The 72089-nt window shown below is 46.7% G+C and overlaps 2 protein-coding genes across 2 annotated transcripts; both read left to right on the top strand.

Moving 5' to 3' along the window:
* Nucleotides 1-17128: 17128 nt before the first annotated feature.
* Nucleotides 17129-57078, top strand: LOC149367269 (uncharacterized). The gene is made up of 9 exons (XM_089573468.1): nucleotides 17129-17134; nucleotides 18431-18517; nucleotides 19907-20020; nucleotides 27156-27169; nucleotides 32065-32248; nucleotides 36707-36850; nucleotides 41614-41705; nucleotides 54986-55229; nucleotides 57019-57078. The coding sequence occupies exons 1-9, from the start codon at nucleotides 17129-17131 to the stop codon at nucleotides 57076-57078; spliced, it is 945 nt and encodes a 314-aa protein (XP_089429594.1).
* LOC149367270 (uncharacterized) lies at nucleotides 45917-54307 on the top strand. Its single transcript, XM_089571665.1, has 3 exons — nucleotides 45917-45954; nucleotides 48169-48802; nucleotides 54296-54307. Exons 1-3 carry the CDS (start codon nucleotides 45917-45919, stop codon nucleotides 54305-54307), a joined length of 684 nt encoding a protein of 227 aa, XP_089427791.1.
* Nucleotides 57079-72089: the final 15011 nt, after the last annotated feature.

Here is a 72089-nt window from a genome sequence, read left to right as displayed (position 1 = left end):
TTAATAGGACTCATCAAGTGATTGACACTGCTCAATGCCTCATTAATGAGAGGAGACCAGATGGTCTGTCATCCGCATCATGCACTCCGCGATCATGACGCCTATTGTGACGCCTCTTGTATCTGCCCGCGATAACTACTTTGACACCGTTGTTCTATTTGTGACTGAAATGACAATAGCGCTAAGCGAGACATACACAATAAAGACTGACGCAGGACATGCGATAACTTCATCCGCGTTTATTTACTGCAACGCCAGGAAATAATATTGAATATTTAATGGAAGTTTAACAAAAACAGCAACAGCAAGACATCAACAAAACAGTTCAAGATGTGATATATCAGTCTTGAAAAGGCGGAGCGAAGTATCACTTCAATAATCTATTCGCCTCTTCTTTTGATGTGGAATGCTTACAAACCCACCGGTGCCTTCACCTCTCCACCCTAGCCCAGAATCTTTATCTCCTGAAGTCCTGGTCTACACATCTTGCGTTCTTTGGATATTTTTTCCCCAAGCCCATGTTCTGCCACACGATTACAAACGAAGCATTCAGCACAGTGCTGCGCAACATGTGCACCTCCTAGATTTTTTAGCGATCGTGCATGCTAAGCAGCGCAGTCATCAATGCACCACCCTGTTTGGCCCCATGGGCTTTTCCGCAGGACAGTGGTATCTCTTATACCACACTTGTGCAGCACTTCACGTACTGCTTGCCATGCTTTTTTGTTGCAAGAGCTCTTCTTTTCATCGCTCCCAATGCGCGCGCATAGCTGCGCAAGCTTTCGTGGAGCAGAAAATATGATCGGCACGCCATGTCACTTCGCCACCTTTTTCGCATTGTGCGGATCGCCGTGCACATAACCACTTCTGGTTTCACGGACTGTATTCTTGGCTCACACGACTTCTGAAACATGACACATTTGATTTTTCTCAGCAGGGCTTCAGCAACTGCTGTTATAATCGATCATGGGAACCCCGCCGAAACCAATCGATCAACTTGCCTATCAAAACTCGCCTGCATAATTTGGTGATACGACTTTACGAGAGCTGATTCAAGGCCGAGGCCAGCAATGGCGGGTTTTAGTATTTCATTGAGCAGATGTATAAGGCAATAACTCCTTCTGTGCTCGAGCGGAGTATCGGCAACAGACGTGATGCTCTCCCAGAGCAATGTTAAGATCTAAAAACTGCAAACACCTCTGCTTAGGAAGTTCTTGGTTGAACAGCAACCCCTTTCCCTCTTCATGAAATTTGGCTACAACTGTGCTTACGGCATCCGTGTAGGTCAAGCACTTGTGTCTTTTGAAAACTATTAGAATATCGTCAACATGCCTAAAGTCGTCGCCTACAAAGCTCTGAGCTAAGACTACAGCCTAAGGGCGCACCACATGATGACACCGACGTTTGTAATCCTCAGCACGGCGCCACAACCCAGACATAAACTTACCATCCTACAATAGAACTGCAGTGGACTAAAACGGAAGAGGGAAACATTACAACAATACATACTCTCATGCCCATACGCCGCAAATAATAGCCCTGCAGAAAGTGAATATAGAGGCTAAGATCAGAGGATGCTCAACACATCAAAGAAATCCCTCGACATGCATCTTGGTCCATAAATGATGTAGACCTTAATCTTGACACCGGCATTGAATATACCTTCATGAAGCTACTGCCACAGAACAGAAACAACAAGGGCACCTCTATACTCAACATATATAGCCGCCCTAAACAGCACCGCGTAGCCTTCTTTCTTAAAGCACTAAGAGAATCCCAAAAAGCTCCTCTAGCTGAAGTTGTGACTTTAATGCCGCTAGCCCCGTATGGGGTTACCCGAGGGAAGGCGCGAAAGCCAGAAAACTAGCATCCGCCATCGCTGACATGGCCCTGACCCTACTCACGGACCAGCAGCATCCGACGCGAGCCAGCACCAGCATAACGCGGGATACTTCCCCCGACCACACGCTCGTCCGCAATGCCCGAAATTATGAGTGGCAGCGACCCTAAGCAGCGATCATTAAGTGGTGAAGACAATCTTCGAAAGCAACCAGCACAGCAAACCACGATAGCAAGCCAGAATTACAGACTGAGGGACATTCAGGAAGGACACCAAACTAGCTACATCGCAACAAATAACCAGCTGTGGAAATTGGGTGGCATCCATTCTTGACCTTAAAGAAAAGCTAAAAAAATCCCTCGCTACTACGCAGGACCACCCAGGTGTTGACAAACACATCCTACACCTTTGGGAAAGGAGACGTAGTCTTATAGATCCGTGTAAAAAATAGAGACAGTCGGAAACTCAGAATTCGAATAGCAAGGCTTACTATTGAAGCGGACCAATACGCATGGTACCTGGCTCGCACCAACTGGCTAAGAGAGTGCGAATCTCTCAAAGGCCGCCTAGACACCAAGGCTATGTGGAACCTTCTGCGATGCCTAATTCACCGCCCGAAAGCGAGGAGCGCACAACACACATATTCGCATCGAGCCCTCCACAGCTTTCAAGGCACGGACCACAAACTCAGGGATGAACTAAAGCGTCGCTATATCTACACCGCAGAAAACCTACAACCCTACAATGAGAACTAGGTGGGAGGCGGGGGGACCGAAAGAAAATCTAGATAGAGACTTCACTTTGGAGGAAATCATTCCAGCACTAGCAGATATGCGCCGAGGCAGAGCCCCGGGACAAGAAAAAACTACGCTCGGACTTCTGGCCAAACTCGGCACGCAGGCTCTGCAAAAACTTACGGATTACATAACGAATGCTGGCGCACCGGCATCATTTCACAAGCATGAAAAATAGCCAATGTGCACTTTATCTCCAAACCCGGCAAGAAAATCAGAATCGAAAACGTGCGCCCATTTTCCCTCACGTCGTGCGCAGGCAAAATCTAGGAAAAGGCAGTCCATGCGCGCCTCTCCAATACTCTTGAGGACAATGAGCTACTGCCAAACATGATGTTTGGATTCAGGGCACACTTGTCCACCCATGATGTGGTTCTGCAACTTAAACGCGAAGTCATTGATCCCGCACGTAGAAACAGTAACAGAGTGCTCCTAACCCTCGACCTCAAGGGAGCGTTTGACAACGTCAAGCTCTCCATGATCCTCAAAAACCTCCACAACACGAACAGTGGCCAGCGAGTTTACTCATCCTTACGGACGGACAGAACCGTCAATATCAGCAGCGGCACAAAACACACAACGCAAGTGAAGACGGGCACGAGAGGCACACCGCAAGGGTCACTACTATAGCCACTTCTCTTCAGCACTCCACACATCCTAATTCTCCCACACCTTCACAATCAGGTACAGGGCATACGCCATGCCCTGTACGCTGATGATACAACCATCTGGACAACCACGGGAAGTATGGGAATGATTGAAGAACAGCCACAAACAGCGGCAACAAGAGTTCAAAATTATGCATGGGCATGTGGACTGACCAGCTCTCCCGAAAAATCCGAACTCACAGTCTTCCTTTCAACTCAATAATGAGCACACCATCAGCATCCGCGCTGAGAACTCGCTCATCAAGGAAGTTGACGCCGTGAAGATACTGGGTCTGTACATAAATAACAATGGAAACAACCTCCTCACCCTCCAGAAACTCCGGCTCATGAGCGAGCCAGTCGCCAGTATGATCGCCAGGATAACGACGCGGAAACGAGAGATGGGAGCAGGAGAGACTCTTCGACTGGTGGAGGCTTTCGTCATAAGCCACGTCGTCGACGCAGCACCCTACCTTCTCAAGAAGCGTGACATCAAAAACCTACATGTCATAAACAGAACAGCCTACAAGAAGGCCCTGGGCCTCCCTCTTGCGACATCGACGGACCGGCTCTTACGATTGGGAGTGCACAAGACGATAGACGAGCTAAGAGGCACAACTCACGGCTCAGGTGGTACGGCTCCCCTCTAGTCGGACTGGCCGACAAGTCCTCAGTGACTTAAACATCAATATTCTTCGACAGCTAAACGCCAAAAACAAAACTCCAGCCTCATAGAGAGAACATTTCAAGGCAGGTCCACTGTCCAGGAATATGCACCCTCAGTTTCACCAGTAAAGACGACAAGCACGAACTGAAGCCATGAAAGAACTACCAAGGGCGCGAGGGCATGGTCTATATCGATTCTGCGGTTCCCGAGAAGAGCGATGGCCATCGTGGTAGTGCACCAAAATAAAGGATCGACGCACGAGGGCTACCCAGGACATACTGGCTTCGGAAGAAGTGGCGATTGCTCTGGATGCAACACACACTAGTTCGGAATACGTTCTGACAGATTCACAGAGAGCGTATCGCAATTAGCTCAGGGGCTGGATCGCACCGATAGCAGCTAAAATTCTGCTAAGTGGCTAGACCCGTGGCTACCAACCCTCACCCAAGCACTTAATATGGCTACCAGGCCAACAGGGCACCCCAGAGAACGAGAGCGCACATGCCTCAGCCCGAGCATCTCTGCCCCGGGCACCCATCTCGGATGCCGTGTAACCTGCTACCGCACTACTAACTTACAACGACATACTTCAGTACTTAATATTATCCCGTCGGGACTAACCTCCACCGGCTAAGGCACTTGGCGAAGGGGAGGAACTCCACTTCCGTAAGCTACAGACCAACACTTACAACAATTCACAACGACTGCGCGCAATAGGAGCGGACTCATTCGACTCACAATTCAAATTCTTCGGGGCGAAGGCGGACCTGTACCATATCACATGGGCCTGCCAACGAAATCAGGCGGTTACTGTCAATATCCGGGCAACGCACAAGGTGTGGTAGGCAGCTGTGACCAGCTCGGACGAAACAAGTCAAAAAGAACTAACTTACCGAAAGAGCCCGCAAAGCAGCATATGCCAATCGGGTTCCGGGCTAAGAGCTCCGACCGCTGCTACAACCTCCTAAACAATTTGATTAAAATATTTTCACCGCCACCACCAATGGTGCGGGAGCTTGGAAGGGAGAGTGATAATAATAGGTAAATTGGTTTTTGACGAAATGAAACGGCGCCGTATAGGTCTCGCATATGTGGGTGCACACCTGAATCGCGCCGTAAGGGAAGGGAGGAAAGGGGGAGGGGGGAGTGAAAGAAGAAAAGACTACAAAGACCTTAGAAAGGACGGCGCTTAATAGGTATAACTCGGAGGCCTAAGGCATAACTGCGCATAACTTCCCTGAGTCGCGCTTTAGGCTACGTGGCGGTAGCGACAGATGTGCGCTGCGTGCGTTGGCATTCACAACGTTTTGCCAGAAACGCGGCGCTGAAGCCATAGGGCGACAGCGCTCATTGTGTTCATTGGCGTTGGCGTCGACAACGTTTTACATTGCGATCATTAACAGGAGAAGTGTTCATAACTGGCTCCCTTGGTCTGTGGGCGCTTGAATAGTGCTTATAGGTACAGAGTTGGTCAAAAGTGTCCAGGCCACATGGTCTGCTTTACTTCTGTATATCCCGGAACTTAAGACGCTGATCAGGTTATCAAGGTTGTGAGACGTTAGAACGATACTTCTGTTACCCTCTGTAGACATTTTGATCTTCGCGGGTGTCGTAACTGCTTTACTGTAACTGCTCAAAAGCAGACCGTGGGGCCTGGGAACTTTTGACCAACCCTGTACGTGGGGTGATCAAAGAGAGATGTGGCCTGCATGCGTAAGCGCTAACTACAGTGAGCAAACTCTCGCGATCAACCATTACTGCCACCTGCAATGGTGGCAGGGGACTTAAATGTAGATATAAAGAAAAACAGGAATTTCTTACCGCTCATGCGGAAGATCCCTTTCCTCTCGCTCGTAACGCCTCCCAAGGCTCTGGTGGTGTTGAATATAATTATTAGGAAGGGAGAGGAGGTATGTTTGGATCAGCCCGTAAGAGACCGATCCACTAGTTGGAGGTCCCTAGGTTTGGAGCCCAGTGGCGGTGGCCGCCGCTCGGCAGCGCCCGACTAAGGCTTTCTGGGCCTTTTAGTCGTGACAGCCGAGAAGGGTCGCTTCCCAGTCCTTCCGGGTTGATTTGGGGATTGAATTTAATTGAATTGAATTGGCTTTTTATTTGCAGGAAACAATACAGATGAATCCCTGCGGGTGGCGTAAGGCTAGTCACTGTATAAACTGCATAATGGGGGAATAGCCGGGTTAGGGGGGCAGGCCCACCCCATGTGATAGGTGTCACACCGCACTACAGTGCGGGTAGCTTCCGCTAAAGGGGGGGTCAAAATGTTTTAATCTTGCCGGGCATAGCAATGCATTGGTGAGCAGGCGGAAAAGGAGTCGCTGATCCGCTTTCCTTAGGTCTTTACTTGTGCGATGGTGAAGGCGATGACTATTTTGATAGTAGGTACTCCGTTTGCGGCACGTGCGTTTGCTTTTCAAGGTGCGCCTCCCGGAGCTCCCGAAAAGAAGTCACCACCCTAAGGGTTATGAGCCAGCTGTTTGATGCCACGGCTGTGACAGCCTCGCGAAATACATGCATAGAGCTCGCCTTTGTGGTCCAGGCATGGGTGCAGCAAGTGGTACATATATGCATTTCTCCGACCATAAAACTTTATCATGATAGCGCGGCCATGCTGCGAAGATCACCATTATGGAACAATGGCAGCAGTGCGCACGACGTTAACCGATGGTTCTGGTTATGTGGCACTGCTTCGAATTCCAACACTGTACGGAAAAATACTGCAGGTAGAGAAATATAGGGTCACATGAAAAGGCGTTTTAATTAGAGAACTGCTTGCATCTGTTTCCTTTACTGGGGAAGTAAAAAACTGCACCATTTTCAATTATTCGTTTTGAATCATTTGCCCATTGGGGAGAAATCGCATGACAGCCGGGTGGAGGCTCGCAACGGCTCCTCAATGTCCAGAACCTTCCTCTAATGCTAACATCCTGGATAGACCGCTAAGTTCCTTCCAATGGGTATTCATGGACACATTTCGGTCTTAGTGTTTTACCGATTACGCTGAAAACAGGGTTGGTCTTACAGCCAGGATACGAGGAGAGACTGGTTTCTTCACAATTCTCTTCCGTTCATGGTTCATGGATGCCTTTTCGACTACAATGTTTATAGTCGAATTTTAGCGGCCGGAAGTTTTCCCAACAGAAATTTCTAATTTACAACTGTGCCTTTTTCATTATCTTTCTACTCGAATAGTCAGGAACCCTGAGCTATAGCTCTGCCTGTGATTTATCTTTTTACTAGCCACAGGAAGATGCTTTTGTAGAGCTGTCATAAACCTGAAAGATGGCAGGCCGCGAGACTAAGCCACGCTAGAATTTTATGTCATCGTTTACCACTGTAGGAATAATCCAGCACTGCCGATAAGTTATGCGAAGCCCTCCTCATTGGCTCTTTATTATCACCATAGCATTATCTGAAGGTAAATTATTGCTCGCCGGGACGGCTAAATTCCTGGCAAAAAAAATGTCTTTTGTTCCACAGGACGTGCGCGTGAACAGATCCTGAGCCATTTATTGAAATCGCTGGAAGCCGTAAGCAGTAGTTGAGTGAAGCCACAGCACTTCGAGGTGGCTTTAAAATATTCGAAAGCATTGGCTGCTTTATCTTTTTTGCTCGTTTCATTAATTTCAGAAGTACGTTCAGTTAGAATTTTATTCTGAATATAGCCTCCCTTCTGCGACCGATATGCGTAATGTTGTGACTGTTCATACCTGCATTATGTTTAAAAAACTGCGCATGCGAATATGACTTTTGCGGACAGTTGCTCTGCCGTCTGTTGCAATAAGAAACCTAATGATAGCCGGAGCCTATTTCTCTGTGTTACCAGCTGCATCTGTTGTATGCCATTGACGAAGGAAAGCTTGGATCCTAGTTTAGAATTAGCCTTCATGCGCACAGTTGTAAAAGAAATGGACAACCTATCCATGAAGTGTTTGCTGCAATACTGATGATATGATTGGTAGCGCGACCACTGAAGCGTTGTTCTGCATTAGGTGTTCGTTTTAAGAGCCTGTGACTCCTAAAACTAGGTCATATACAATTCAAATATTGCGTTGCTTTTTTGTCTGTGTTGAGATAAAATGTGTTTTGACGTGGCTGATGCGCAAAGGTTTAAATGGATTTCCTGCCTGGTCCCTGAAGGAAAATTCACCAATTGACTACGTTAGCAACACGTATGCTATCTGTTGTTTATAAATTACGTCCGTCCTTTCTGGGGACTGTTGTTCATGATGCATCGCATTTATCACTCATTCATGCCGTTTTTTTCGGATAGAAAAAGATTACCTGCGCCGTCAGCGCTTCATTCTGTGTTTGACATAGTATTATTCAAAAGTTAGTGTCGATAAAAATTTCTTTTGTTAATTGTGTATCACTCGATTTTTACCGACTACCAAAAAGAAGGTTTAAAGGAAAGTGGCAGCAGTTCATTATTCTCGGCAGAAGTGCATCGCGCGGTAGAGTGCCGCTACTTGTTGGCTGTGCTTGGGTGCCGGTGGTGGCCTTTCGGGCTTGTGCCACTCAGTGCTCGGGATGTGAGCGATGCCCTTCCGGCGCAGTATAGGTGACGGAATGAACTGACGCCTTTTGTGCACACAACAATTTTGGGCGGCCGTGCGGCGAAGACCACCGTTATGGGACAATGGTAGCAGTACGAATGAGATTGGCAGGTGGTTCTCGTTATGTGGTATTACTTCGAATGCCAACAGTGGATGCAATTGTAGAGTAGGTAAACGAATATACGGACACAGGAAAACGTTTTTTAATTATGGAGCTGCTTGCCCTTTTCTGTAGAAATAAAGAAACTGCACCATTTTAAATTACCCGTTCTGAGTGATTTGCCCATGGGGAGAAATCCTATGCCAGCCGAGTGGAGGCTCGCAACGGCTCCTCGCAACGGGACCTTCCGCTAAACCTAAGCTGTTGGCAAATAAAATATTCCAACACTTTCTGTAAATTTTGAATGCAAAACGACTAATACGGTGATTGACACTCCGAAAAGCCTCAGTCATGGGTGTAAAAAAAATGACCAGTTATTCAAAGTATCTATTCCACGATCATGATGCCCAATGTGAGGAAGGTGCAGTAGCTCTTGAGCACATATCTGCCTCGATGACGCCGCCTTCGGATTAGCGCGGAAGTCTGCATGGACGCTGTCGGCTTGACCTCCGCTGCAATACTTGCCTCAAGTGCCTGAAGACAAGCAGTTTTCTGCACAGCATGTACTTGCAGGTGCGTGGGTCTATTTAAGGTTGAGGGGATGTGTGGACGCGCCTTACTCGTCCCTTGTGGTTCGCTTCTCCGCAGTGCACCCTGCATCCGTCCTTTGCGGTTTGCTTCCCCCAATGCACCCTGGTTGGTAGTCTTACTTTAGCTGACAGGGGAGGGCACTGGCGTCGCAGCGACACGAGCCGCCACTGGGGTCCCATACTAGGGACCTCCACCTAGTGTTTGTAAGGATCGGTCCCTTACGGGCTGATCCAAACATACCTCCTGTTCATTCGTAATAAATGTTTTCACCACCACCACCACCCCCACGGGTGGTGTGTTTTCTGCACACGCGCGGTGGAGAGACGCTCCTCTTCTGTTTGGGGCCGGAGAAGAGCGTTGACTTCGGCGCGAAGCTCCACTCTTCACCGGCTGGCGCGAACCCTCGTGGGGAGGAACGTTCCCCCGCATATCGTCCTGTCCGGCCTCGGAGTTTTCCTCTGCCCTACCGTGGGCAAACATTCGCTCGTAAACATGCTGGTGATTCGGACGCCCGCGATTCCTCAGCGTATTTTTTTGGTAGCTGGCTTTATTGTTCTTTTAGTAATAAATGCCTGTTTGTGTCAGCCAGTGTGTCGTTCTCTTCTTCCCTCAGAGCAAGGGCTGCCGTGGTCGGCGTGCGCTCGGTAGCGTACGCGATCACGGGGTGCGGTCCGAGCGGTTTTGAACTGGGTCAGCCGCGGTTAAACGGGGAGAACGTATTTATCTCCCCAAATAAACCCAACAAACTTCAGGCTTTAATTGAGGTTAATATTTCTGTTTACTTTAAAAACAAAGCTCTCGCAAATGACTTTAGAGCGTATGTCCCTGTGTTATACATTCGTTAGGAATCTTCAGGCCGTAGCCATTGTCTCTTCCGATATGAGGACAAGCTTGGAAAAGGAATGATAGTTGATATATCTGGACATGTCATTAAAATTGGAGGGGAGCAATTTTGCGCCTCTTGTTCAATAATGAAACACCGATGTGGTTTTGTTTGTTTTTGCTCTTGCCCAACAGATCATAACGGTGCTATTGCGGCAGGCAGTATTTGTACCGGTTGCTTTATTTTATTACTGTATTTAGGATCATCCATCGCTTGCATCTTCCATTAAAAAAAAATGGCATGTCATCTAGGTTATAGAAGCCTTGGACGGAATCTGTGTTTCGGAGATATATTTAAAATAAGAATATTAACTTGCTCGCAGAGTTCAGTGAATTACACGCTCAATATTGGAATGGTTACTTCAGAGATATTTAATGAATCTTTCATAAAAAGTACACATGGCTAGACATAGCTAATTTAGTATTGCGTTTCGAGGTTTCACTGAACATCTATTATAATGATAATTTATAAACACTTTAGGCCCGTGCTGGGATATTGCATACAAGATTGCATGCAACAAATGTACATATAAGGCTTAATATAGAAGACAAAACAAAAACTGCAAGGAACTTTAGTGGCTAAAGTGGTGAAAGGTGAAAGCCTGAGTGCTGCATTCTGGTACGCGATTGTTCCCTGTACATTTTGTTGGTGCATTAATTAACTGCCAATTAATGACGCTTAAGCTTCGCCTTTAGGAGTGGAACGCGACAGGGTGTTGTAGCGCTGCCACGGAGTCCAAGGAACGCCACCACCCGTTCGGCGCGATGCGTTGCCCTTTGAACGCAACGCTTTTTGAGGAAAGGAAATGGCGCTGTAAATCTCTGTCATCTCGGTGGACACCTGAGCCGCACCGTACAGGAAGGGAGGAAGTGCGAGTGAAAGAAGAAAGAGGGGCCGTAATGAAGAAAATGAAAATTGTATTTGAGGAAAGGAAATTACGCAGTAACTGTCTCACATATCTCAGTAGACACTTGTCGAAAATTGCATTTGAGGAAAGGAAGTGGAGCAGTAACTGCCTCACATATTTCGGTGGACACCCGTCAAAATTCGCGCGCTGTGACGTCACGACAATTTGGACCAATCTGAAACGCGAACAAATACGCCTTGCTCGTCGGTAAATTGGTTTTTGAGGAAAGGAAATGTATCTGTCTTTCATATCTCGGAGGACACCTAAACCTCGCCGTAACCGCAAAGGAGGAAGATGGGAGTGAACGAAGACACCATATTCACTAGACGCACCTTTGTTCGTTCCAAACCATCGAGCTGACATGGCGGAGTGGTAGCGTGCTCGACTCGCACTCCGGAGACCGGGGTTCGATTCTCAAGCTCGGCCAATTTCCTACTCGGTTTTCTTTATTTATCTGGTCTGACTAGAAAGGTTAATTAGACTAATTGGTTAAGTAAGCAATTAACTAAACTCAGTCAAACTTACTTGGAGCATCACTATACGATCCCTTTAATTGGTTGCATGGTAGTAGCCAAAGTACAATTGGCCCCGTTTGAAATTCGCGCACTGTGACGTCACGACCGTTTCGACCAACTGAAAAGCGTGACATTTCTGTCGACTGCTCCTGCTTACAACGATGAGGCATTAAAGGCTTCCGCCTTAACAACGTGACCAAAAAGGGAGTTTACCCGCTGCCCAGGATAGATGACGCGCTCGACCGATTGCGGAACGCCAGATATTTCTCGTCATTGGATCTTAAAAGCGGGTACTGGCAAATCGAAGTGGACGAGAGAGACCGGGAGAAGACGGCTTTCGTGACGCCTGACGGCCTGTATGAGTTTAAAGTGCTCCCATTTGGTCTGTGCTCAGCACTGGCCACGTTCCAACGCTTGATGGACACTGTTCTCTCCGGCTTGAAATGGCAGTCCTGCCTGGTGTACCTGGACGATGTCGTTATATTTTCGACCACCTTTGACCAACACTTGGAGCGGTTGCGCATTGTGCTACAAGCGCTCAAATCCGCGCAACTCACCATCAAAGCCGAGAAATGTCATTTTGGCTTTGAGGAACTTCGCTTTCTTGGTCACGTTGTCAGCGCACAAGGCGTTCGCCCGGACCCTGAGAAGACCGCTGCCGTCTCAGGTTTTCCACGCCCAACTTACAAGAAGGCCGTTCGCCGGTTTTTAGGCCTGTGCTCCTATTATAAGCGCTTTATTCAAGATTTCTCGAAAATCGCGGAACCGCTGAACGCACTGACCCGTGACGACACGCCCTTCCTGTGGGGGACCGACATAGAGGCTGCATTTGTCGAGCTTCGCAGCCGTCTGCAAAGCACTCCGATACTCGGCCATTTCGACGAGCATGCTGCCACGGACATCCACACTGACGCCAGCAATGTTGGCCTTGGTGCAGTACTGATCCAGTGGCAAGACGGTGCAGAACGGGTCATCAGTTATGCTAGTCGAACACTTACGCGTTCCGAGACCAATTATTCTACGACGGAGAAAGAATGTCTTGCAGTGATATGGGCCATCTGCAAGTTCCGACCGTACCTCTACGGACGACCCTTCCGTGTGGTAAGCGACCACCTCTCCTTATGCTGGCTGGCGAGCCTCAAAGACCCCTCAGGACGCTTGGCTAGATGGAACTTACGCTTGCAAGAATACGACTTAACAGTAGTTTACAAGTCTGGCCGTAAGCATCAGGATGCGGATTGTCTGTCGCGCTCGCCGATCCCAATAAATACCGAAGAAACCACCGATGATTTTCCTTTCCTGGGCTCTGTTAGTACCACCCAAATGGCGCAGCTTCAGAGGGCGGACACGGAGTTGGCGCCGCTCATCGATTACCTCGAAGGCAGTGAGGCTCCCATTCCGCGTGTTTTTCTTCGAGGGCTTCACACCTTCACTTTACGGTCTGGTGTTCTCTGCAAGCGGAACTTTGCCAACAGCGAAGAAGTGTTCCTACTTGTCGTACCATCACAGCTGCGGTCTGAGATCTTGAGTGCCTGTCATGATGCACCATCCGCCTTCCACCTTGGAGTCAGCCGTACACTCGCGCGGATTAGACAAAAGTATTATTGGCCCAGGTTACTCCCATCGGTCCGGGCCTACGTCAAAACATGCCGTGAATGCCAACGTCGGAAGACTCCTCCATTGAAACCGGTCGGATTTCTTCACCCCGTCGATCCACCGAAGACCCCTTTCCAACAAGCGGTCATGGACCTCCTTGGTCCATTTCCGAAGTCTTCGTCTGGAAAGCGTTGGATAGTCGTTGCGACTGACTACCTCACACGGTACGCTGAGACCGCTTGTCTTGCCAAAGGCACTTCTGCTGAAGTGGCGCAGTTCTTCGTCCACAACATTGTCTTGCGTCATGGAGCACCCGCCGTTGTTGTTACTGACCGCGGAACTGCTTTCACGGCCCGCTTAACCCAGTCCGTGATGACTCTGACGCACACGAGCCATCGACGTGCTACGGCGTATCACCCGCAGACAAACGGGTTGGTAGAGCGACTCAACCGCACACTAGCCGACATTCTATCAATGTACGTTGACGTCGAGCATCGAACTTCGGACACCATTCTGCCGTACGTAACGTTTGCGTACAACACCGCCCTGCAGGAAACAACCCGACTGACCCCCTTTCAGCTTGTCTTCGGACGCCAGGTGACCACTCAGTTGGATGCTGTTGCCCGTTGACCCTTACTGCGACTCTGACGCTGACCTTGATGTAGATACCTTCGTTCAACGTGCTGAGGAAGCGCGTCCACTGGCCCGCCTGCGAATCCACCGTCAACAGGAGACTGACGCCGCTAGGTACAACTGTGGGCGCCGTTTCGTCAGTTATGCGCCCGGCGACCTTGTGTGGATTTGGATACCTGTTCGTCGCCGCGGGCTCTCTGAAAAGCTGCTGCGCCGATACTTCGGCCCCCACGAAGTAGTGCGCCGCATAAGTGATGTGACTTATGCAGTTGCTCCCGCCCCGACAGCTTGTTCATCGCGCCGGTCGCACCGAACTGAACTCGAACACGTTGTTCGCATGAAGCCTTACCACGACCGGCTACCTGACTGAACTGCGGTCCACTGCAGCTGTGGTCTACCCTTTCGCTGACTTTTCTCTCCTAGCCGCATCGTGTCGATGCTGCAGAAGAGGGGGGCAGTGATACATGCATTCGAAGAGAGTGAAGCAATGCATGCACTAGAAGAGGAAGAAGTTAGTTGCCTCTCGCGCGCACGCTCGGGCCACTGAGGGACCGCCGCAGTTTTGTCGTTTCAGCTCCGGTGTTCTATTTCGCGTTGCACGCTACAATATAATCGTAAATCACAGCAAGGAACACGTCAGGGCGAAAGCATACGAATGCACGACAAAATATCAGTATAAAAGAGCAAATGAATGCAAACATAATGTGTGCTTCCAGAAGATGGCTCCTCAACATTGTCTTAGCCTCACATTGGATGCTATCGGGCAAAACGTGCATACCTTATTGCAACCTACATCCCTGATAGTATTGATAACTTTCAATATGATTAAAACGAGTTTTGGGCACTCGCTTGCCTAACGCTTTTAAGAACCTATTTGCGCAACATTCTTGTCGGAGTCCGACGACAGAATCAAATACATTTAAACTTTTATGAAAGCCGGAGTCTGCGATCGCCTTGCTTTGCTCCATCCAACAGTGGAGAGCTGCTCTCGTGCATTAACACCATTAAAGAGAGCTGGTCAGTAGATACAGGAGACCTGGGTATAGCGCAGGTTAAGCATGTTCTGTATTATGTTTGGTTATTGCCCATATATTTATTCTGATTCAGCTACAGCTGTATTTCTAAAGATAGTGTGCTGGACCGACACCGATGTTCAAATGTGGCGAGAAAATTTTCAATAATAACTACCTTACGATGTTTATATTACGTGCAATCTGAACAAGTAATACAGAAACAACGCGGGGTGCGGGGCTTATATTTTTGCTTAACATTATCTGCCTCTTATTTTCAGCATGGTTTTCGAAAGAACTAATGCCCGGAAACACCTTTGCTGATGCAAAAGGAAATAGTTATATTCAAATTTCATAAGAACGAGATAGTTGCAAATATACACATATTTTACTAGGTTTTTATTCTTTATAGTGTGCAGTATTTTGCAATAAATGCAAAACTATGACAGCTCATCATGTCGAGAACATCCCATACACAGATGGAAATCTAGATTTTAAAAAATAATTTTCTCCAACGTAATGCTTCAGTGCTATAGACGGATGGTAGCTTGAGTAACGCAAATATTCTAAATAATAATCCTAGGAAAACAAGAAGAATTGTAATATACCACAGGGAAGCTTATAACACAGTTTAAAACGTATTTTTTAAGCCATGACTCTGGAGCCATATTTTAAAATCCCTGATGGGAAGGATCATGCCGACTGTATTAGATATAAATATACTCAGCTGAATGTGCATTTCGCCAGTGCAAGCCATTCTTACCATTATATTTAAGATTTATTTACAAACTCGCAGTAACGTCGATCACAGTTTTGCAGTAGCATTTGGGACAATGCTGGCGTTTGAGATTTGTCTAAGATACACCTTCAAAAACAGCTGTGCGGAACGTTGTTTAAAGTAAGAAATGCTGCTGATGGGAGCCTTGTACAATTACAGTAAATTAATCAGTTGCAAATCGTCATAAGGAGACCCAAATTATTTTGATTATTTAGCAGAACGTGCAAAATACCCTTGTCCTCCTCAATACACAAAAGAAAGAGGTTAGGACCCACACAAAGAGCTCATATCTGAACAATCCTTGGTATAATCTGCCTGATTGACTAAACAAGTTAAAAAAATTGTCTGTACTGTTCTGCATTTAAATAGTGTTACTGAGCAACCTTCAGCAGTTTGACGTCATGATACTGCCTGCATCTTGCAAATTAGTTACTTTTATTTAGTCTGGAGTGTTGCTGTTTTATTTTGTGGGGCAACGAATAGCCCTGCTGTTTTCCTAGCCTTCCTGTTTTCTTAGTTGTTTACTTTTTCTTTGCGTGGAAAACGATATTTTTCTTCAGTTTAGTGGTTATGGCACTCCCCTGCTTACCCAAAAGATGCGAGTAAGATCTTGTGCAGCCATCTTAGTCTGTTGGAACCGAACTGCTGGAGGCCCGTGTGCAGTGCGTAAGTGCACGTTAAAGAACGCCAGGTTGTCGAAACTTCCGGAGCACTTAACCACGGCGTCGCTTATGGCATGATTCACTTTGGAACGAAAATACACACACTCATACACACACACGCACGCACACGCACACACATACACACGCACGCACGCACACGCACGCACGCACGCACGCACACACGCACACACGCACGCAAACGCGCACGCACACGCACACATACACACGCACGCACACACACACACGCACGCACATTCGCACGCACACACGCACACGCACACGCACACACACACACACACACACACACACACACACACACACACACACACACACACACACACACACACACACACACACACACACACACACACACAGACACACACACACACACAGACACACATTCAAGCTTTACTGCAAAGATTTTAGACGAAAGTAAATGACGGTGTAACTGTCGTACATATCTCGGTGGACTCCTCAACCGCGCTTTAAGGGAGGGATGAAGGGGGGATTGAAAGAAGAAAGAGAGAAAGAGGTGCCGTAGTGCAGGTCTCCAGAATAATTTTTACCACCCGGGGATCTTTAAAATGCACTGACATCGCACAGCACACGGGCGCCTTTTTGCGTTCAAGCTGAATAATTGTATAGTGGATCCGAGAAGCTGGTGAGCTTTTACTCGAGTCCGCTTTTCTGTTTTGCAGAATATAAGCAAGTATTTAAAAGAATATTAGAGAATATATTCGTTGACCGACTGATAAACCTCACAGGCACTTCATCGTCATCATCAGCCTGACTACGCCCACTGCAGGGTAACGGCCTCTCCCATGTCTCTCCAATTAACCCTGTCCTTCGCCAGCAGCGGCCACAGGCACTTATTAGTTTCTTTTTCTTGATTCCACAGGGACGTCTGCTGAGCAGATATCGTTAAGGCGCCATCATGCCGGTAAGAAATTTGAGCATGTCCCGTCTCTTCCTTTGTCAAATCTAAATCTACAGCAAAAATTCTTGATTGCCATTCATTAAATTACGCTGGTTGTTCTAGTTTGAAGAGTCCTAGTTTATCGCTTAATGCCTTGCCCAAAAAGTGAACTCCACGTATAGCTTTTAACAGGTGCGCTCTGTGCCTATGTTTTGCTGAGCAGAACGCAGTTAATCACGAGTGAGTGACAACAGCCAAGTTGGTAGACCTGACATCAGTATGAAAAAGCCTCTTTACATTACGCTTGACCACACAGTTTAAGAATTCTCGGCTTCCGCATAAGAATAACACACTGTAATTGTTTTCTTTGCTGTGCAGAGTATTTTCTAGTTCTTGATAATTGGGGATATAAAGACCGATCGAAAAACAAATGCGCAACGAAAATTGGCTGCCGTTCTGATGCTGCAACGCAAAAAGTTGCGCGAGCAGAATGCGCTTTTAAAACGTTGTCAGTGTAGGTTTCTTTTACATTTGATGCTCTCTTTTCCTGCATCCCACTGCTCGGCGAAATATTTTCGCGGTACTTTCGCTGTCTTTTATGACTCAATAATGACGTCATCCTTCACACGTGCTCCATTCACACGTTGTCCTGTGTACTTCTCCTCCTTGTGAATGCGTCCTTTTCGCTGGTTTTCTTCATATCATTTCATTCCATTCACACGTCGCATACTATTAGATAACTTTATGGATCGCCAAATGATTTTTAATCCCTGGATATTAGTTGCATTAGGCGCATTTGGTTTACTCCTGCGCCACGTTGGATCAGCCAATCGCGCAAGCTCGCTGAGGTGATCAGGTGACCTTTCTGCGCTGCTTTTCCCCTCCGCCCGCTCGCTGCTTCCTTGGGGGCGTCACTAGGACTGCTTCTCCGTTTCCGTCGACGCACATTTTCCCTCCCACCCTATTTCGTCGGGCGGCTGCCCCGCTCGGTTCGCTTTGGGCGCGGGATGTTCCCCTTAGCTGGCGCAGAGGGGCCGATGCCGGCATTTATAGCACGCATGCCACCCCTTGAGTGAAATCTTCAAATTTTGTTACGCTTTATATTTTCCTGAGCATAAAATATCGGCAGGGTGCGGTGAAAACGCGTGGTGTGGTGCGGCCAACGAAACGCGCTTAGACGTTGCAAATACCACACTGCTTGTGACCTGAGAAATCAAATACGACGCTTCAGGCTGAGGCCCACTGCGCCTAAGTTCCACGCATACATCTACGACCGCAAAAATTAAATTCACTGTTATATATGGTACTCAACTTTTGCAGCTGCTTACGGAGGGGAACTATCCAGACGATATCGTTGCCAAGCAGAAAGAGGTGTTGGCGAGGAAAGGATATCACCTGATATTTGATGTAAGTATTTATTGAACTTAACATTTCCCTATCGATTCTGCGAGTTATGCTTTTATTGAACCGAAATTTCGATAAAGCGAAACAAACAAGAACTACTGGAGAGCTTTTTTTCTCACGGAAGCCACATTAAGATTCGCTAGGCGGCTTATCCCGCCGTTAAACTCGAAAATCAGGATATTATACTAGCTCTGTTTTGGAGACATCTAGGCGGTCCGTAGAAGTGTCGTGTTTTTCACGTCACGAATGTGTTGTTCTCGATGACCAGCGCTAACTGACCAGCGATGACCAGCGCTAACCACAACTTCTTGAAAAGGTAAAGGAGGACGTAGACGAATAGTAACTTTCGAGCAGTTTAAAAAGAAATGATAGAGAATCTAAAACAGAACATCTCGGCTTAACGCAATTTGTTTTCTCAGTGAAGAACTTTCATAATTCAAGGAGTGAAGGCAATCTCAGCAATATTGTAAAGCGGAACCGCACTGGACTAATGTATTCCGGACTAATAATTTGCATTACTGGTTCTGATATAATCGCATGGTTTCCAGATAGCTTTCGTCATTCCGCCTAATATTAGGCAGACATAACGCTTTAAAGCTATCATTCTATAATACTACCTTCCAGTCTAACCGAAAGGGTCAGTATATGTATCAAAAATAACTTATCACTACACCGAATCAACCGTAACCTGCACTGAAGCCTAATCAGATCTGGGGATCTGCATTGCTGCTCACTGGCGACAAATGATGTTGTAGCTTTTTTTTACATTTGACATTTTTTTAGGATGACTCCCTAGTAATAAAATTGTGAGACATTCCAGCGTCTAAGAAAGACACGGGCCTTCGTCGGTGTCTTTTTTAGACTCTGGAATGTCTCACAATTGCGCTAGCAACCAACAAGCCCAGTTTTCTACGCGTAATAAAAGATTTGACGAAGTTGCCACATGTCATGTTCCCGCTTTCACATGCCACAACGTCATTATACTGCCCGGGCATCACCGACACCACTCTCTGTTTTCCCACATCAGTAACCATGCAGGAGCGTACAACTTCAAGTGAGTGAATAACCACCTTCGTACAGAACGAAGCAGACGTTTTATGGTTACAACTTCCTAGATGGCCTCTTGGTCGTGAATGCAATGACTGATAGAGATGTAGCGTCGCCTAACCATGCAGGCGGAATGGTGTTATTTGCAATAAACATTCAGTACACATCAGTGCTAAAGATGTTAACGCGTTATTTGACTGGTATTGTGTCTCTGCCTTTTGCGCTCAATCCCGTCACCATCAGACTATATCGCTGAAACGGTTTTCGAGAAAAAATTGTGTGGGAAACTCTCCCCCGCCCCCCACTGCACCATTTTTCCTTACCACAGTGTTCTTTATCCCGCAGATCCCACAGACTTCAACCAAAAATTTTGGTTGGGAAAAAAAGTTGCCCATCAAAGTGGAAGACAAGGTGTCAGTGCACGTGTTCCTGCTCCAGAAACCTCTCCACCAGGAGCATGTTCCGAGATTGTGAGTTCAAAGACAATTTACCTCAATGCTTTTTGCGCAGGCTGAATAATCTGAGTTGGCGCGGGACCATAAATAAATTCAAGGGAACAATGCGACGGCTGCTTAAGCATTCGCAGTGCGCTTGAGTAGCTGAATTGGTCCGTAGAAAGTAGAAATGCCAGCAGAAAAACACACGACAGAGACAGCAGGACCATAAGGAGCGTTTAACGCTCAACAAACCTTTTTATAGCAGAAGATAGTCTTTACTAAAGCGTCCCTCCTTTGATGATGACCTTCTCAATAAATTTTTCTTCCTTGAGGTTTTGGTCAGGCAGAGAGTACAGCGATTTAGGATATTGCTGCAGAACAGATATTTGGCTTAACTGAGGACTTAATCTTCAAAATATAAACGATAACGATAACACCTATCATTACGGAATGCGCAGCAGAAGGTGGTGTTAGGCTGGTTCGACAAATACAGGCAAGCTGTCTCAGGAGTGGAGAGGTCTGATTAAGAAACACCAAAGCCTGAAGGCGTCCAAACCCACAGACAGGATAGAAGTGGCAGAGCTATAACAGTTAATAAAGGCCGGGTAGCCGATATAAGGAAATTTAGGCTTATGGGGTCAAACGTCCCAAACCGACTCAGGCTATGAGAGAGGCCATAGTGAAGGGCTCCGGAAATTTCGGCAACCCAGGCTCCTTTAACGTGCACTGAGTTCGCGCTGTACACGGGCCTCTAGAATTTCTCCTCTATCAAAATTCGACCACCGCACCGGGATCCAACCCACGTCTCTCAGGTCAGCAGCCGAGTTCCACAACCACTGAGCCACCGCAGCGGCCCATAAGGAAGTTTACTGTTCTGAGAATCGAGTATAGAACAAAGAGCGAAGGTAGCCTATAAGCGAAGAGGAAACAAGGCATAAGCAAGAACCATAATTTCATCGGTAACACAGGGCAGTGTGAATAGCAACATGGATAAGGTAGTAAAATTAGCCAAACATTCCCTTATAAAAATTTCTTCAGACATTCCATAGACTGTCTATAGACTTTAGTCTGTAAAGTCTATAGGCTGTCTATAGACAAATCCTATAGACTGGTCTATAGACAGTCTATACATTTATGGCCATACACTTTTAGTTGGCTTTTGTCTATATACAATTGTCTACTGAAAGTTTATACCTCTATAAGAAGTCTATAGACACGGGTCTATAGACAGTCTATAGACGATCCATAGACCTATGGCTATACATTTCCTATAGAGTAGTCTATAGACCGTCTATAGGCACTTGTCTATACACAGACTATAAAAGACCTATAGACTTATGGCCATAGATTTCCTGTCGATTAGTGTCCATAGACTGTCTACAGACAAAAGTCTACTGGCCCAGTAGACTATGTCTATAGACTGTCTATACACACTCCATAGGTGTGTGGCCCGGCAGTGCTATAGACCTTTATCTATAGACAGTCTATAGACCTCTGTCTACTAAACTATTAGTAGACCATTATCTATAGACTGCCTATAGACAGACAGTCTACAAGCGTTGAAAAAGGTCACCAGACAGAGTTCACAAATGACGCAATCAATATACTTCCAAATTTGGTTTATTTCCAAGCTATACAGGCTGGGAATAGGCAATACATGCACCACAGTAACATAAATGTTGAAAGTAACAGTCCTGCTAGTTTCCTCAGAAGCATTCTTGTGGCCTGTTGTCTGCAGTCAATCATCCGGGCATGTTCACCTGTACAGCACAAAGGAAAAAAATAATATGAGAGGAACTGCAAAAAAAAAACCATTCCATCTCTACACATGTGCTTTACAATGCAAGGCATATCCTGGCTATGCCATTATAGAAAGGCAATCTTGATCTTTTGGTTTGGTTTTATGGGGTTGAAAGACCCAAGGCGACACAGGCTAGGCGACGCTGAAGTGAAAGGCTGCGGAATAATTTCGGCCACCTGTGCAGAGTACACAGGCCTCTATTTTACCTCTATTAAAATGCCACCGCCTAGGCCGAAATCGAACCAGCATCTTTCAGGTCGCCAGACGAACATGATAGCCACTGAGCTATCAAGCCGGCTCAATCATTTCAGTAAATACACGACAGATTATAAGTGCCTTCATAAAACATTTTAGCAAACACCCATAATACCTGGTGCACTCTACTCTGAATCCAGTACTCATACCGATTTCTGTACGGCAATCCTGTACGGCAAACGGAGGTGTCACTCACACAGTTATCACCTCTTGCCTTTGGTGCGGTATGCCTCTAGAAGTTCACGGGAAACTTTGTCATTGCTCCTGCCCAGAATTCTGATACTTTTTAGAAGTGGCTCACAACCGGTGCATGCAATGCAATGAGCAGGCAAATTTGCTCCTTCTCTGTTCCTAATTGAACGCTGATGCTCCCTTGCGCGTTCATTCACGCAGCGTCCTGTCTGGCCCACATACACGCGACCACACTTGAGGGGAATCAGATATACAACGCCCGTGGCGCATTTGAAAAATTGTGCCGCATTCCTTAGCTCGCATGCTCCTCGTCGAGCTCCTTCCGCACATATCTTTGGGTACAACCCGGCGAGCTTGCCTGGCGCCGAAAACACAGGGACGCCATGCCTATTTGCCACCTTTTTTATGTTGTGGGCCACCTTGTGCATATACGGGACGACCGTAGTCTTTCTTCGTGGCAATCGCTCCTCGTTGTTGGCGCGGTTTCCTTTTTTTACCTTCCGAAGAAGGTTCTCGGCCACAGCTGAGATGACCTCGCAGGGGAAGCCGGCTGAGATGACCCGTGCGAAATCCAACTGCTTGTCCGTATACGCTCCGCATCTCCCACCGAATAATATGTGGTACAATTCTCAAATGTTAATTATAATGTTGCATAGCATAACGTCTTTTTTTGCGTGTGTTCGTGTTTAGAAAACTGATATGCGCGACATAGCGTGTCATCGGCTCCGAAGCAACGGGTGCAAGGGTAGGAACGAAAAAATACTGGCTTTCTGATTGTTGCGTCGCAGCACTTATTCACGTAAACACAAACTGCAAAAGTATAAATGGCAGATGTTAATCACACAGAGGACCAGGCTCGTTGAGACTCTTCTAATGTGTTTACAAGGGATGGGCGCTTCCTTAAATTTTCACACCCGTCTTTCCCCTTTTATTTTCAGGACATATTAAAGAGAAATGTAGAACCGTTATAGATAAAGGTCTCCTGGGCCCGTAGACAGAGGTCCCTGGAGACTAAATATTTTATGTATTATTCTTTGTTACAATTTTATAGACCACTATTATACTTACTATACCTCCGGTAGACCATTGTCTAAAGATGGTTCGCTAAGAGTCCACAAAAGATGCAAAATGTCTTCACACAGGTTCCACAATGCACACGACGATCAATATACTTGCAAAATTAGATTATATAAAAGCTATCCACTCTGGGTATACGCATTACTCCAGTGAGAGGAAAATCACCACTTTATAGCGGGTGTTCCACTAAAGATATTCTGCAATGCAGGCTTTTTGAATTTTTTCTTTGCGGCAGATCATTGCTGGTGGCCTGGTGAGCCAGAATACAGTTGAGCACGGTTTAGGTGTCCACCAAGAAGCGACACAGTTACAGGGCCAATTCCCTCTCTCAAAACGAATTTTCCTATCAAAATTGTGAGGTAGTCGTTCGTCGTACAGCGCTCCCTTTGGTCCCATGCGTGTGTGTGCGGGGTGTCGAACAGCGTTTCGGGCGGTGTCATATGCGCGATGCAGCCGTTCATCGTACAGCGTTCCGTGTGTTGTGTCCAAGATCGCGCCATTTTCCTTCCATAAAAATGAATGCTCATATCAAAATTGACCCCCACGGTGGCTCAGTGGTTAGGGCCCAGTTCTACGCAGACGTAGTTCGCGGGTTCGAACACCGCTGCGTTTGGATTGTTGTGGTGGTGATAAGCATATTTCCCTTATTCAGCTGGACTGGCAACCATTCACGAAAGCCAGAATATTGTCCGCCTAGGTGAACAGGTGTGTGGCGACACCCTAGAGAAATATGCTGAGAAGTGCAAAGAAAACGAAACCAAATAATTCTGGAAATTGTTCATGTTCACCCGCGAGTGCAAACAGGAGATCGTCAGTTAAGGTCAGGATAAAAATGGCATGAGCTCAAGGAAGGCGACCACCAAAATGCAAGAGACCAGTGATATAGATTTCATCATTGAATAGTATACACTACTCTCCACCACATTTTATACGATGCGCACGCGGCTGTCAGAAACAAACCCTGGAAGTCTGTACGAAATGCTCTATCGGTAAACAGTTTTTTCCTAGAACCACTTTAACATGGTACGAGAACGTTGAGTGAAGCATACGTCGTATATTAGCAGCAATTTTATCACATTTGTCGGAAGCCCGAAATAATACGTAAAATGCTACATCCGGAGATAAATTGACTCGTAGAATTTTTAAGAGGTACCGGCCTACGCCCTTGCATCTAGCCATTCTGACGAGATCGTTGAAAACTTCTATGAAGACATAGAATCGGCAATAAAGCAAAGTAAAATCACAGTACACTGTACTTATGAGCAATCTCAATGCGAAGGTTGGCAGGAAGCAGGCTGGAGACCGAGCTCTAGGTGACTATCGCATAAGGTCTAGGAATAGCAGGGGGGAGTTATTAGTAGAGTTCGCCGATATAAATGATTTACAGATCATGAATACCTTCTTCCGCAAACAAGAGAGCAGGAAGCGGTCGTGGAAGAACCCCAGTGGTGAGATTAAAAATGAAATAGACTTCATTCTGTGCGTTTACTCTGGCATCGTAGAGGTTGTGGAGGTCCTCGTAAAGGTCCGTTGTAGCGAGTACAAAATGCTAAGGTCTCGTATTAGCTTAGATATGAAGTGTGAAAGAACGAAGCTAGTGAAGCGGAACCCCATTAACGAGTTAGCGGTCAGAGGGACCGTAGAGAAGTTCAGGATTTCGCTGCAAAACAAGCATTCCGCTTTAACTCAAGAAGACGACAGTAATGTTGCAACAATGAACCATAACCTCCCAGGTATTGTTGCGGAGTGCGCCGAAGTAGGCGGTAGAGTGGTTCCACAGGAGACCGTCAAGCTACCTCAGGAGACGAAAGATCTAATTAAAAAATGCCAAAGCATGAGGGCATCTAACTCTACAGACAGGATAGAAGTAGAATAGCTATCAAATTTAATAAATGAGCCCAAGGTTGCCGAGATAAGGAAGTTTGAAATGGAGAGAATCGAGCATGCTCTAAAGAACGCAGATAGCTTAAAAGCGCTGAAGAAGAAATAACGAATAGGTAAAAACCAGATGCTTGCATTCAGAGAGGAAGAGCACATTGTCATTACCAATATGAAAGTAGCTGAACAATTCAGCACTAATCTATAGAGTAGCCAATGCAATGAGCACGTTAACGAGAGAGACAGTAGCACACAGCAATGGGACATACCGAGAGTAAAAAAAAAAGGAAGTAAACTCTTAAGACGAATTGAAAGGAAAAAAGCAGATGATGAGCATCAGGTAACAGGAGAGTTCTTGAGTTACGGAGGGGAGATTGTCCTAGAAAAACTAGCCACTCTGTCTACGCAATCCCTTGTGACCTCGGGTGCATCACCAGCTTGGAAGAGGGCGAACATTATCTTTATTCATTACAAAGGAGACGTCAAGGACTTAAAAATTCCGGACTGTTAAGCTTACTCGCCTTCGCCTACCCGGGAATAACTAAAGCAATCGCTCATAGTGACAGGTCTACTTAAGTCTTCAATCGGTCAAATGATCAGGCAGGTTTTCAAAAAGGATACTCGACAATAGGCCAGACTGAACAGCACACAAAGGACGAGGACAAAGAGAAGAAGCGACAAGACACCAGCGGTGACAATCAAATGAATGGCTTTTTAGAGTAACATTAATATGTACGAAATAACAATCTGACAACGAAGTGCGCATGGTTCGAAGATAGGATCACTGTCATCAGGCAGCTTCGTCTAGATACGCGATTTCGCGGGCATGAATGATGACCGAAGGGATGCGACGCACCTGTCAGAATCCTTGTGAATGAGGAAGGCTTCTTTCAATTCTCTAGTCAATTTTTCTCTGTGCTTGTACAAAGCTGAAGCATTATTGAACAAGGGCATGCAAGGAGAGTGTAACGGGGGCTTATGGCTGCATTACTTATGGTGTAGTGCTAGGTTCGATGAGGGTGCTTTTCCCAATGAGTTTTCATGCTCACGTAGCCTAATGTTGTGACACTTTCCTGTATGACCGATATTATTCTTGCCACATGTGAATGGAACTCTGTACACAACCTCTTTTGCGCAGGCAAGAAAAGATACCTCGTGTTTTACTTGGCATTTTCCATTGTCTGCACGGCTTTTATTGTCATCAGTTCTTCTGTTTACTTTAGCACGAATGCTGCCTAGTTTAATGGGCGCAGAAAACATAACGTCTGCTTCATACCTATGTCCAACTTGTCGCAGGCGATGCCACATACCATGGACATACGGTATGACCGCGATATTTTTCTTTTCTCTTTGACGGGTTGTTTCAGATGCCTGTCGTTTGGTAGAAGCCTTAACTTTCTTCAGGACCTTACTGCACGCGAGCAAGATCACACCGGCAGGGAAGTCTGCTGACCTCAATTTTTGCACCTGCTCTTAAAGCTACTCTGAATGGCATGCTCGCAAGATTTGAAGATTGCCGAACCTATGCATGAAACGGCTATGCCACACTTAACTAACTTGGAATGGCCAGATTTAAAACTGAGCACAGGCTTCTTCGATTTTGGTGCACACATCCAACAAACATGGTCTTGCCCTAAATTCAACCTTAAATCAAGAACTGAAGCATATCACCGGACGGGGTTTCAAAAGTGAAGTTTAAATGTTTTTCACATTTGCGGAATATCTCCAGAATGCCTTCGACGCATTTCGAGAAGTTAGCCGTTCTTAAAAAAAGAAGGTATTCGTCGACGTATCTGAATACCTTTTTTACAACGGCGGGTATGTTATTTTTGATGGCCTTGTCAACATAACTCAGATAAATTTCACTCAAAACTGGTGCCATACTCGACCCATTTCACACGCCAATTTTCTGTAAATACAAGTTTCGTTCGAACTGAAAAAATGTGGACTGCAGGTATATGGACAACAGTTCCAGAAAGGATTCCACAGATAGCCAAAACTGCGGATGAAGGTTTGCTCATCGTTACTATCTGTTATACATTTGCGAATACATGCCAAGAGAAGATCATGCGGAAGCCAATAGTACATGTCGTGAACGTCTATACTGAAGGCCTCACAGGCACCTTGGTTGTGGCATGCCAAATATTCCACAAGAGCAGACGAATGTGACACTTGGCAAGGATCCTCGATTGTCAGTGCGCTAAGGCCCTTCTGCAAAAACTTTGACACCGCATGCTGCCACGTGTTTCGGTTTATGCGTCTTCGCAGCAAAAAAAATACTTCCAACGAATTGATGTTTGCGTTTTTTACAGAATAGTATAGGCGCTGCAGGCCCTGACTGCTCAAAAGCTGTAAGGCTTTCATGTTGTTCCTTTTTACCAGGGCGTTTACTATGTTGAAATTCTTGTCGATGGCTAGTCTCGCTTTTTCTTTAAATAACGTGTCTGGCATAATTACGAAGAATCCTTTTTTGTCGGAAAGGATAGGCCTCAGTTTTTGGGACGCCAGGAAATCAACCAATGGAGATAGGCTAAAAGCCCTATTACTTTTTTTCCTTGTTGACACTTACGGCTTCAACGCAGTCAACAATGCACCTGGGTCACTCGTCCTCAGGAGCTTGGCGGGAGAAATTCCTTGCCAATGTTATTTTCTACGGTTTTTCGAGGCTCGGCTGAACACAGAAATTTGGACCAATTCTCAGAACATTCTGGTGTTTTCCGGGCACCTGCTGTTCTCCTAGAATCAGTAGCTTTCCTTCGGGACGAGGAGGCTTCTTCACGAGTGTCCAAGGATACGCTGTGGTCCAGAGGATTCCGGTGTTCCTTTCCGCCACTTGACAAAACTCACGGAAACGTGGCACTCTGTGTTTCTCTTTGCCGCACGACACCCAGAGGCTGTTTTTGTAGAGCCTGTACTGCCGCCACCACTCTGACGACAGGATCCGGCACAAGCTGCGACTGTGACCTTTTGATGGTTGTAGACCACCACACAACACCAGTACTTCCAATGGGCATGTCGCCCGTATTGCATACCAGGAAGCCATTCGTGCTTGGAACGCGCACATGGCAAGTCGCGAAGCCAGGGCGGCTTGCTTGTCGAGAAGAACATTATTGTCACATGTGAAGCGGCTCAATGTACTAGAAACGAACTGTAGAAGTACGGAGAGTGGAGCTGGTTGGTGCATGGCAGGACTGAACAGCGCACAAAGGACGAGGACATAGAGGAGAAGCGACAAGACTCGAGCGCTGACTATCAACTGAATGATTTACTGGAGTAATATGCATATGTACGAAATAACAATCTGACAACCAAGTGCGCATGGTTCGAAGATAGGATCACCGTCATCAGGCACCTTCGTGTAGATACGCGATTTCGCGGGGATCAATGATGACCGAAGGGATGCTTACGCACGTCCTTTGTGCGCAGTTCAGTCCTGCCGTGCACAAACTAGCTCAACTCTATGTACTTCTGCAACAGGCCGCATTCAGAGTATCAATCAAGTGATAGAGAAATGCGCAGAATATAGCCAATACCTATATATAGCCTTCATTGATTACGAGGAATGATTTGACTCAGTGGAAACCTCAGCTGTCAGGCAGGCATTGCGGAATCATGGTGCCAAAGTGTGTTATGTGTAAATACTGGAAGATATCTATAAAGACCGCACAGCTATCATAGTCCTGAATAAAGTCAACAATAAAATTCTAATAAAAAAAGGTGTCGGGCAGGAAGGCACGATCTCCCCAATGCTATTCACCGCCTGTTTGCATGAGGTATATTGAGGCCTTAATTGGGAGCAGTTGTGGGTAAGGGTTAACGGGGAATAATTAAGTAATGTACGATTCGCTAACGACATTGGCTTCATAAGTCTCTCAGGAGATGAATTGCAGAGTATGATGAAGGAGTTAGACAGGCAGAGCAGAGAGGTGGGTCTACAGTTTTGAATGCAGAACAGGAAAGTAAAGTTCAACAGTCAAGCAAGGGAACAACAGCACTCCGCAATTGGTTGCTAGGTGCAGGAAGAAGTAAAAAATATGTCTTGTTAGGGCAAATAGTAACCGCTGGTCTGTATCATGAGAGGAAAATAACTAGAACTATGAGAATGGGGTGGAGCGCATATGGCAGGTAATCTCAGATCATGATTGGCAGTTTACCATCATCCCTCAAGAAAAAAGTATGCAACTGCTGTCACCAGTATTCACTTATGGGGCAGAAACGCGGAGGCTCAGAAAGAGAGTTCAGTTTAAGTTAAGGACAACGCAGCGAGCTATGGAAAGAAAAATCATACGTGTAACATTGAGAAATTGAAAGCGGGCGGAGAGGGTGAGGGAACAAAGGCGAGTTAATAACATCCTAGTCGAAATCAAGGGGCAGAAATGGGCTTGGAAAAGTAGCCTGGATTTTGGGATCAGGTGGTAAAACACTGGCAGCATTTTTTTCGGTTTTGCAGCGATTATTTCTTGCGGAGAACTGAAAAGTCAACTAATGATATGAGGGCAGAGGAGAGCCATTGATTTTCCATGACAACCACTGGTCTGAGGGCGTGATTATTATCAAGAGCAGTGCTTTTATCTGCTGCTCCAGTATTTTGAAAACTGTGCTTGCGGTAGTCCTGAGGGCCCTATATGTATTCGATATGTCTTGATGTACCTCCGGAGCCGAGCTTATCGGCCAGCTTGGCGACTTGAATTGAAGCTGCAGTTAAGTGAACAATTAAAGAACAGACGTAACATTAGAAACAGTAACCTCTTTGGAATTCGGCTGAAAACATGAAATGTCAGTCTTTCTTTCGACATAACGCTAAAAAACGGAAATGGCAAGAGTGGTACGCGTTAAGTGGATACCGGGCGCTCTTAGAAATTGTCAAAGCTGATGCCGAATAAATAAAAACTACAGAGAAAACATGGCAGCTACAAAAAATTTTCTCTGATTGGCGCTCGAGTTGTTAGGCTAATCGCTGTTTATTTGCCATCGTAATTTGCACTAACTTGATGGACCGCAAAATGTGAATGGAGATCGACACCTTGGCCCCTTTCTCTGCCCTATTTTCTCAGAGTGACCGCGGCTTTCGGAGTAATCTGCTAGTATTCGATGATATGAAAGCATGTAGTGAAATGCATGTCGCTATGATGGAATCCTGCCTTTCCCTTTCTATCTTCCGCCGATCTGTTCCTTTCATTGCGCGCTGTCGTGCACTCAGGCCTCTTGCGTTTCTCTTCTTCAACCTCTTTGCGCAATTTTATTCCTGTAATTTATTTTAATTATTTATTTAATTTTTTTAATTTATTCTTTTAAGAGAGGGGGAGGGGCATATGTGGCTTCAGCTCCCTCCGAAATTTTTTGAACTATTAGGCGCGGCTGACAAACACAACCAGCGACGCCGGAAGTCATTCTGTTTTTGTCACCTACGATGCCTTTTTCACACTAGAAAACACATTTTGGCGCGAACATTGCTAACTTGGGTTGGATTCTGTGGCAAGGATCATCCACCTGGAGTCCCGTAACCGAAGTATCAGATAGCACCATGATCAAAATTACCATGCGAATACGAAAATTTTGAGGACATCAATAATCGATCTTGGCAGACCTTGCTTATTGAAAGCCTTGCCCACGCGGCATTTGCCAACATATAAACTCGGATATTGGTTATTTCAACTTGCGGCATAATTTATGGCTTTCGTTTGTCAGTCTCTTTTCTTTTTAGCTGACTGTTTTTACTTTTTCTTTGAAGCAAAGGAATACGCTTTCGTTATTATGGGTGCAGAATAATTGTCGCCGAGCAGGCAGTTAAAAAACTCAAGTAGCGCTTGTTGCTGGGCTAGTTGGTGCATTATTCTTCGTACAAAAGTTAGCGCAAAACACGCGCGTTGTCCGGTCCACCTTTCTTGTGAGTGTCGTGTTTTGCGCTAACTTTTGTACGAAGAAAAAGGCAGTTAAAAAATACGTACTTTCTTATTGATTTCTTCATTCCTCCTCTATTATTCTAACCACATGGTGCTGTCGCGACCACAGCATGGCCCTAGTTCATATCGCGACTTCAGCTATCATAGTTTTGTTTTTACCTGGATCGTCTGTCTTTTCGTGTGTAACGTATACTATCTGTGATTGCGCAAGATCTTTATTTTCCTTGTTTCTCGCATTATATAGAGTGACTTTTGCTTAGATACGTAGATTTAAGGGAGACGTACGTTTATTTAAATATCTTATTGCGAGGTTTTGTGTATACATACAGTGACTTTGCTTCCACTGACACTTTTTTGTCCTTTATCAAGTTTTTTCTTCGCATTTCTAATACTACATTTTAGTTTAGAACTTCTAATGTATATTTTGCAGAACTCCCCGATCGTTCATGCGATTTCGGTGAATTTACTCGCAATAAAAGACCGGCGGCAGCTGCTGCTGCGCAGTACACTGGAACGAATGACAACGTCATTGAGATGTTTTTCCTGGCCGCTGCATGTGTGCAACTGAAGGTTCTTGAATGACAAAGATTAATTAAAATATCTGTCCTCTATACTTGCTAACGTCATGGCCTTTACGTTTTTCATATCAGCGGCATGCACTGCTTTGCTGGTTTCGCAATGATATAGTTCTAGATTTCGTGTGATATTTTCTTTACTTATTAAATACGGAAAAGCATGAAAGCATTGGTATCAGTCATGACTGCCATGGTTTTTATGACATATGTATGCATTCTTTTATTTTAAAAAATACATATTGCACTTGTCCGCAAATTCTATGAGGAGACCGCGCTGGAACATCAGCCCCCTTCCCCCCTCCCTCCCCCTGTTACCTCTTAGCGCTCTAACCGGGAAGGCCCGGATGTTCCTCACGCATCACCTCTGTGTTCTTTCCCTTCCCAGGTTCCGTTACTCAATAAACATGTGGAGACGAGTGAAATACGTGGAAATCGGCGACTTCGAATATAATCCCCCAAAGGTGGCAATCAAAGTACACGGCAAATATTACGGCGCAGGTCTGCCACTCCCCACAGTAGGCGATTACTTCTGGATCGAATTCAGATTCACTGGAAGTAACATGTTTCAGGCAAGTAATGAACTACCTGGATTCTTTTTGTGCTTTATAAGTTCGTTGCCATCAAAGTCATTGTGCAGGGTCTACGGAAAGAAACGCCAACAGAGCGCAGACTGGGCGCTCCACTGTTCGAATTTTTTTCATCACGCTTTTACCTGGGTGGTAGCAAAAAGACGCTAGAGTCACCCGCTATGCATTGTATGGCGACTCTTACGTCTTTTTTATACCACCCAGGTAGCACCGCCATCAAAAAAAGATCGAACAACAGAGTGCATAGGCGCCGCGTTCATGGGCATGTTGGGCATGTGTCATGTGTCAGTTGGGCATGTGTCATGAAAGCATGTGGATCGCGGATAGGCCAGTGTCGTCAATGGGCCGCCAGTATTACGTAGGCTAGCTTGTTGCCAATGGCGGCTGCGTGTAGTGTGACAAGTACGCGCTCACCTCTTCGCCGCAGTTGCCCCAAAACTTTTGTTCAGTTCATTCGGAAAATTCCACCTAATTCCATGAGCTTGACTGCTCAATAACTCTTTCATTAAATCAGTCTAGTTGTCTTCACCAAGCAATCAACACACTTAACACACAAGTCCAGTTACTATGAACTGGACCTCGATTCATTAGAATCTGCTGATAAGAAATCTATCGTTGCTATAACAAAACTTTTTGTTTCTTGTGAACTATCATAATAAATAAAATATTTTTAAAACGTACAAGTTAGCAGTGCTCCATAACGTTTTAGCAGATATTCAGATCAGTCTGACCATTCTGCGTTACCAGGCAGCGACTGGAAAAGGAGAAAGATAGCTGCTAACTATAAACCTAGTAAAATTCATAATTCAATCAATTACTGACCGATTTTACTTGCATCAGCAACAAGGAAGGTATTGGAGCATACCATCTTTACTCGCCTGGTCAGCATTCTAGAAAATATGAAGTTTTCTTCCACCTTTCAACACGAATCTACCGATCAATTCTTTTTTAACAGTTTTTTTTTACTCAAACACAGCGTCGATCGCGTGCTGATTGATTAGATTTCCCTGTAGATGGCCTCTTTCTGGATTTCCTGAAACTGATTTCACAATGTAAACTGTTCTATTATTATCGGGTAAAATGGGCTCTCTAAACGTTGAGCCAACAGTATTTGCGCGTATTCACGCTGTCCTTTCTACCTGTGTTGATATGTCTATGCTAAGGCACTAACTCCTCCTAGCATCCGTGAAATCTGGAGTACCACACTGCCCTGTCTCTTTCCAAATATAGATAAACGGCAGACCTAACTTAGCTTCATCCTAAATACCTTTTTGTGCTGATGACTGTGTGATATACCAGAAAAGAACCAGCGATAATAACCTCACCGAATATCTCTCCACACCGACATGCATAACGTGGATAAATGGCCGTGCAGAAGATAATGATGTATTCATTGAAAAAGTTAGGTGCGGATGAACTACTCAGGAACGTGGTTGGAGAGCGAAAGCAATGGCGTATCGGGCAAATATTCGCGGCTTGGCGTCTGTAACGTTGAGTGCGTTCCGTAAACTGGATAAGCACCGCGTCCACACTGCCACCCTGGCAGTTGGAAGTTAACGGTTGATCGCGAGATGCTCACCCAAAGAACGCTACGAGCTACTGCTGCAGTGCCGCGTGTCTTCCACGACGTTGTCAGCGCTAACGCATGCAGCTCACATTTCTCTCTCTTTCACCATACCACGTACATCGAAGCGCTAATCAGGCGTCCACTGACCCAGGGAGGCAGTTATATGCCTAAAACGTTGTCAACGCAAACACCAATGAGCGCAATGAACGCCTACGGCCTATGGCTTCCATGCCGCCGTTCCTGCTGCACCGTTGTCAATGCCAACGCATACAGTGCACATCTGTCACTACCGCATGGCCCAAGGCAATAGGTTGCAGTTTTTGAGACATTAACAACACCCTTAAAGACGAAAGCTTTTGCTGGATTTATTGCCCTCGCGCACGAAAAGAATTATTGCCCTATGATTCTGCCCATTCGAAGACTTCACAGCGCGCTATAGCCCGGATGTGCCTGGAAGCGTCGCTGAAGAAATCATGTCCCCATAAAGCGAGCGAAAGCTGTCAAACCAAGATTCGGAAGTTGGAACAAGCAGGCTTTCCAACGTCGATCGTTAGCGCAGTAGCAGAAGCTTTGTTGGTAAAACTCAAGAAAGAATGTAGTAAAAAAGGCAATAAAGATGAGGTCACCAAAGCCAAAAGTAGACCGGTTGTCATCCCCTACATCCATAAGGTGGCGCACAATTTTAAGCATGCGGCAACAAAATACAAGGTACCTGTGTTTTTTCCGCTCCCAAGAAACTGGCGGCCCTGTGCGTTAAAACTGATCCCAACAAGGCAAATAAAACTGGATGTTAGAAGGGACATGCAGCTCCGTTTGTTAAATGTGCCGTGGGAGTCGTGTACCAGATTCCTCTCACGTGCGGAAAAAAGGACATCGGCCAAACTGGCCGGCGTATTAACGACCGATTAGCAGAACACAATCGGGATTTACAAAATGGCACAGGTTCACATCTGGCCCATCACTGTAAAGCCTGCGGTGAAGAAAGAAAGATTGAGTGTACAGCAAGGCTGAAAGAAACGAAGGTTTTAAGCCGAAGTAAGGCCCAGACATCCCGTGAACTGTTAGAGGCTTTCTATATCAAAAGCAACTTTAGTGATTGTGCAAGTACCCCATCAATTGCCATATACCGGGTGTCCCAGCTAAAGGTAACCAACCTTTTAAAAAAGGCGAAGTGTCCTAGTCCAGTGAAACTAACTAAAGGTTGTTCAGAGTCGCATGGCCTAGTCTCGTGTATTTTTTTCATTCTTCAAAGTTAATTAATTAGTTAAGCTTAATTAGCTAACTTTTTAATTATTGACATCAGGAAAAAAGTGTCAATGAAAATGTTTTAGATCGCCTCGAAAAACCGCTAGTAGTGCTGTTTCCACGACGGTACGATTTACGTAGCTTCATTTATCGGCCTCAAAAGAAAGTTATCACGTGACCAGCTGCTCGCTCGCATCTCTGCCCCAATGTGCACCCAAAGTATCATCGAGGAGAGGCGAGGAGGAAAACAGGATTTTATTCTCTAAGGTACATCTTGGGACGTTGAAGTGGCACGGTTGTCGCGTGGAAGCTTTTTTATTGTCCGAATTACGGTTAAAGGCTGGTAAAAAAACTACTTTACGTAAATAGTACGTTGCTGCAAATGTTTCAGTCAGCTGTTTTTCAAGGTGATGTACAAGTTTTTCATTGACACTTTGTTCATCAAGTCAATAATTAAAAAGTTAGCTAATTAAGCTTAACTAATTACTTAAGCTTGAAAAACGAAAAATACTGCAAAGTAGGTCACGCGACTCTAAGGAACCCTCAGTTGGTTGCAGACGGCTAGGGCATCCCCTGTTTTTTAAAAGCTTGGTTACATTTAGCTGGGACACCTGGCATAAGAATGAAACTGCTTTTTGGATACACGGTGGTGAGACACCTGTGTGACTCACCTATCCTTTTTCAATTTTTGTGCAACCCTACAGGGCATGTGTGGTTCTTGCTATCCCTCTTAATTGTTTGCCTGATATTCATTTGCATTCGCGGTGAATAAATAAGTTGGAAGTTGCGCCTGTCCCGTCAAGCTTTCTGGGTGTTGTCTCTTTCGGCGCTACAGCCCTTTTCTGGAAACATACACCAACCAGCCCCCGAACAAGTATTACTCAGTAACAGAGGAGACTCGGTGCTCAAGCTATTGTGTGCGCCGTAGATCGCTGATGACATGAGAGAGTTCGGAGGAAGGTCACACCGGTTGTTTTCGGCTCCCTGGCCTGAAACATGAGCGCGTGGTAGCCGAGTGCCGTTTCTTCCGACATAAAGCCTGTAACATAGTATCAGTTCACCACAGTTAATCTAGACACGTAATAGCATACCAGTAGCGCTCACTGCGACGTTTCGTGCTGGATCAAAGCAAAGGGGGAAGGCATGATCTTAACTCTCCGTACTCTCCCTGCTCTCATAAATGAACTCCTTCCATGCGAACCTTCACACGCGACTTCAGGTGGCTCACCCACGAATATTGTCACTATAAGGCTGAAGTGCTCATTGAAGCTCAAAGAGCACACGTGAAACTGCTGGAACCCACCACAGAGCTCATATTTAGGACATATACATCCGACGCCAACCTCACTTCCATTTAACAAGAGTAATACTTCTCAAGGAACCTCTTTTACACAATATCTCTTGTCCAATGACCGCATATTCTGGTCTCATACTCCACGTACCTCGAAATTAAAATGGTTTCCTAGTCTCCTAAGGGTATGACCACACCATGTGTTCCAGTGCCCGTATGCCAATCTAGTTATTTAACGATAGAATGAAGTCCAGATTGGTAGACGCGGCGAGGGCTCTCTGTACCCGCATACTTAGCTTGCCGACTATTGTAACATGTCATTTTCCTTCTTTTCTAGGGGTACTACAAGGACCAGTTTATTGCGCAGCACGAAACGGTATTCCAGGATCTAAAGTACTTTTACATGCACGGCTTTGACTATAACTCATCGGAATTACTCTCGGTGCATTTCACGAAGACTGACGGAAGTTCGCCCATAAAAGTGAGTTCTCTAGTCGCTCTTGTACACTAGCGGCTACTTTCCCCAGAAATGTCCGAATGATACTTGAACTGTCCAATAACAGAACACACCTAGAAGAAAAATATCTTTTAAATATTCTGTGTGCCTTATAAGCAGCAACTTAGAATAAAAGCGTTGCTTTTCTCTCGATACTTAAATAAATGATGTATCAGCAAAGCAGATTTATCATGCAAGCAAGGTTTTTAGTTTTCGCATGCAAGATTCAGTGTATTGCAGAATTGACGAGTACCTTTCGTATAAACCTATTGTTCTAATTTTCGAAATCGCACTTAGATACATGACCCCTTTTTACGAGCTTGCGCTGAGTTCCCCATGACCACTCAAGGCACAAGTCATCTTGACTATTATAATAAATTGCGATCACTATATTAAGATGTTGATTGATCCTAGGTAAAACGTGGAAAAAAGTAGTAGCTGGTCGATTGAACAAATCAGCTATTCTACGTGCCGTTATAAAAGGTGTGATATTTAGCCACTGGCCATAGCTTAATCCAGGGAAGATTACATCCACCTGAATCTCCGTTTGCAGGCACCACGAACTAAGTTTCGGTAAAAAAAAGAGGGACCGAAGCGTGGCCTTGTTTTAGAGCATCCAACTCACATTCGGCAGGTGATGGGTTCGATCCCCAGCGCTGCGAGCACCCACCGGAATCTTCAATGGGTACAAGATTTCCTCCGGCCCGGTGCTGGGCTCTTCTAGGGTGAGATGCTTGGGAAAAGAGTCTTGACCACAGTTGCCTTGACGGATCACAGATAAGTGCAGCCGTAGAGCAACCCTAATTCCGCCTCGTGTGGGAGAATCTCAATTTGTGGCCCTTTTTGACACAGTGACGGGATTTGAAGGCGCAGGCTCGTTTCGGAAGCAATGCAACCCTGGGAAGCCGAGCACCAGGCTGGGGCATAGCTTGAACCCATTTTGAGAAAACCGGTGGATACCCGGCCTGCGGCGGGCGTCCAACCCACCACCTCCCGAAGCCGAAGCGGGTGCTCTACCACGAAGCCACGACTGCAGTACGCGAGTTGCTGTACGACTGCGAGTTGCTGTACGTCCGCTGCATGAAAAACGCTTCTGCCATGGCACTAGTGTTAACCCGGACGAATGGAAGCTGCGGCACATTACCGCTGCAGACTTTCCGATGTCATCTCTTCCCGCCTCACCCCAAGGCGCCCCCTTCTGTGCTCTTAAAATCTCTTGGAATCCGCGCCGTTACGTTACGATATCATCTGTTTTATTGAATTCGTATCATTTTCCCTGTCGATTGCCATTTCTTATCAAGTGGTCTTGATTCCCTGGCGCATTCCGCAATTTTTAAGGCGAAAGCCTTTAATGTCTCGTCGTTGTAAGCAGCAGTTGTCGACAGAAATGTCACGCTTTTCAGTTGGTCGAAACGGTCGTGACGTCACAGTGCGCCAATTTCAAACGCGGCAATTGTACTTTGGCTAGTAACCAGGCTCCTTCTCTCGAGCGGTTGGAGACCGTGCTGGCTAAGCTCTGACCCCAGAACGCAAGTTTTGGCGGTGGAGTGGGCTGACAAAGTCGTCGAGGGCTATGTACTCTCGACCACTTAATACTCTTTCGCTACCGCGGAAAAATGCATGATTTGGAGCGTACTGGAAGAAAATTTTTTTGCTCAAGAACTAATACACCCAGCACATGTTGCAATGCATGAAATTGTAGCTTATTAGTTACACTTCTGAATGAAACAAACACCAGAGTTGTGTGTGCAAAAGTAAATGAACATTTATTTGTGAAATTTGCTAAAAACACAAAAAAAGTATATAGCAAAAACAAAAATTACCGGCTGCACTAAGCCCGAACTTGATTAGAGGAAAACTGGAATATACAAACTGTTGCACATGTTTATAGCTGTCATTATTCACAGTTTCAGCTATGAGAAAAATTTACTGCACTTTCCATGGCTTGTCAAGTCAGGGGTCATGACTGTGGTGCCACTGTGAAGGGCAATCAGAGGTGATGATGTGAAGCAGAGGTAGACTGACAAGTGCTTCACATAAGGTTTTATCTTTGTTCCTCCCTTGTTCTCTGATAGCCGAGCTTGCAGTTTCTTCTTTTTTTCATTTTTTTCGATTGGTGTTGAATGGATTCTATGGGAGGATTGGGGGCGTGGACTTCTTTTCCCTCATCATACCCGAAGATGTCTTGAATGAGCTGCTCCCTGAAAGCCAGCTGATAAAATTTGGCATTTTAGGCAAGCTCTAAAACATCAGGATAGATGAAATAAGTTTTAGCGATGTGGTTCAAAAGCCAGGACACTTTCCAAGTCTTGCCAATAGATGCTGCCGCCACTGAATCATCCGGGTCCGTTACGTGCAAAAACAAACAAACAAAAAAAGCGAAAAACCAATTTTGAGAAATAATTTTTGATGGCAGAGGGCCAGAATAGGTTATTCTGGTATTTCAGTAGAGATACAGTCGTGGCAGGTCAACAATTCCAATGTATATGATGATTCCAATGAACATCAGAATCTCCAACAGATTCACGTCTTCCCATGAGCCGTCACGCCGAATTTACTGAAAATCTTCATCCATGCATACTTATTAGTGTTTCCGCACACGATCTTAATCATTTCCGCCGTGAAGAGCATCAAAAAAAAAGACGAGAAGTCGAACGAATCTCCGAGCGCCGCTCCGCAGCGATGTGCCGACATGGACACCTAGCTGTCGTCTTGGTTGAAAAACGCGACGCGACCTTGAGCATTTGGCAAACTGTCTTCGCCATACGTTGTCAAGAGCCTGAAGCACAAAAATAAACCACTGTCATCAATTACAAACCGTATGCACCGCAGAAAACACACAGCGAACGAAAACAGAACTTACATGCAAGTACGCGCTGACGTTCCAGGCTCCCGAGGCGAAGTCTCGCTGTCGAAACCGAAATCCGACGTTTGTACATTGTTGCCCGACTAATAACCGCTGCTTTCGTCGCAAAAAACGAAACCGAAGCCGGCCGACGTGCTTGGTGTCAGCTTTCGCTTTCGAGGAGCGCGCGGCGACGCGGACGCCATTTTCTCCGGCTGACGCTGCTGCGGCCGTTCAAAGTTTTATTTTTCACGGCGCCCCCTCATGTCAAAACATTGAAACCAAGGCTGCAATCGAAAGAGGAGTTGTTGAGCTCGCTAACTAGATGGCGGAGCACGTCCACAACGCTCCAAAATGAGCTTTTTTGTGCGGGCGATTTGAATCGATCATATGCGAACGATCGCCTATGGCGCGGTAGCGAAAGAGTTAACGCGACCTCTTGCCAAGCTCTTCCCGGCGAATCAAATGTTTTACAATCAATATTAACCAGGCAACCAATTGAAGGGATCATATAGTGATGCTCCAATTAAGTGGGACTAAGCTTAGTTAACTGGTTAATTGCCCAATTAGCCTAATTAACGTTTCTAGTCAGGCCATATAAATAAATAAAACCGAGTAGGAAATTGGTCGAGCTCGGGAATCGAACCCCGGTCTTCGGAGTGCGAGACGAGCATGCTATCCACTCCGCCATGCCAGCTCGATGGTTTGGAATGAACAAAGGCGCGTCTAGTGAATACGGTGTCTTCGCTCACTACCATCCTCCTCCCTTCCCTTCCAGCGAGGTTTAGGTACCAACCTAGATATGCGAGACATTTCCTTCCTCAAAAATCAATTTACCGACGAGCGAGGCGTAGAACCGAATGGGCGATGGCGTTCTATGGACTCCCTGGCAGCGTTGCAAGACGCTGTCGCGTTCCACTCTTAGATGCGAAGCTTAACATCTTAACCACACATCAGTGACCACACTTTAGGTAAAAAAAGTGCACCCTCTCCCCCTGAATTTTGACGGGTGTCCACCGAGATATGTGAGACAGTTACTGCGTAATTTCCTTTCCTCAGATACAATTTTCATTTTCTTCATTACGGGCCATCTTTGTCTTTCTTCTTTCACTCCCACTTCCTCCCTTCCTCTACGGTGCGGTTCAGGTGTCCACCGAGATGACAGAGAATTACTGCGTCATTTCCTTTCCTCAAAAAGCGTTGCCTTCAAACGGCAAGGCATCTCGCCGAACGGGTGGTGGCGTTCCGTGGACTCCCTGGCAGCGCTACAGCACGCTGTCGCGTTCCACTCCTAAAGGCGAAGTTCAAGCGTTATTAATTAGCAGTTAATTAGTATTCAGACATTAATCAGTAATTAACCATTAATTAGTGATTTGTCATCACTTAGTATTTAGTACTCAATTACATGTGACGCCACCAGTGCCACAGAAGCAGTCAAAGTGGTGCGGAAAACGCTTTCGCCTCTACGCACTTTAGACAGCCAAAGTGCCCCCTGAATTTTTCTCCTTCCTAAAATTACACCTATCAATTTCGTATTTGTAACTGATTCCGTTGTCTCTCATTTCAATTCAGCCATTTTCTTTAGCCTCCATATTTTTGCCTTACATGTAAGTAGCGGTAACGTACAGTATACAGTGCTATTCCTGGTGCTTCAGGGAAGACCGCCACTAAAGCTAAGTTATCTTCAAGAAACCATCGAAATTGGCAATTTTTCCAAATACTGTGCAACGTTTGAGCTGTGAATCGGGCTGTAAAATTAAAATAAAAATGGTAGCTAATGCATTATTCCCCATCACCTAAGCATGCAAGTTTTAATGTATATGCTGACGAGGTAGAAGAGTGCTACGTGCGACAGACGAATTTGTTCATTCAGATCACTTCTCTTCATTTTTATCCGTTTTAGGGCAACATACCCGACACGAACTTGGGATTCACTCTGCCAACTTCGACGCTCTACGCGTACGGCACATACACGGGAAAACAAGGCAACAAAAAGTAAGACAATTTTGAAACCTTGTGCGAATGCGCGTCCGAAAGGCGTTGGAGAGCAAGCGGCGCCAGAAATGATTTGCATCCTCTTTTCAGAAGGTAACCAAAGCATGACCTTGTGCCCGTGGAAATGCAGTAAGCATGAGGAGATACTGATAAGGAGGACAGCGTTAAAGCTCCCGTTATGCGGAAATTATGGCGTCGTCGTCGCCGGTATTCCTAGCTAGAAATACCCGCTGATGGAACTTAGGTGGGCAACCTAGCACGAGTGAATTTGTAATCTCTAGTTAGCGTGACAACCAAGTTCTGAACAGGCTGACCACCGCGGCAGGTGGCAGTTAAATGAGGGGGTGGTCGCCAGGTGTTGTCCAGGAGGACCAACTTCGGTTGCACAAACACCACGGATGGGAGCACCTGCCATCGCACAGCCCTGTGTTATAACCGCTGCGCCACTGTGTCAGCAGTGGTATGAGGACAAGCAGGGATCTGTGAATAGAAAGTCAAGAACGTTAACCCAATCAAGCTTTTAAGGCGAAAGCCTTCAATGTCTCATCGTTGTAAGCAGCAGTTGTCGACAGAAATGTCACGCTTTTCAATTGGTCGAAACGGTCTTGACTTCACCGTGCGCGAATTTCAAACGGGGCCAATTGTACTTTGGCTAGTAACCTGGCAACCAATTGAAGGGATCGTATAGTGATGCTCCAAGTAAGTGGGTCTGAGCTTAGTTAATTGCTTAATTACTCAATCGGCCTAATTAACTTTTCTAGTCGGGCCATATAAATAAATAAAACCGAGTAAGAAATTGGTCGAGCTCGGGAATCGAACCCCGGTCTTCGGAGTGTGAGACGAGCATGCTATCCACTCCGCCATGCGAGCTCGATGGTTTGGGAAGAACAAAGGTGCGTCTAGTGAATACGGTGTCTTCGCTCACTCCCATCCTCCTCCCTTCCCTTCCGGCGATGTTTAGGTTTCCACCGAAATATGAGAGAGAGATACATTTCCTTTCCTCAAAAACCAATTTACCGACGAGCGAGGCATAGAACCGAATTGGCGATGGCGTTCTATAGACTCCTGGAAGCGTTGCAAGAGGTTGTCGCGTTCCACTCTTAGAGGCGAAGCTTAACATCTTAACCACACATCAGTGACCACACTTTAGGTCAAATAAGTGCCCACCTGAATTTTCCCGGGTGTCCACAGAGATATGTGAGACAGTTACTGCGTAATTTCCTTTCATCAAATACAATTTTCATTTTCTTCATTACGGGCCATCTTTGTCTTTCTTCTTTCACTCCCACTTCCTCCCTTCTTCTACGGTGCGGTTGAGGTGTCCAGCGAGATGACAGAGAATTACTGTGCCCTTTCCTTTCCTCAAAACGCGTTCAAAGGGCAAGGCATCGCGCCGAACGGGTGGTGGTGTTCCGTGGACTCCCTGGGCCACGCTACAACACGCTTTCGCGTTCCACTCCTAAAGGCGAAACTTAAGCGTCATTAATTAGTGATTTGTCGTCACTTAGTAATTAGTACTCAATTACATGTGACGCCACCAGTGCCACAGAAGCAGTCAAAGTGGTGCGGAAAACGCTTTCGCCTCTACGCACTTTAGACAGTCAAAGTGCCCCCTGAATTTTTACGTCATAATCTTGAAACGGGGATCAAGTGTCCGCACAATTTTAATTTCAATTTTTTTTTATTTCGTACTGCGTAGTCCTGGTATCAGCCTTCTCTCCCCACAACGTCCAAAACCAAAAGGGTGTGAGGAGATAAAATTTTACGAGCGCTTTGCGAAACCACAAAAAAGGGCTAGAAAATGTAGCGAAAAGTTATATCTAGTGAAAAGTTCAACGCTTAAATAATTTACCAGTAGAATGGACCATGAGAGTGATAATAAATCTCCAGGTAGGCAGAATTGTATCGTGAATTGACATGGGAGAGCAGCGTAGCTGGGGGCTGATTTTGAGCAGCTGTACTCACACAGGTAATCAACTTATCTGAGATCTCGTAGTTTGGGTCAATCAGTATATGCTGATGAGCTCCTAAAGGCAGTTCAAACTGAGACGCGATCCAACATCTGCGACTGATTTCGTTGGTAACTGCCCACGGACGGCGTCATGCTGAACCCGGCGTACTCGTGCATTTGGTTTGCTGTTGGGAGTCACTGTTAACCACGTGCGAATGTGCGCATCGCCAGTCGAGGTGCCAGTGAGCACCTGCCGCACAAGGAACGTAGGAGCCTCCTCCGCAGAGAGCGAGAGCGCGTCGGACGAATTGATTTCTACCTGTCAACGAAAGACGTATGGAACTCTATCTGAAAGCGCTACGAGGCTGAGGAGCGAATTGCAGTGCCAAACGGATATTTACGGGATTTATTCTGCATTGTTACCGGGTTTACTCTGCTTAGCGTTGCTCAGGTCGACAAATTCTCGCTCGCCTTCCGGCGTGCAAAGCCACCGGTATCTTGCCTCGGGCGGCGACACTGGCTTTCATCGTAGCTTCGAGCAGCTTAACGTGCGGTTCGCGTAGAGTACACTCTTGCCTATACACCATTGCTTGATTAGTGGGCAGGAGACGCAGAAATGCGCTCAAAACATGCGCTTGACGCACCCCGCTGTTGCCATCGTCCTCTGAGCTCTCAATCCGACGCACGGAGCAGCTTCCGGCTCTAGCCACCGGTCAAGTGCGCAATGGGTCTGTGTGAGAAAAGCTGCCCTCTTGGACGCAACGACCATGTCCTCTACTGCGGCAGTAGTAAACAACAAAAAAATATTGTTGTTTTGCGTAGTTGACCAAATGCGAATTAGGTGCGCTTATGCAGCAACGGTTATTGAAGAAAGAAGACACTGTTTCATAGGACGACAATTTTTTTCATGTAATGCGAGAAGTCATTCGACTGAAAGTACGTATTGAAATGGTTGACTGATTAAGAGGATGCATAACCGTGCAAGACATACAACAAGCCATGCGCCTTTGGACACACTTGAGCAGTATCCCATGCTATGCATCGTCGCAGGCGGCGATATTTCTACATTCTGCATAGGCTCCCTGTAGGGCCATTGGTAGGAAAATTAAACGTGCACAGCTCCAAAGCCTGGCCGCTAGCAGATCAGATATGCCTGTGCCGACATTGCAAGCGATGTACTTTAGACCGCTGCTCTTAAGCCGCGTTAACATTTGCGAGAAACTTCCCACAGCAGAGCTTCATCAACGGCGCCGTCGCCTCGCAGCTCCGCGGAAAGTTGCCCACTCTACGCCAGTTTGTTCTTATAGCCAATTACGTGATACCATCGACGCGCTCCTGCTGCATCTCCATAGGCGAGCTTGGACCAGATTCCGCACTCTCTCCTTGGGTCGTCTTCTCGCTGTTCTGTAGTGGCCGCGGTCGACGGAAGGTGAGTGACGTGACGTCACAGTCACCTCCCATTGGCTGTTTTCTTCTGCGAAAATGAATAAATGGCTGAGGCTTAGCTTAGATTAAGCCTAGTCAGATGCGAAGCATATTGTCGCCGAGTTGCATATCGAGCACGCCGCTTGGCTAGACGTTCTTCACGCTCTTCATCAGTCTCTGTAGCACGCCGCAACTTTTGCTTCTCATTCCAACGAGCAGCCCTGTCTCCAGGAGGGATCTCTATCCCGTGTACGCCTAGCAGAGGCAGGCGCACCCCCTTGTATACCGCCGCTCCAGCATCACGTGTTCACTACAGCGCACCTAGCGGCAGAAGCAGGAAACACATTGGTCGCGACGCCTCGCGCGACGGCGCGAGCTGGGGCCCCGTTTCTCCTATGTCGTTACTTCACGCATCACGTGGTCCTCCTTGGTCGCGACGCCTCGCGCGACGGCGCGAGCTTGGCCCCCGTTTCTCATCTGCTGTGACGTCACGCACCACGTGGTTATCCTTGGTCACGACGCCTCGCGCGACGGCGCGAGTTGGGCCCCCGTTTTTCATCTCCTGTGACGTCACGCATCACGTGGTATGAAATGGAGGTCACGAAAGGTCAATGGTAACGACACCACCGCGCTCGAGGAGCTGGGTTGGGCTATTTTAGTATGCTTCGCATAAAAAAGTGGTAGGGTTTCGACGTAGGTAAACCGGGTTAGTGTGCGAAAGCCTGCGTTTAGCCTGGTTTGCTAATTTCTTGGCCATCGGCCCGCCTGGAAAGGATATTAGACTCTCGTTCAGCTCTCATCGACGTTAAGCTGGTGTGACCTATTCGTGCCGCAGATGGAAGTTGATGAAGACGACGGTGTGCAATCCACAAGGTGAGCGGCTGTTGTTGAGAGGCTGTTGTAGGGGCGGGATCGCCTGCGGCGGTACTACTCTCGTGCAGAGGCCGGCGAAGCTGATACATGCGCTCCGTCGCGGGTTCGAAACCCCGTCGCGGGTGTATTTGTTAAGGCGTAAGCCTTACTTGCGCCGCTGAACGAAAACCCGTCTCTCTTCGTGCGCGCCTGAGCGTGTGAGCGCACCCCTGCGACGCGTTATAGTCAACGCTCTGGAGTACTTATTAAAGATGGCATCCACGTGCAACCTGGCAGGTGGTGTCTATATTAATTACTGCTCGTAGCGGTTGCTCGAGACAACATGGATTGCGCAAGTCGAACCAAGGACTGCAGAAGCCATCTGATGGCAGTGGTACAGCGCTTAACCGCTGCACCAGAACGCCAGAAGAGGTATGAGGACTCCCAGAGATTTATGAATGCTTTTTCGACATTCCACGAAACAGATTAGCACTAGGACAGCATAGAAGAAACGCAAAGCATAGGAAGGGCGCTGTTTAGTGTTTTTTGCCCTCGTTCCGCTGCACTGTGTTAATCTGTTTCGTAGAAAGTACGAACAAACTAGCCCACACCAGAGTCCTCCTAGAACCTAAATCGACAAAAACTAATTCTGCATATTTGGACATTAACCCATTAGCTAACGCTGCAACGAACGTATGTGATGTGTGGCACTTGTGGACTTGCCCAGCGACGGCCCCTATTAGAAAACGGCTCCTCAGGGAAGTGGGCCTGCGATGGAACCGCCAATGTAACATTGTGAAATGGGATATGAACAACCAGTTCACCACCAAACTCTGCGACTACTTCGGTGAAACTGGTCTCCAATCGTTCTTTTAACTTTCTATTCCGTACCTTCCACTCTGCTATCTCAACTTAGGCCTCATGGTAGAATTCACGAATTGAAAAAAAAAAGAAAGCTATCGCGTCATATCCTTAAGGAGGAGTGGGGGCCGAGGCACGATGGTGGGGCTGCCTTCACGATGTCATGCATAGAGAGAACTGCCAGCTGCGTGGCACCGGGTTACATCACGCCACGGCGCGCGTTGACTGAGTTCACAAAGTGAGCGGGCACGCTTTCGCTTTCTCGCACGTCAGTATGCTGTCTCTAAGCCTACTTTTTTTTTTATTTGAGCGTGACCTGTTTCTTTGCTAAGTTTGGTCGATGTCACTTGCAAGGTCGCTCCACCACTGACTCCCACAGGCACGCAGGTCCTCCGAGCTTCCTCACACTGGCTGCAGCTTGCAGGACGCGCCTCCGAACTAACCCGGTTTACTCGGAGGCTTCATACGAGGTTCTTGGTGGGATCGTGTTAAGTAGTTCTTCCGCACTAGAGTTCCTCCTGGACCGATCGTTCTGCGGAGCGGGAGACCAACCGGTCTGCCGCAGGAAAGCCAGTTTCTGAGCGAGGTCGAGTGCGGGAAGCATTCTACGTCGCGCGTTTTCCCATTAGCGTGAGCGTGCATTAAGGCACCCTTTCCAAGACTTAGCGGCGTGCCTCGCTGTAAGCGTAAGCTAGCGCGGAGCACAGCGGATGATGAAGGACGGCGATAGAGAACAAAGCCCCAGGATGAAAGTGGAGGCGGAAGGTTGGACCGTATCGTCACTGGACTGGCCACTGGTAGGACGTCGCTGGTAAGGTATGCGGCGAGCGCGTCGCCAGAAGTGCCAGTTGTGGTCGCCCTTTTCTCAGATGTATCACCACAGCCGCGGCGCCGCTTTCCGTTCGCGCAAGGCGATGCTCAGCCCCGGCGGATCACTGTGCAACCGTTCGTAATGAACACTGGAAAATGGTTTAGAGCTTAAAAGGAGGGATAAGTGCAAGTCATATCAAGCATTTCACCTCCGATAACGCTGGGGTAGAATGATGCGAACGACGTGAGATTTCAGTTTGGCATATTAAAACGGGGCATAAATTTCAGCAACACGACAAGGGTTACATTATATTTAGATACTTTCGTTCTTTCTGAAACAGCTATAATGTAGTAGGGCGGTCTGTAGACGCCAAGAATGCATTCGCTTTGAGCGATAAAAGTGAGCTAGGTGGCATTGCAACCATTTTCATGAAGAGGGAGTGAAGACAAGCTGATGTTGGCCTCCTTCAGAAGCTTTCGTCGTTCTAATGATTACAATGCCACATTAAATGAAAATGGAAAGTTTTCGAGCTAGAAACGCAAACAGTGAAATACGGATGCCAGGGTTTGCTGGCCGACTGGGGGGCACGACGCCGTATTGGCAATTGAGCGCTTACCTTTCACACTGTTCCAGGCTGCCCTACTCCTTGGCTCATCGCTACCTTGTTTGGCATCCGACGTGGTCTTCACTTGCCCAGTTGAGAACGCGAATCAACCCGCGGATTGGACGCACCAGCCTTGCTTACAGATCCATCTGGAAGGAAACCTGTTCTTCGGCTGGCAACCGCGGTCGTTCATCACCAGCGATACCACTATCAGCGCCGGCCACACGGAATATAAGCTGCTGCCCGTGAACGCCCCTCTGGAGCACGACGCCGTATTGGCAATGGAGCGCTTACCTTTCACACTGTTCCAGGCTGCCCTGCTCCTTGGCTCATCGCTACCTTGTTTGGCATCCGACCTGGTCTTCACCTGCCCAGTTGAGAACGCGAATCAACCCGCGGATTGGACGCAACAGCCTTGCCTACAGATCCATCTGGAAGGAAACCTGTTCTTCGGCTGGCAACCGCGGTCGTTCATCACCAGCGATACCACTATCAGCGCCGGCCACAAGGAATATAAGCTGCTGCCCGTGAACGCCCCTCTGGGGCACGACGCCGTATTGGCAATGGAGCGCTTACCTTTCACACTGTTCCAGGTGAGTTGCTTTGATCATTGCACTTGCCTAAGAAGCAAGAATCGCTGCTTGTTTTTGGTGTCGTGCCCCAGAGAGTGGTTATTTGCCCCAGAAGCATGCGAGGAAACTGTGCAACATTGCTTAAGTAGGTTACTCTTAATTCTTTCCGGGGATGTGGAAACAAACTCCGGACCTGATTCTAATGACATCCTGGCTACTGTGCTGGAGACTGTACAAAGGATCGAATCCGGCCAAGATGGAATTCGAAGTGATTTGAGAGAGTTAAAGCAGTGGCAAGCGTCAGTAGACATTGAACTGAAGCAGTTGTCTTCTAGACTTCGCAGTGTTGAAGTTGACGTTTCAGATCTAAAAAACAATCCCGCTGCGTCTTCGGCTGATTCTCCTGGTGCAGTTTCCAGCGTCATCTCTGAACAGCTGAGAATTATTGAATCCGTTGTAATGACGCGGAAAACAGGCTGAGACGCTGCAACTTGCTTTTTTTCGGCCTTTCCGATGACATATCTGAGACATGGCCAAGTGCTGAAAAAAAAGTGACCTGTGCAAGAATGAATTGGACATTACAGTAGATTCATCGCTAATAGAACGGGCACACCGCATTGGTAATTACGACCCGGAAAAGTGCAGGCCAGTGATGGTCAAATTCGCATTCTTTAAAGACAAACAACAGATCATTGGGAACGGCATCAAGCTGAAAGGAACTAACTACGCTGTGCGCGAAGATTTTTCCTTTCAAACACGACTGGCTAGAAAGAAGTTGATCGAATTTGCCAAACCACAAAAAGTTCCGTACAAGCTCAATGTCGATAAGCTGAGAATAAACGATAGTGTTTACGTGTACGACGCCGCTACTGACACCGTAAAACTATCTTCCGCATAGGTAAGGTGTTGCTCGGCTACACGTGTCATCAGGAAAAAACGAACATCTTACCGCAATAACACCGCGCAATCGCAGCTGTCCTTAGTTTTCACTAACATACGCAGCATTCTTCCTAAGCGCATTTAACTTTGTTCATATCTTGTCAATTGTGAATGCGACATTTTAATACTAACCGAAACGTGGCTCCATAAAGATATTAGGAACGATGAAGTCTTGCCTGATATGGACAGTTTCACTATCTACAGAAACGATAGGAGCGACAGAAGGGGAGGAGGGGTGTTGATTGCTGCTAGAAAGCATATAACTTCTTTTCCCGTTCATATTCCTAGTAAATTAGAAATTTTGTGGGTTTGCATCACATCGCCATCTTCCAAACATCTTATTGGAGTTTGTTACAGACCACCAGATAGTCCGCAATCATTCGTCTCCGATCTACATGATAACCTAACTGAAGCAAAAGCTAAATTTCCAAAAGCAAGTATTTGTCTACTTGGTGACTTCAACTTTCCTGAAATTGACTGCCCGAGCTTAAGTTCGAGAACACGTGATGGCACTAATTTTGTTCAACTAACTCTCGATTTCTGTTCGGTCCAATTAGTCGAGAAACCTACCCGAGGAAATAATAAGCTTGACCTCGTCTTCTCGTCAGTCCCAGACAATATAAGCCCTATCTCTTATTCTGATGGCTTTAGTGATCACGAACTGCTTAATTTCACGATTTCCACGCCTTCATGCGCACGTGCACAAACACATCAACGTATTTTTGAGTATAACCGCGCTGACTACAATGCCATTAATATCGGGTTACAATCCTTTTGTGACACATATCTTCCGACTATTTCTCAGCGTTCGGCCAACGATAACTGGGTTTTCTTCAAAAATAGTTTACTGGAATTAGTACACTGTCATATATCACTGCTCACCCTCCGCACGAACGCGTCTAAACCATGGTTCAACAGGATGTCACATGCATTAAAAAACAAGAAAAAGCGACTTTTCAAAGCTGCCAAACGCCTTGGCACACCGACTTGATGGCAGAAACAGAAAACCGCCGAAAAAACATATTGTAGTGCCACCAGGAAAGCAAAGCTTAAATATTATTCCCATGACCTTCAATCCCTTATGACACACAACCCTAAAAAATTTTGGAAAACGATATCACCTATTGACACTCCGGTTCTTGTTTCGTTGTTGGATAACACTGTTGCTCCAGTTATCGAAGAATAATGCCCACTTATATTTAATAATTATTTTTCTTCAGTGTTCACACAGGAAGACCATTCCACTACTCCACCATTAGTAGATGCCGATTACCAGTACATGAGTCCCATAGAAATAAGTATCTCCGGTATTGCAGCATTAATAAACAGTCTCAAGATTTCAACTCCTGCTGGCATTGATGATAATAATACAAAAATTCTCAAAAGCACAGTGATCCATTCAAGCAATATTCTCTTCCATATCTTTCGTCAGTCGCTATCAACTGGTGAAATTCCAAGGGATTGGAAAATTGGTAAAATTATCTCCATATTCAAATCAGGTGATAGAACGAACGCGCAAAATTATCGCCCCATATCTTTGACATCTGTCACATGTAAGATCCTCGAACACATCATCGTATCAGCAGTCGCGCAGCATCTAGATAGTAATAATTTCTTTTTTTCTAACCAGCACGGGTTCAGGAAAGGCTTCTCTTGTGAGACTCAACTACTGGAATTTACTAACGAGCTACTACACAATATGTACGAGAACTTCCAAACAGACTGCATATTCTGAGATTTTTCAAAAGCATTCGACCGCGTTGCGCATTCACGCTTAATAGGTAAAATTACTTCCCTCAACCTAGACTCACTAACAACCTCATGGCTAAGGAATTTCTTGTCTTTTCGTAAACAGTTCACAGTTATTAACGGCCACTCATCTCCATTTAGCGATGTTCTATTTGGTGTTCCTCAAGGAAGCGTCCTGGGCCCGTTGCTGTTCCTGATTTACGTTAATAATCTGCCATCCAACATTACATCAACCATTCGCTTGTTCGCAGATGACTGCATAATTTACCGCAGAATCCGATCACCTGCAGATCATCTTGCACTTCAAAGAGACCTCGATCATGTAACCGCTTGGTGTTCATCATGGCAAATGTCACTTAACACTAAAAAATGCAATTTAATGACATTCAGCCGCAACAATCTAACTCGTCGTTCAATTACATGCTCGATAACATCTTAGTCTCTCAGGCGTCGTCTTACAAATACCTCGGTGTCCATTTTTCATGTAACTTGTCCTGGTCCACTCATATACAGAAAATAACAGCTAAAGCATCCCGGACCTTAGGATACCTAAAACGGAATCTTCATGGAACTCCTGCTACTACCCGTCAGCTCGCCTATCAAACATTTGTTCGTCCGCAACTCGAGTATGCATCGTCCATTTGGTCACCTCACCAGGCTTATTTAATTAACTCCCTTGAATCAGTCCAAAATCGTGCTGCGCGTTTCATCTCCAGAAACTATGACCGTCACTCAAGCGTCACAAACATTAAATTATCGCTCTCTCTTTGTACTTTGCAATCACGAAGATTAATTGCCCTAGTCTGCTTATTTGACAAGATAGTCTATAGTACTAAACATTCGACTCTACCTCTCGCGCAACCTCACCGCACCTCGCGCCGTTTAAACAACCATCTCAGCTTCCAACGCCTTTCAGGTAAAACCGTTGCATTCAATTCATCCGCTTTGCTGCAGGCTATTGTTCACTGGAATGGTCTTCCGGAACACATCGTCAATATTTGTGATCCAGCTTCTTTTAGGACCGAAATAACAGCCATTTTTTCTAATTACTGACGCGTCAATAACTATTGTATAATGATGTTATTGTTTTATGGTGAGTACTAACAGTCAGTTCGCATTGTGTAATGATGTTCTTATTGTTTTATGGTGAGTACTAAGAGTCAGTTGGCATTGTGTGATGATGTTCTTACTGTTTGAAGAATACTAACAGTCAATCAGCATTATATAATCATGTCATTCATGCTCTTGTTATTACCCCTATTTATGTAATCCCTCCCTCACACAATACTCCATGTTTGGAGCCTGTGAAGCAACGTGAATAAATAAATAAATAAATAAATAAATAGACTTTTCCAATAGACTACGCTGCGTCGACGAACATTTTTCAGGGTGGTTAGGCTACACAGTGATTCACGTGAAAACGGCTGCCACCGAATAATATTTGGTGCACGCGTAGAGAGTTTCCGTATAGAGGCGGAAAAATTTCTCAATACAGTTGGCTCAGGACAAAATGTGCGTTTTCATCCGAGGTACTCTTGAACAGAACCAAAAAGAGTAGGGGATAGAATTTTACTCAACACAACAATATAATTGAGTTGTCATCAATGTTTCCTCTTTAATGCGGCCTTGTAGTTTTTTGTTTTGCGCTATAAAATCTTTGCCGCACCAAACCACCACATAGCTTCACATCTTTCCTTCCTTCACATCTTCTCAAGAGCTTATAGCGCAGCTTTCTGATCAAGTTACCGTCTTTGATATATAAAGCGTAGTTTGAGAGCATTTCGAGATCAGAAATGAACCCCTCTAATTTCAGAAAAACCCTTATCTAACAAAAAAAAAAACATTAAACGATTTCCTCAATTGCCTTGCTCAATAAGAAAACGTGGGCCATCTTTCCAAAATTGCAAAAAAAGAAGAAAAATAGTAAACGGCTACCGCGGCGGGTAAAGAGAAACGTCAAGGGGTAAATTCTATCATATGTTATCAGAATCACAATCATTTCATCAAATATGATGGCGATGTTCGGTCCGCCGACAAAAAGAAAATGGAAAGGATTGACAATGCCGACGCACCCTACAGAGGCATTGCAGTGTTACAAAACATTGCACTTTCGGAAAACAAAAGAAACAAAAATAAGAAATCTGGTATTAGGTGTTCATCATTTCGGACTCCTTATTTAGGTGCCATGGGAGAGTGTAGCTCAAAAGTTGACTAGCATAATTTGTTGCTATCTTTGGTACATACCATTTTAATATCGCTCGCGTAGGCTATTTTAATTCTCCGCGTTGCAAGGCTGACATCTTTATCATTCGACAAAAAGTTTTATCAACGCAGGCTTTATACCACCCTAAAGTTTCGTATAGCTGTGGCAAACGGATAGGTCGAAGTTCATTGAAAATCGGTTCAGTGTGCTCTAGTCAAGGAGCGTTGTTACATTTCTAATTGCTTTATTTTGAAGGAGATACAAGCTGTTAATATTCGTAAAAGACATGGTACCCCACACCAAAAAGCAATACTTTATAACAGAAGAAAACAGTAGACCAAACAGCATCTTCTCAATGCTCTTTGGCATGAATATTTCAGTCGACACAAAATGCCGACAACGTTTGACAGGTTGTTCAACACCGTGTCAACGTGATCATTCCAGTTGAAGTTGTCATTAACAATAACACCTAAGCTTTTCACCGCAGGGACCGTTTCGATAAGTGCCTTACTGATCCTTAAACAGAGCGGTGGCATATTTGCCAGCTTATTACGGGGCCCGAAAACCAGAGCCGTCGTTTTGGCGGTGTTTATGTTTAATAAGTTATTCTCAAACCATTTCAGGAGCAACTGTGAACAATTTTTGGCTTGTTTTTTGAGATCTGGCAACTGTGCAGCTCTAAAGAAAATTGGTGTGGTCAGCGTAAGTGACGAAAGTTGGAAGTTTACTAATACGCACAGCCGCCGCGGTGGCTAACCGTTTATGGTGCTCGACTGCTGACCCGAAAGACGCGGGTTCGATCCCGGCCGCGGCGGCTAGAATTTCTTTGGAGGAGAAATTCTTGAGGCCCGTGTACTGTGCGATGTCGGTGCACGTTAAAGAACCCCAGGTGGTCGAAATTTCCGGAGCCCTCCACTACGGCGTCTCTCATAGCCTTAGTCGCTTTGGGACGTTAAACCCCATAAACCAAACCAAACTAATACAGACAATATCGTTAGCATAGAGAAAAACAGCAATGGCCTCAACATACTACCTTTCGGTACACCTGAAACGATGTTGCAAATGTCAGATAAGTCATTGTTTGTGCTTTTGCGTAGGGAACTCCGGTTTCCCATTAACCGGCTACTGATTATATTTATACGATGTAAGACAGCACACGAGCAGAACTGGCACAACAGAAATGCCGGAAAGAATTATCCGCTGTTATGAAACAGTTTAACTTGAAACACTTTAGTCATCTATGACTAAGGAAAAATTTCATAGTATCGCTTCAGCATGATAAAACGTTTTTATTCTTTTGATGTTTTTTCCAGAATAAAATTTTCCACGCACGAATACGAAGAAGATTCCACGAAAAAAATTTCGCCCAAACATTTCGAGCTTGATCCAGGGAAGAAACGGCCGGAGATGATAACGTTTGAAGTCATGGAGAACCTTATCACCGCATCCGCTGGTGACGGTCAGATAGACGCCGAAACGAATGTACAGGGCGGGAACATACACAAGCCTTGCATTGTGAGAATAGAAGATAATTTCACCGTAGACTCCGTCACAATAGTAAGTACGTTCGCCTGCCCCCCACGCACATCTGTACTTGAAGGGATTCCTCTGGAATCGGCAGAACAAATCTGAAAAAATAAGTTGTAGCTATCTTGAGTTTCCGCGGAATGCAGTTTCGATAGCTCCTTGAATTCGGAATGGCAAACCCCATTTCAAATTCCCAGCATTGCTGAAGAAACGGTGACAGTGTCTATGTCATCCTATTCCTCACTGACTGGAACATAGAGCGCTTACCACAATAATAAATTTATCAATTAATTAATTGAAAACTATTGAACATTAATGAATCAATATAATGAACAGAAAGAAGGATTGAGAAAAACAATAGATTACAATTTGTGCCCTCCAGTTCTCTCACTAGCTGTTGTTGTGTGAGCGCTGGGACGGAATAGGCATTGCCTTTGTGGAAAATATACAGCCTGACCAAGAGACCCTGGGGCTTACTTCTAAGATGTCTATTGAGGCCTTTATAACCCATATTTTTGAACTGCCCGCGCGATGGATCTTCTTAACTCGATGAGATCGGATGGAACGCCGATGGAACGCTGGTGATGCTGTGGAGTCAGCCACAAAACGTGGCCCGGAATTGAACCGCATAGGCTGTTTACTTGTGTTGAAGGCTGCAAGTGAGCAGGGTTGCCATTGGGAACATTTTAAAAGGAGCAAAACTTGAGCTGAAAGTCGCCAAATGTAGCCACGCCGTTCAATCCTGGCGCCAATTTTGGAGCCAAATAGAATTGAAGCATTGTAAGGAGTATGACTGTCATCAAAGAACCATAACTGTTAGCATTTTAAATCAACGCAAGAAACAGAATAAGGAACACAACATTTTAGCACTTTTTCTTGGTCTCTAAGGCACAGGTTCATTGCAAATAGATGGATTATTAAATGCTTTCTGCAAATAGGTAGTGTGATCTGGCGATAATGATTTTGTCACGTTCTAGCCAAGAACTCAGTGGGACATTGAAGCTGCTTTAGCCTTGCAGGCGTAGGACTAACTTGATTCGTGCAATCACCGTAAGCCAGTCGAGCTTCATTTTGTTCCGTATTCATTTATTCATGAAGAATATCACAGGCGAACACCTGCCCAGCATCTGAGTTGGAAGCTCAAAGTGACAAAAGTTTGTGCCTTATTTAGATAGGTGTGGTAAAGGTCATTCTCTACAAGTGTCTTTGTACGATCCGGCCACTGCGTGCCATAAACTCAAACATGATGTGTGATGAAGTTCACGCTATTGTTTGCAGTTGCCACATTTGTGACTCCAGCTCGATATGGAACTTCCATAAAAAATGCAGCGGCAGCTTTACCATGCCTTCACCGCTCTTCATGCTTGTGCTTTCTTTGGCGTCAGGATTGATGGCATGCAGCCTCCAAAGTGCAAGGCATTTGCAAACCACTGCAGGAGTTGCATCGCCATATGCCTCAACTACTGGAAGCAGTGGTCTATCACGGCTCCTTCGCGTAGTTACATCTTTTCTCGGGAGAAATTTTAGCGTCTCGCCGCGCGCGCTTGCAAGCTACATAGCTACTCTAGCCATGCATAGGGGTGCCTCGATGCGCACCGAACCTGCCGGCGAGAATGCTGCGAGTTTAAAATATGGCTAGTAAATACGCCAAAATAAAAGTTCAAAGTAGCCAGGAAGTATCCAGGGAGCCAACCTTAAACTTCGTCGCCAGACAGGTTTTAAAAGTGGCCAATTTGGCGCAAAGTAGCCACCACCGGGAACCCTGCAAGTGAGATCCAAAGACAAATGCTTGTACTTTTTTTACTTTTTTTTCCTGCAGCACACCGGCATGTTCAACGAATTTGAGGTGAGTGTCCGGTCTTTATCCCCTTTCTTATAATGCCGGTATCTGTTGTTTGTGCCGGCGTCTTCGCTTCGGTGGACGCGGTTGTTGCGATGCGCGTCTGTTCTTACACTCTTTCTTCTCACTTTTTTTTTAACTTTCCTCTATCTGCACGTGACAATGGTGGTGGCTCGGCTCGAGCCAGTCGGCATGCCGGTGCACTTTCCGTTTCATCCTTCTTTCCGAAGCAGCAACAAAAAAACAACAACAAATGTGACTCCACAGCAAGGCGGCTGAAACACCGTTAGACCCGCATCTCAGCATTATAATTATAGGTAAAGATGCCGTAACGTTTCTGCAACATTAGACAAGTCTTCGGCAGCTTTTCGTAGGAAATGTTTAATTTCCATTCAAGAGTGCACCCCCCAAAAAAATTGATCAGCGCCTTTTAATGCAATAAACACCTATGAAACTTTAAAGCAGTCGGAAAAAGGGCGCGACAAGCATCTTTGCACCCTTTTACGTAACCAGTAGTATAGTAGTATAAAACTGTATTCCACAAAATGAGACGGGGTTTAGGGGTTGGGGTCCTAAGTAGCAGGTGGTGTTCCTAGGTACAGGATCCCATTGGTTCTTGCTGCCTCCTCGGCACGCTCAACCAGCGCAAGCTGATCTTGCGGTTCGCAGCTGAACAGAAGCTCCTCCCACTGCTCGACTGACGGTTTGTAACTTTGGGCTTTATCGGGCTCGCCCGACAGCGCCATGTGGAGTGGTGAGGGTGGCTATCTCTCCGCACCACACGCATTCGTCTATCTGCGAGCTCGCTGACTGCGATATGCACTGCAGGCAAATTCTTGTTGATTGATTTAGGAAATGTGGTTGTTGCGGTAGAATGTAAAAAAATTTGCATCCTTAAAGGTGCACTGAAGAGGAATCTGAACTCGTCTTTTTGCCGCGGGAACTCGATCTACACGTTCCGCGCTTTCTTAGAAACTGCGATTTACGGTCCTGTGTGGCCGGTTTCCCCAATTAAATCGAATTAACATCTGGCTCCCGCCTTTATTTTTGAATTCTGCCTCGTACGGTGGGCGGAGTCGACCAACGTGTGGAGCGCCTTTCACCCACTCCCGTGGCGGCTTGCCGCTCTGCCATCGGCGGAGTAATACGTAGTAGTCCGTAGAAGCAAATAGTCCGCGCGTATTTTTATTTCTTCGGGCTTACTTTGCGGCTATATTATCTGCGAATGAAACTATTTATTCATGGAAACCTAAGAAACAAAATAAAGCGAAAGCAAAGCCTCCACGGGACTGGGTGAAAGGCGCTCCACGCGTTGGTCGACTCCGCCCACCGTACGAGGCAGAATTAAAAAAAAAGAAGGCGGGAGCCAGACGTTAATTCGTTTTAATTGGGGAAATCGGCCACACAGGGCAATAAGTCACTGTTTCTAAGAATGCTAGGAACGTGTGGATTGAGTTCCCGCGGCAAAAAGACATGTTCAGAATCCTCTTCAGTGCACCTTTAAGGGTGCATTTGCGTGTCCATAACTCATATCCTTGCACCCTCCCAAAAGGGTGCAAAGGATGCCTGTCGCACTATCGTAAGTGTGCGATCGTTACAGTCGCGCCTTTACTTTTTGGTTACCTGAAACCAAAAAGTAAGGGTGCAACTGTAACGATCGCACCTTTACGATGGGTGCGACGGGCATCCTTTGCACCCTTTTGGAAGGGTGCAAGGATAAGAGTTATGGACACGCAAATGCACCCTTAAGGATGCAATTTTTTTTACACTGTACCGCAACAACCATATTTCCTAAATCAACCAACAAGAATTTGCCTGCAGTGCATACCGCAGTCAGCGAGCTTCCAGAAAGACGATCGGGATCGCAGATAAGGGCACACAAACAAGCGGAAAAGAAGGCGGCATATTATAGGCGTTAGCCCCTCCATTGTTATATAGATGGCTCGGAGACATGCAATTTCTGCGTGCATCTCGAAGGAGCTATATCCGCAAACAACTCAGGCTCACTGCCACTCCACCATAATAAGTGTTGAGTGATTTAACCTGCCGCCTGTTTCTACCGCCATTGGGCCTGAAATGCAGATTTACGTACCACTGGCTTTCTGCGCAATTCCGCGAAATGTGAAGTGGGGTTGAATATGAGATGACTGTTTTCAAGGCCTCGTTTCTTGATTAACTATAAGCCACAGCTTTTCATTACAGTGTTTCTAAACACGAGCGCCCGCTGCCCGCTGACGTCGAGCCGGGCTTTTTCCGATAAAGGCGGGATTGGGGTGGCATCCAGACAACCTTGAAGGTATTGGTGAGCGCTATGAAATACGGAAAAGGGATGGACACATAGGATGTCCTATGTGTCCGTCCCTTTTCCGTATATCATAGCGCTCACCAATACCTTCAAGATTCTATATCCAACTATCCCCAGTAGTAGCTCTTTTGACCTTAATCATCCAGACAAAGGAACGCAGTCAGCCGGGATGAGACTGGCGTCCACCACATGCGTTCAGCCGCTGCGCCTATGGTGCAACTCAAGAGGGTTGCGGCAGTAATGTTCGGGAGCACAGTCCTGCAGTGGCACAGCGGACAGAGATTTGCAGCTTTCCTCTTTTCCGCTGACTAGTTCGCGTTCATGCGAGTCGAATTGCAGAGGGGTGCTTTAGAAGCATCGGGACTTGAAACTGGATGACCCTGCTTAGTGGAGGCACTGCTTGACCCAGAAAGGCGCGTCTACATTGTAAGGCAATTTACTGCTCGTGACTGAAGTGCTGTGACATTCTTAAGGATATGCGTCAATCAATCCCTTGCAGCCAAGTGGGCTCACTATGCACATCAAGAGCAGGAAAACCGAAGTTATACTCGGCATGAACCGCGCAATATTCCAGTAGACCCCCGAGCACTAGCCCCAGACATTGGCAGACCTTAAGCGTCCTCTCAGATCGGGCGATTCTATGATGCTCCATGATTGTATATATTATGACGTGCTTCTTTCGTAACAAAAAAACAGTGGCAAGTTCGGCACTAGTTTTCTGTCATGTCCCTTTTTCGTCTGCGCGTGTTTAAGCAGTTGAACCACCATTATAAAATGATAATCAGGAGTTTATGGTCACCATGTCTTTAAGCAATAACAAATGCATCTATTTTTTGAGAGGTAAAATTTCGCGCGAAGATAACAGAAACGAAACAATACATGCGAGAAGCAGAATGTGCGCCATAGACGCCATATGTGTACAATGTATACCGGCCCGTCTTCGCTGAAATTCGTACTTTTACGAAGAAACAAGCTCACGCAAGCCAAAGTAATAGTCTGTGAATATATACTTGACTAAAATGATTGCGCTGTTAACACTAGTGTCTTTTACCACATGTGTTACTCTATGACCAAGATATGAGTGTTCACAGTGGCATGCATTATGAAAATCATTTTGCCTGAATTTGATATACAGCCGCACCAGGAGACGTAGCATCTCAAGCAGCCTAAGAAATGCGCGGGATGAATAAATGTTCTTGCAAGTTAAATGCTAATACTCTGGCAGTGTATTGAACTCCAGCTGATTAACTTATATGAAAATACTAACAACTGCTACTTGCAATAATCTGGACAGCGTCTCAAACTACTCTGTAATAATAAGTGTCTGCTGGTGAGTCATCAAAGCTACATCGTGCATAGGGCACAGTCAGTTCCTCACTTGTTATTCTTTGCACAAATGTGTTCAAAAAGTGATAAGAACGGCGTTTCTATCTTCTGCCATTCGCTAGCATTCAAAGACGACATTCTTGAAATCCGAAATGTAAAAAAGCTCTGCTGCATCCAGGATTTAGTTGGCGGCTTTTTTTAGCGACTACTACTAATGGCCCATACATTACTGAATATCAGACATGGTGCGTACAGCCTAGTGGGGACTAACCTTTTTCTTTTTTCCACTGAAAGGAGGTAACTTATTCAAGATAATGGATGTAGTGACCCCGAATAGCGCAAGGTGGCGGGCCCATGCGGGTCCGACATGGGCAGTGAGGGCTGGTGGCTGCCCGCAATAAACCCACAGGGGCCCCCCGTGGGTGCAGTGCTGGCACAAAACGCTGGGGCTGCCCACTTCGTGCCCGAATGAGTCCCTCGTCGGCTAGGCATGGGCTTAAACAGACTGGGCAGCCCACCTAGGTCCCACCGCAGATACACGCGGGCTAGGATGCGGGCTCTATTATGGTGAAGCGCGGGTAACCCCAAAAGGGGCTGCCCGTACACCACCTTGAAGGAGCCGCAGTGTTTTTGTGTGGGCAGATAGCTAGTATTCCCGCCTTCAGCTTACATGGGTCCCAAGTAGGAAATACAGGGGCTAAACTATGGGCTTCACAGTGGCCAAGTGTTTCAGGCATGCAGTTTGGGCTGTCTTAGCGACACCGGAGAAGGTCCCGCGTGGGATGGTCATGGACACATTTGCCATTCCGACGTCTTCACCGCCTGTATTCTAAATCGGGTATGAAAGGGGTAAGCATGGGCTGCGTGCAGTTCGTGTGCATAAAAGATGGGGATACATGACGGTGAAGTGCGGGCACACCCAGCAGGGGCTGCCCGTGCAGCTCCCTGACGGAGCCAATTGGGCTGTGTGTGGGCCAACACCAGTACTCCCGCCTACAGCCTGCATGGTCCTGCATAGAAAAAATATGGGCTAGGCATGGCCACAATGGCGATTCCAATATCTTCCCCGCCTGTATCGTACATATCTGGTAGAAAAGGCCTAAGCGTGAGCTGCGCAGTAGCAAAACATGCAGTGTGTGCGGGCAAATGGCTAGTATATATCCGTCAGCAGCCTTCGTAAATCCTGCGCAGATTACTCTGTGCTTCAGAGCGCAGAAACATCATGCCCCATTGGCGAGTTGCCGGGCAAAACCTATCTACAGTCCCACGTACATTAGTTGTACAGGGGAAGAGTGGACATTCTCGCATTTAGTCTGCCTGCATATCCTACATAAGAGTTAAAAGGGTTAAGCGTGCCCAAATAGCAAGACCTTGCACGTTTCACTCTGACGAAGAGCTGCTCTTTAAACGCTGTAATAACAAAAGAACCCGCTTCTGAGATTTGTTGATGCTTCTTTTGCGCTTATCGCATTGTATCTTTTTCTGCTGTGCTACGGTCGCCGCGGAGAAAGCTGCCAGCATAAGGTTTCTTTCTTGTTTCAATGCACTTCAATTACGCCAACACTACAAGCGCTTTCGTCGTCTACATGCAACATGTAGCGCATGGAATTAACGACTGATTGATGAACATAGCGAGCTTCCGGCGACTGCGCCAGAGGCTGCAAAAGGTTTGTTACTGTCGCGTTCATTGCAGCAGCTTTCTTAATGTCCGCTAGCAGCAGTCTGAAGCGACGCATCGATCAAGACAGAAAATTCTTGGTTTTTGTGCAGGAATTTTTTGCGCTTCTTCTTCGTCAAGTGATCGCACATTGATAACTCAACTTGGCCAAGCGCCATAGCGAGCGGCCCCACCCTTCACCCTATCAGGAAGAGATACTAATCACAAATCGTCCAGAACATTTCCATCGACGAACAAGGAAAGTTTAACTCAACGGAGCCGGCACCTTGGGGTGTTCCGCAAAGGGCGACAATTAGGGCTAGCGAAAAGGCTAGAGAGAACAAAATAAAAACAAACTCCTGTAGAAACGTCACACAAGTAACCTGTCTTTGCGCAAACTGTTTTTTTTTTCAAGTTTTTTTCTTTCCTCTCACCGCCGACTTCCCTGCTTTTCCTGGCTCCGCTCTCAAAAAAAAAAAAGGCTCAACCCTGGTTTTTCTGTCTGCCTTTGTTCCTTCTTCGAGCACTCCTCTGTGTCTGTCCTGTCCCTCCCAGCCCCCTTCCCCGAAATGGCGCGGAGGCACTCACTCTACAACCCACTACCGAACATTTTAAGCCGCCCTCCCGACCACACTCCCCGCGACGCTTCCATGTAGTGGAGAGGGGTCTCCGATTCTACTTCACTGTGTCCGGTCGCTGCTCGGTGACGTTATGCAGAAGTGCTCCCTCGCCTTTCCTGCGTTTGTTTGGAACAGGTTTTTCTTTACCGCGGTTGGGTTGAGTGTCAAGGGATGAAGGTAGCTGCGAATACGCGCTGACACTCGCTAGTCCTCGTTGAATTCGTGGTACACAGATTTTTGTGCCTTTCCTCGTGTTCCTTGATCAATCCACGATCGAAGATGACATCGCCTTCCATGCGTACGTCCAGTGCAAGTATAGTGGAACCCTGTCGTCCTTGTCTCAGTGTTGAATAACTTGGCTCCGAAAGACGTGAGTGGTGAACAGTAACATTTACTGACATTTGAGCGGTGGAGGCCACGGCGGTGAAGGCGGATTTTATGACTGCGATGTCGTGCTGCTAGGACGTAAGTACGCATTTGAAATCACTGTTGTGTGAGTACTGCCGCCGTCTCGATTATATGCTCGGCGTCAACAGAAACTTTCTAGTTGTTCAGTGTCTTTTTTCAACCAGCCAGTTGTAGATTGCACAGCGTAGAGAGACAAAATACCGAAAAATTTTCTCTCAGTTACATACCGAAATTTCTTGTTCTTCATGGTAACAAGACAAAAATTAATTTTGTGGTGTGTATTTTTTCTTTACACAGAAATATGGTCAATACGTGTAGCGCAATGAGCGACGAGTGTCCTGAAGGGGAGCGGCTCAAGACCCTGAACGTGCCGTAAATAAAGGAGGATGACCAAGCAAGCATTGGAATCGTCCGAGCAACCTGTTTACACACCAACAATGTTACGACACACATTTGCAACACAATATTGATTCGAATACATAGCTTGCACGTGACGTCACTTCCGCCTCCATCAAGCGCTTGCGGCCATGCTGCCGAACCATTTGGCCGTCTCCGCCCGTCCGCCCTGCGACGCCTGGCCACTCCTCGGACGCTTTGGATTATTTTCTCATCTTTCGGGCGCGATGCCTACTCCACATATGAATGAACCATTCAGTGCAGGCTCTGAACTTATTCGATCGGCGCGCGTACGCTACGCACACAAAGTGAAAATTTGCGACGATATAGGTCCGTACACGCTGCGACCGGGAGTCGACGCGGCGATGGGCATTGATGTGTTCCCTGAAGTGACCCAGGGGGATATCGTGCCCTGTTTCCAGCTTTGTTAAGTTGGAAGAAATGAAAGCCTTCTAATCAATGGAGACACACAACGATTTCTACAGTAGGTAGGGGAGAAGCCTGTCTGTGATGCGCCTACGAGACGAAAAGCCCGGCCTCGGCACACCGCTTTCTCTGCCGTCATTGCTCGCTGCGGTCGTGGCAATCCCAACCGGCTTGCCTAGTGCTGTAGCTAGGATGCAGCGACGCGGGACCCAGTCTGGGTTTGAGCTGTCAGACAAATCGGGTGGCGTCAATGAAAACAGCAACATTCAGTTCAGGGTGTAACCATTACTTCCCACGTTTTCGCAAACATCTAGTTGACGACACAGGCCCCTTACCTGTCACAAAGTGCGCTCCGCACACAAGTAAATTTGAGTTATCGGGCTTCAAATTGTCGCGCTTAATGCGAGCCAGCCACAGCTCGCGCAGATTCGTACTGAGTCATGGAGCGCTCGCACTTGTATGCCTGCGATTATGTGACGAATGCAGATGAAGTTCGTGCTAATCAGCTTCTTGTTTCACCTGGACCTGTCGCTACGGTCGTGGCAGTCAAGGGAGGCACACAAAACCATACTGAATCTACGGATGGACGAGAACCAACACGATGCGAGCTAACATAGGCAGCGGTAAGCTAGAGGAGGTCTGGCGGTGGTTCGGCAGCATGGCCGACTAGCAGCAGACGGCCACCGTATGTGACGTCGGTGCAAGCTATGTATACGAAAGGCGTGAGGTGCATTCACGATACTCAGCATTGCCAATGCTCATTCTTCGTGGTAGGGAGCACTCTTGTACTTTACGGATTCCTTTGTGGTTTAGGGAACTCGGCAGTCGGTTTCCCTTTCAGCTGCACGTCCACTCGGCCTCACTTGACGCTTTTGCTGATTTGCGTTCCACCACGTTTACGTGCTTCCCTCCCATGTGTTGGGCAGCGCCTCTTGCCTCGTTCGCTGCTTGGCGAGCCATAGGGCTTTGAAACCGGTTGTACTCTATGGACATCTTTCGACGCCTTCTCGGCTGCGTGCGGTGTCCAGGGTTCCCTTGACCGTTATTCTGCTCTAAATTAGCTGTCTTGAAGCTCACACGCTAGTACATTTTTATTAGTTTATTTCATTAAGAATACAGTAGCCGTCAATTCAGGGCCATTACCCGATGGGAATTGTCAAAAAAAATTTAAGACAAGAATATCAGGCACCGACAATAAAGCATTTAAAAATATGGTCAAATAATCAACACGAAGAGAGCAATGCTTAGAAAACACATGGGTAAAATCACAGTAGGGGATACAAGAAATTGTTGCTGGCGCTCGGCTGCTGACCCGAACGGCGCGGGTTCGAACCTGGCCGCGGCGGTTGAATTTCTTTGGAGTAGAAATTCTAGAGGCCCGTGTACTGTGCGATGTCAGTGCACGTTAAAGAACCCCAGGTGGTCGAAATTTCCGGAGCCCTCCACTACGGCGTCTCTCATAGCCTTAGTCGCTTTGGGACGTTAAACCCCATAAACCAAACCAAACCTATCTTTCAATGCCCACAGTACAATGCCAAAGAACATGCAAAAACTTTTGCATTGTGTGCTGGTAATGAGTAGTCAGTCCGGAAGGCCAGTCCACAAATTAATACTTGAAGGAAACAAGAGTTTTGGAAGCCATCTAGGCGTACATGATAACGCTGTATTGATGCACTATGTATCAAACGCAAGCTGCCTTTTATACGAGGCTGAATGTGTTTCTCTGTTATTTTTGCTTCGTTTCTAGTTACCCGAAAAAAAATTGCTAATGATCTCCTTAATTCCTATGAGAATCAGAAGTTTCATCTTTTCGATAGACTCGGGCAAATAATTCGACGGCGGCGACGGTAAGTTTCTGCTTCAGCGGCAGGCACCTCTGGATTCTGGTGGCGACGGCGCTGGGCCTCTGCTCTGGCAGCTCGTTTAGCACCAGCGGCAGGCGAAGGACTTCTACCGGTTGCCTCCTCATGGCTCAGAAAGAACTGCCAGAGAAGAGACTATTAACATAAGCAGGCAGTTCGCAGTGCCTTGTGCCTCGAGATTAGCGGAGAACGGCGGGCCCATGGGCGGGCCGAAGTCCGCCTGCCCGAGAAATAGAATCTTGCGCAGGGCGCCGGAGCGCTCGTTACCGCCCGCCGTGAGCGCTTTGGAAGCCACTGCACCCTTTTTTAGAGGCTCGTTTTCTTCGCCTACTCTCGAGTTTGCGCTTATAGCATGCGCTGAAATAAACGCTCCGTATGTGTGTATAACGACGAAAGGAATTCCTCTCTATTCTCTTCATGCACCACAGTTGAACAGTGACGAAGTCGCGGCCACACCCTTTGATGAAATGTTTACCTCCAGTTTTCTACAGTGCTCCCAAAAGCTCAAGAGTGTAATCAACAGTAGTGTTGAGACGCGGAGACTTCAGACAACCTCGAGCTCGGTACGCATTCCGCCAAAGCTGCAACACAGGCGCTGCGCTTCTGCGCTACATCGGAGCACGGACGTTCACTAAAAAGCACCGCTGGTTGGCAGTCTGGTAACTGTGAAGGAGGGCCTATTTCCCAATAGCCAGTGCGCAAAAGGTCCCTCGGCAGTGGCGTCAGAGGAGGATGGCTTGCAGAGGCTGAGCGCACTCTCTCCTAGTTTTTTTTCCTCCATGGTTACAATGGCCACGGCGACGCCCGCAAACGAAAGACCGGGCGCCAAAGAGCTGCGCCCTAAAACAATTTCAACCACTGTTTTTTTTGTCGTGTTTCTAACAGTTCCGGATCGCATCATTTCTTTATGCCTGGCAGTGAATCGGTTCTCCGATAACGCGAACAAACAAGAAGGGCTGTGGTTTTGTTAGGAAAAAATTTTTATTTGCATATGTACATATGCCAAGGTTACCAGATACATTCACATTTACAAGAACAGATGACATTAAGCATGTAAGGCGAGCCAATTAAAGAGGTACCATAAACATATCTAAGTAACTAACAGGAATGGGCGATGTAAAACAGGATAGCATATACAGTATACCTATTGACAGAACAGCGAAAAGGCAATAAGTTGACATTGAAACATTGAAAAGGAGACCTTAGCGCCAGTTTGGCCTAAAAACCAGGACAAGACCGTTATTTACAGAAATGAATGGGCATGACCATTGCCGGAGAAACTCTTCCTCGCCCAAGAAAAGGAGTTCCTCGGACAAAAATCTGATCAGCTCCCGTCAGAGACGGGCGAGAATTGGCCACACAGCGCGGCGTCGAAAGCCACTAGCGACCGCGGCGCATAGACTGCGCCATAGACTAAAAAGACCTGCAACTATTAACAGGCGAGAAAAACGGCCGCTGGGGAAGCGGCCGCGGGAGACGAAGCACGAATTGCCCTGCCTACGCAATTCCGCATGAACCGCGCGCCAAAAGACACGCGCTACAACACAGGTGACTGTAGCATGGCGATTAGATTCCGGGAGCGGGCAATTCGGACAAGTACTGGAGCGTAACACACTCCACCGCTCTAACCAATCACAAGTAGGCAGCAATGCCCAGCCGAGTTTCCAGACAGAGTCACCTAGATGGTCTGGGAGAGGTGTCGACACTAAACGAGCCCACTGAACGCGGCGCATAGGTGAGCGGCGAGACGCCGGCACAACAGGTAACAATAGCGAGCCTATAATGTCCACCACACGGTCTGCAACGATGTTGACACAAGGTGCTACTGCTCTTACATGCCTGTAAAAGGCCACTGATGAAGCATAGAAAGCGGTCGGTTGCTCCGACTGGGGTCGATGATTAACATGGGCCGCCGGATCCAAAAAGCGTAAAGGGCCTAAAAAGTACCCAGCCAAGATTCGCGCCAGAGACGCGTTTCCTGGCAGGATGCGCCAAATACTCGTTGTCTGGTTTATTTCAAGTTTCTGTGGTAAGTACTCTTCATGGCGCCTTCAAACGGAGGAGGGATACTTCACAAATGGGCGAATAAATATCTTCTGAATAAATGCCACATGAGTGCGCCAGCACAGGTCATGATGAATAATTACTCGCAAGTGCTTAAAGCTACGCTACATTTTACAAGTGTTTTCGCAAGTTTCATACTCAAAGTGAAGCACAGTTTTTTCTTGTGATATGAGCAAAGTCGATTTTGAGGAATTAATTTCTATCCTCACACTCAATACACCAGTGACGAAGACTTGCAGGCGTCGGTTGATCTTAATTTCATCGCGTGTATTGGCTACTCCGGATAAATTTAAACAATCGTCGGCGAAGAGTTTTGTTATGCTTTGTTCGCAGGCCTCTTTTCGTCTTCTTTCAACTTTCACTTAGAGGCGTATGTTAGGCATGCTTTCTTAGTTCAAAACAATAGGCATCTTTAGTTTACATCGCGTCCGTACCTTGAAATTTTCGTTTTTTTTTATTTGTAGTTTAGTGATACGTCGTAGCATATACCTATTTACTATTGCTTGATGCAAGATGCGAAGAGATGGCCACGTTCTCCCACTCCGCTTAAGCCTGTTGGGCATGTGCGATAGAGCTCAAAAATAAAAAGCCCGGCTGTCGAGCAGTGCATAGGAGCGGCTTCTGTATAGCTCCAACCCATAATGTCAGGTAGCGTTTGTTGAGCGGGCCGAAGAGGCTGCATTAACAAGTGGGGTCTTTGACCTGGAACACCACCTGCATCTGAAGACGCCTAGCGCTAAAACCTCCTCTTTTTGTGGAATAAAGTTTTCTGCTACTAATACTTCGGGGAAAGACACGTGATTTTGCTTAACTGTGTATTCGACTGTCATGCAACGTGCTCCTCGCCGTGGACTTAACGTTTTATGGCACAGCGTCTCTGTTCAGACTTCTCAGCATAAAATCATGAGACCAGCCCGGGGCGCCGCGTGATCCTGTTCACTCACGCCGAAGCAGCAGTGGCAGCTCCCGGTCGTTCAGGTAAAGCTCAACCCGCCGGAGCCAGGAGTGGTGGTGGTGGTGAAAACATTTATTAAGAATGACCAGGAGGTATGTTTCCATCAGCCCGTAAGGGACCGATCCTTGCAAACACTAGGTGGAGGTCCCTAGTATGGGACCCCAGTGGCGGTTGCCGCCGCCCGGGCGCGCCCGACTAAGGCTTGTTGGGCCTGTTAGTCGTGGCAGCAGAGCAGGGTCGCCTCCCAGTCCTCCCGGGTTAGGTTGGGGATGGGGGGAAAAGCGGGGTTGGAGGGGCAGGCCCACACCATGTGATAGGTGTCAGAAGACACTGCTCTACAGTGTGGGCAGCTGCCGCTAAAGGAGGGGTCAAAATGTTTTAGCGCTGCCGGGCACAGCAAAGTATTGGTGAGAAGGCGGAGAAGGAGCCTCTCATCCGCCTTCTTCAGGCCTTTACATGGGCTGGGGTAAAGGCGATGAGAATTTTGATAATATGTTGTAATATCTTTGAATGTATAGACCGGATTAAAATCGGGTTCCTGATCGGATGGGGAGGAGAAAACAGCCCGGTGAGAGAGCGCGCGGGCGGCTGCGTCTGCTGCCTCGTTTCCTGCCAACCCTTGATGAGCAGGGGCCCATATGAGGTAACAGTGTGCGGGGTCCGTATCCCGTATGCAATTTTGGTATATTCGATAGGCTAGGAAGGGAGTGCAGCCTTGTTCGACGTTCCGACAGGCCCCTCGCGAGTCGGTGATTATGTGTTTTGAATTGGAATGTGAGGCCGCGAGAGCAATCGCGACTTCTTCTGCTTGTGTTGCACTGCGGGCTCTGAAAGTTAGGGCGTTAACTGTGTTGCTGTTGTGAACTACCGCGGCCGTGTACCATCCCCCGTGGTGAGGGCCGAAGGCGTCCACGTAGTATACACCTGTTTTGTTGCCATAATATCGAGCTAGCGCTTCCGCTCGTGCCAGGCGCCGACCATTATGGTCTTCATGTGACATGTTTGCTGGAAGAGGCCGCACGTGGAGGGCACGTCTCCACAGTTCCGGGATGCGAAACCTGTCTTCCATTGGAGGGGTGTGTTGGATATGGAGTCGAACAAGAAGGCGGCGACCCGACTCCGTTAGCGACAAGCGCGTGTACTGGTTTGTAAGGTGCGCCTCCCGGAGCTCCCGGAAAGTATTCACCACCCCAAGAGCCATAAGCCGGCTGTTTGAAGTAGTGATGGGGAGGTCAAGGGCACGTTTAACAATTTTGCGAATGATGACCTCAAGGGCGTCCTCCTCTTGTTTCCGTAGGTGGAGATAAGGAGTCGAATAGAGAATGCGACTAGTTACGAAGGCGTCCAGCTGGCTGCCCTTGGGGGCGGCGTTATCAGGATGCGGCGTCCTTTGCCAATCAAGTCTCGCGCGCTGCTCTGACATTCTGTTTGATGAGCCAGCGACGTCTGCATATCGGCCCCTCGCATCTCGCATCTCGCGACGTCGACGCCGTGAAAGCATTGCGCCTGATCCTTGCCCAGCTGAGGGCTGGCACGCCGAGGATGTTTGTTTTGAAGCGAAAAGCTTCACCTGGATAGTCAACAGCGAGGCTAGCGTGGGTCCCGTCATCAGAAAAAGCCACAGGTGCGCTTCCGCGAACTGCGTGACATCACGGTGGACACCCGAACCACGCCGTAAGGGAAGGAAAATGAAAAGAAAATTGGTTTTAAGGAAACGAAACGACGCCGCTCTCTCTCATATCTCGGTGGATACCTTGAACCGCGCCGTAAGGGCCTTAAGGAAAATGAAATGACATAAAAATTGGTTTTAAGGAAAGCAAATCCCTGTCTCTCATATCTTGGTGTGCACCCCAGAGGAATGCACGCCACAGTACGTGTCTCTAAAGCAACCTTTTAAGACAAAACCGTATTCACTGCACCCGCGGCTCCTCCTCCGCTTTGCCGCAGCTCTTTGCTTCGAGATATCCATGCTTAACCTTGGCTAAGCCACAGCCAATTTTTTAAGGCGAAAGCCTCTAATGCCTCATAGCTGTGGACAGAAGGCTGTCAGCAGAAGCTTGTCAGTAGAGGTGTCAGGTTTTTAATTCGAAAGCCTTTAATGCCTCATCGTTGTCAACAGAAGGCCGTCTGCAGAAGCTTGTCAGCAGGGGTGTGACGCTTTTGACGGGTGTCCACCTATATATGTGAGACAGTTACTGCGTAATTTTCTTTCTTCAAATACAATTTTCATTTACTTCATTACGGTCCCTCTTTCTCTTTCTTCTATCACTCCCACTTCCTCCCTGCCTGTACGGTGTGGTTCAGGTGTCCACCAAGTTGACAGAGAATTACTACGCCGTTTCTTTTCCTCAAAAAGCGTTGCGTTCAAAGGGCAAGGCATCGCGCCGAACGGGTGGTGGCGTTCCGCGGACTCCCTGGCAGCGCTACAATACGTTCTAGCGTTCCACTCCTAAGGGCAAAGCGTAAGCGTTATGAGTTAGCATTTAATTAGTATTAGTTATTAATCAGTATTTAACTTATACTTACTATATTCTCATTATTATGTAAGACGTCATAACGTCATCAGTGCGGCAGAGGCACTCAAAGTGGTGTGGAAAGCGCTTTCGCCTGTACGCACTTTTGACAGTCAAAGTGCCCCCTGATTTTTTTTTCCCCTCTGCTTCGAGCTCCTGTATGTGCCTGTTTGTTGAGCTTATCGGGATCGGGGGCAGCGTGGTTGGGCCGGACAAGGCAGAAGTAGGGCCGGAGACGGTGTTTCGAGGGGACAACAAGGAAGAAATTTTATACAGACTATTTACATGATTTCCAAGTAAGAGCAACTGAGAGGGCATCTCAGTGGAAGGGAGATTCTTCGCCAATGGGAGTCTCTTGGCCGCATTATCTGCCGAGTTTTATATGCTCTTCATTCCTTATGATACCTGGATGGGAACCGGGCTTGCTGTCGAAGGCATGTCCCGAAGAGCTCACTTCGGGGCGGATCACACACTTACTCACCACTCAACACCTCCACGTCATGTGATGAGATTGAGGA

This window comes from Amblyomma mixtum, chromosome 1 (genome assembly GCF_055824585.1).
Source record: "Amblyomma mixtum isolate Tamu chromosome 1, ASM5582458v1, whole genome shotgun sequence".
In the NCBI taxonomy this organism is placed as follows: Eukaryota; Metazoa; Arthropoda; class Arachnida; order Ixodida; family Ixodidae; genus Amblyomma; species Amblyomma mixtum.
This window is presented reverse-complemented; position numbering and strand designations above follow the sequence as displayed.

What these genes read in the sequence shown, in the direction of transcription:
- LOC149367269 (XM_089573468.1), top strand. An exon ending in GATATCACCTGATATTTGAT is followed by an intron (nt 18,518 to 19,906) that starts GTAAGTATTTAT and finishes TTTATCCCGCAG; the next exon opens with ATCCCACAGACTTCAACCAA. An exon ending in ACGGAAGTTCGCCCATAAAA is followed by an intron (nt 36,851 to 41,613) that starts GTGAGTTCTCTA and finishes TATCCGTTTTAG; the next exon opens with GGCAACATACCCGACACGAA.
- LOC149367270 (XM_089571665.1), top strand. Translation starts at nt 45,917, where the DNA reads ATGGAAGTTGATGAAGACGACGGTGTGCAATCCACAAG. An exon ending in GACGGTGTGCAATCCACAAG is followed by an intron (nt 45,955 to 48,168) that starts GTGAGCGGCTGT and finishes TACGGATGCCAG; the next exon opens with GGTTTGCTGGCCGACTGGGG.